Genomic DNA, 72,089 nt, shown 5'->3' with positions numbered 1-72,089 from the left:
CTTGGTAAGACACCCACGGTACAACCCACGCTGTCACAATGTGCCACGGAGCAATGTTTCTTCACATGCCGCAAGCTCATCTTGAAATGCAGAGCTAAGCGCTTGAAACGATGAGCGCGAAGCCTCGGGAAAAGGTTTCGCACTGGCCGTACACCGAAGGAAACGCTGCAGCGCTGCAGCGGGGTGCAGATCTTGCCAAACGGTGACAGAGAAGCGACGGGCAAGGACGACAAAAACTTCTTAAATGAGCCATTTCGAGACCGGCGAGCTTAATTTGCACGCTTCCCAAGGCGCGCCATAGCAGGCAGCTGGAGATAAGAAATCGCTTCGTCTCCCTATAGTTCACTATAGCATGGAGGAAAAAAAAAGTTTTTTCTTCCTCCATGCACTATAGGGTGCGTTCCAATTCTCTAGACGTCCGACAAGACGTCTAGTGTGACGTCTAGGAAGCCGTCTACATGTCTACTTCACGCGCCACCTTGCGGCAGATAAACTGAACTAACATTTGCGAATAGTTGCACTCCTATATTCTTAAAAATTCTTAATAAAACAAGTTAAAAACGCGCTGTCAGTAGTTTGCTAATTCTAATTTTATTTTTTTTTCTGCAATAATGGTGCGTTCATCGCTACCGCTTCAGCAGACGATCTCACCTGCATAGCAGACGATCTCACCCGCACGATTTCCTCTCGGTCGATTCACAAATATAATCGTAGGTCCACAAAGACGGCTTTATTTGCCACCAGTTCCTATAAAAATCAACTTAACAGAATGGCTGACACTTTAAAGATGGTGCGTCTCCGGGCTCCAGTGCCCGCCAAGAGCACGGCTCACTCAGCTCGCAGAGTTGGTTATATTAACTCTATGCTCAGCTCTGACTGCACCAACTGCTACGCCATCTTTAGACAGGAAGTTAGCCTGCATCGATGTGGACTTCGGCGAAGCAGTCTTCTTGGACGGCTTCGTGAAAATTGGAACGAGTCTCAAAATGGCCGCTGTCCGGCAAGACGTCTAAGTAGACGTCTACTTCGAATGTTAATGGAACTAAACTAAGTTGCCAAACTCTCCGCCTTCTCCATGCGGCTGAAGCGGCCCGCAAATTTTAGCGCGAGGGGGCGCTGCCGTCGAAACAGGCTCCCGCTGGCCGCCGCTAGCAGACGCCGCAGGCCCGGCCGCGTATTTGCCCATCCTAGTCGATACAACCATAGCCTCGCTCCAGGGTGGAGTGCGCTTATCACGACACATTCGTTTTGAGCTTTTTATCGCAAGCGCACGATTTATTATAATAAAATAAGGCAAAACACATTTATTAATTGCGTGTGTTAACTAAAAGGCAAAGTCTTAAAATAAATGGTCACGTTTCCCATGGCGACGCTCGCGCTTATGAACGCTAGAAAATGAAAATGGCGGCGTCCAGAGAGTGCCGTCTTGGCAGCTGCGATAAAGTGAGCTTTAGCTGCGACGCATCCTGTTTACGCCCTCTTCAATTGTGCTAGTTACCCGCGTGCTACTGACTACAAGCACGAAAAGGTGAGCACTTGCAAGAATGACAGTACGAGAATTCGACTGTCTCGCTCGCGAGCCTGACGTTCTCGCAAGACTGCCTGCATAACAGCCAGCGTACTGCTGTGCTAGTTTTCGATGCATGGAAGGCATGTAATGTCTGCATTTTCGCTAATCCAGTGCACGTATGTATGTTCGACAGTCCGTGTACTTTTCGCCTTGGTATCAATAAAGAGCGAGCATGTATTCTGTGTGCTGCTGTCGTTTCGAGAAGTGGCCTCGGGCTAACGAATGATAGGTATACCTTTTCAAGGACTGAGCCCCTTAATTCATCCGGATCGCCGTTTACTTTGTCTAGTAAACACCCCTCTCGTGAAGTCTCTCTCGTAGTCGTAAACACACCCCTCTAACTTACTCTAAATAAGAATATACAAATAAAAATTCATTTGAAACTTTAAAGTGCAAAGTACTGGTTTAGTAAAACGAGCTTCTGGGCAAGTTGGTTACTTTGCTTCCTGGTTGTAGGTAACAAGGCATATTAGGCCACCCGTCAAATGCTTCCCTTAAACAGACAGCTCAATGGGAAGGTGAAATGTTTTCGATCATTTTTTTTGTTTAGTTGCCATACATACAGGAAGTTGTAAATAATGTCAGTTACATGTGCTTACAATGGCAAGGCAAGTCACTTTGTAAGAACTTAGCATGACTGCTTTCTGCACAGGTAGCTCGAGTGCAGTGCAAGGCCAGAGCGAGCTATTTAGCGTATGGCTAGCTGTGCGCTGTGTTCCACATGTATGTCCAAATACAAGAGCAATGAAATGCAACCACCAGCAATGCTCTGACAACTGTTTATATGTCTTTTTCATTGTACACTACAAAAGGCCGCATAATTGTGAGTCAAAAGAAGCACCCCATTTCTCCGATTTATTTGCGAGCCCGCAAACAGATCAAAGACCGCATGGAGCACTCTGCGACTGGAAGAGTAAAAGTCAAAGTAAACACTGGCAGATTCATTTGTTACAATGCAAAAAAAGGGGGCACAAAAGGGAACAGAAATGCTACAGCAGCAAGTGTTGCCAGAAAGCACTCTAGAATTGCACAGCACATTTTGCATACTGAAATCATTCTGCTGTATTGATGTAATAGGTGATATAACAGGTGAATAGTACTGCTGCTGAGATAGGCCATGTTGAAGACATTTGCCAGCGAATGCTTTCCAGCGAAGGAAGGTAAGCATTCATGTTGTCAGCAACATGGGCTAGATGTCAGCCACAAACTAGGCAGGGGGTTCGCAACCGCCTGCCTAGTTTGTGGCTTTCACTGTGAGTATGCTGCACTTTTTAAAAGATAACTGGAAAACCCACCGCACCTGCGGTAACTGTCCTATACCTGCCTAGTTTGAATGGCAGGTAGGAATTTAGAAAGGATTTTTTGTTATATTTATCATAAAGATCATGTTTTCAAAATGAATAAGGGAAGTTTCTATAGTTGGAAACAACTCAAGTATCACAGCACAGCTCTGCCCACATTCAGCTCCACCAAGCAGAATTCCTCCTTGACTAAAAGGTGACCATTGTTAAAGCTTTCCTTGTTAAAGAAGGTAATCGCGAGATGAAAGTACACACTCAACAGTTCTAATGTCTCTGGCTAGTTTGATACAGTCAAGCACTGAACACCTGATTTTGTTCTCATGTTGAAATTGGTCAGCAGAACAATTCAGGATGCCGCCGACCTTGACCAGTGTTACCAAGTGCTGTTTTTTAAAGTTCTGCCCTGCTAAAGAGTAGGGTCCTGGGTTTCTGTGAAGTGCATTATTGGGCTACTTGGTGCATTGTGCCAAGAAAGTGCCCTCCACTTGTATTGCACACTGCATGATTACAAGGAAAACCCATGCTCTAACCTTTGAATGCTAGATTTTGACTTAAGTACAGCACTGCAAATGAGGGTGCCCGAAGCCAAACAAAGATGCGATAGAAAACAGCGGTAGCCCGCAAGCAGTTCTACTTGAATAGCAGATTTTGGATCTGTAAGCATGACAACATGCTGAGATGGAGAAGACATTAGCTTCCATAAGGTCACCTCAGTGGCAACATTTTCAGCCACAGTGGAGGATATGGCTCGAGTTAGACGGACAGACCAGGCAGTATTCATGCGATGACCTTTTCCACAGAACCATCAGTGAAAACTTGGAGATGGCAAGCATATTGACCAAGTCGGCATGGATCTTCTGGGCCCATTCCCTGTATCATCGGCCAGCAATAAGTGGATAATTGTCGCGACAGACTACCTGACACGCTATGCGGGAACCAAGGCGGTGCCATGTGGCACATCGTCTGAAGTAGCACAGTTCTTCATGCACGGCATTGTTTTATGACACGGCACCCCGTCCTACGTAATCACCAATCGAGGAACGGCTTTCACAGTGCCGCTCATGCACGAGGTGTTCAAGTTGAGTCATGAGCCATCGTAAGACCACTGCCTACCACCCACATTCAAATGAGCTCACCAAGCGACTCTACAAAACTATAGCAGATATGCTCGCAATGTACCTAGACGTCCAGCATAAAACTTGGGACGAGATCCTCCCATACGTGACTGTTGCGTACAATACGGCAGTACAGGAAACAGCTCACTTTATTCCATTTTGGCTCTCAGGCACTGAAGTGTAGCAAGCAGCGCAGATGGTGCTGGGGTAAGCGACTTATCAAGGCCGGCCGCAGTGATGAGAGCTGACGCTGCACCGGCCGCAGCATAGTCAGTGAAAGCAAAGTCGGAGTCGGAGACGGCATGGCCACAATTGGCTGGAAGAGATGCTGCAGCCGCCGCCGGCTGCTGTGGATGCGACGCACGGTGGTGTCTCGATGCCTCGCGGAGAACAGGAGCTACTGTGGTTGTCTCGGCTGTCATGGTGGCACAGGCATTGTTTGCAGCGTCCGATGTATAGCCAGTGGTGTGGCGCGATTTAAGCAGGTTGTTGGCGCAACTGGGCAGCGTTGAGGGTGCGTGTGGCTGGCGGCAGGAGGCAGAGGGGGCTGCGCCGGAAGGCAGGGACGGAGCTGCCAACGAACTGTGTGGGGAAGGCGATGGGGATCCACAGGTCGAAGAGCCAGTCAAAGAGATGGGGCGCTCGGTGAGTGGTACCTCAGCCGGCACTAGCGTGAGTACTCACAGGAGTGTGCGAGGAAGGCTGAACTGGAGCTGCTGTCGGACAGATGCTTGCAGCCTTATTTGCGTCCGTTGCCACACTATGCGGCGGAGTGCTGGCAGCGAGGTGGTGGAGTGGAATACCGTATAAACGGAAAAATGCTTCCTTCAGTCCATTGAACAGGTGGCCGTCCGACGGTGGAAGGTTGAGCTGGTCAAAGATGTTGGCGGGTAGCTTCCACTCGACGAGGAGGAACCGCCAAATCGGGGACGACACACCGTTCACGTATAGCTGGGCCTCCACTTGTGCGAAGCATACAACGGGGCTGTGCAGGAAGAGTGGCCACAGCTGCACTCAGGACAGGTCGCGGGGCAGGATCGGGTGCCACTCATCTTGTGGTAGGCCCGTGGCGAGGCAGGAACTTGGAGGTACAGCTGCAGTGCGCTGGTTGAGAGGGCGTTCAGGCTGTCCTAGGTCACCAACTATGTGGCACACAGTGGTACCAGATGCGGTGCGGCCACGTTTATTCTTGGTGATGCCGTTCTATGGATGAAGGCAGTTTGTGCAAGCCTTGAAAAGCTGAAGATGATGGCTGCCATTTGAGCCGGGTGCGTAACCTGTTCTGTTCTGCTCATGCTCGCCAAGCTCTTTGTAGCGCAAGCAGAAGCGGTGGCGCTACAATCTTGACGTCAGTAAATGGTGTGCAGCATAATTTGTTGCTGTGACAAAGAACGACACATACAGCATGATAACAGACAACACACATTGTGTATTCTTCACCTTAACTTTGGTAAATGGTTTACTGCTGAATTTTTATGCCAGCAGAACACGAACTAAAATAAAGTAAAAGAATTGCACACTTTGCACAAAAATGTGTGTGTGTCATCCATTTTCTTTCCGTGCCTGTCTTCCTCAACATAAAAATTAAGCATTGCACCACTTAACAAAGTTAAAATGAAAAATGCACAGTGTGCATTGTCTGTTATCATGCTGCATGTGTCTTTTGTCAATGCGACAAATTATGCAGTGCGTCACTTGCTGAAGTATACATTTAATGCAGCCTTGCACTCGGCACATTGTCGTGCACATTTTTGCTTAACGTGTGGCCACGTTTCGCCTTCTTGCTTGTTGCTGTTTTGGGTGGCCAACCAGCAGGGACACGCCTTGCACCTCTTGTGAGTCCAGGTCGCCAGCGTGCCAGGCTCGTTGGCTGAACCTTTATCCTTCTGCCACTTCGCCTGTCCACTCTCGCTGCTGCCTTGAGCCGAAGCATCAGTGCATAGGCCCCGCTGCTGGTACTGACGCTTCTCACTCCAGCAGCTAAGTCTTTCACGAGTGACAAATAAGAAGGGCTCCAGTCGGCTAAGAGAGAGAGAGAGAGAGAAAAGGACGGAAAGGCAGGGAGGTTAACCAGGCGATGCCCAGTTGGCTACCCTACACTTGGGGAAGGGAACAGAGGGGAAAAAGGAAAAAGAGCGGCAAAGAAATGAGTTGTCGGCTAAAGCGTGGACCTTGCGTATGGCCTGCTCCAGGGCCTCACATGCTTCTTCACGTTCCTGCATGATATTTGAATAGAAATGAATACTCACTCAGTGCTTACATTTTTACCTGTACCAACAAGGGACATTACCACAAAGTGCTGCCTTTGTGAAGCACCTATATATCTGTATAGAATGCACCTAGCATTTTAAAAATGCTGATGGTCAATTTTTGCGGCACAAGGGCATCTGTGGCCAAAGAACGCCAAGGCATAAGCTGTTTTCATCTTGTCAAAGTGGGGTCAAAGACCCATTTTTCAAGCATTTCACCCTAAAGAAGCCCTTCACTATGGCGTCCCTCATAGCCTGAGTCGCTTTGGGACGTTAAACCCCTTAAAACCACACCGAAACCAAACCGAAGAAGCCGGGCACCAGGCCAGGGGGAAGCTTGTACGCACTGTATCATTAGTGACTACCTGATGGAACTGGGGTTTGAACCGCGCACCTCTCGCATGTGAGGCAGATGCTCAAACCACTAGGCCACTACTCCAGTATCATTTTCAAGCATGCAAGCCTTCCCATCATAGCATTTCTCATGTCTCACTTGCCATATTTGATGCAAGCATTGAATGAGATGTAAAAAAGTACCCCAATATACCTCATGAGTTGTGCTGCATGAAGCCACTCCTGATAAAAGCTGGCCACTGGCAACACCAGCTTTATCTTGTGGTGCTTCTGGTGCCTCGTAGTGGTCTTGCTCGACCTCCATCAGAAGTTGGCCACTGGAGGCGCACACTTGGCTTCTCTGGCTGTAGGTGTGGTCATCTGTTGCTGTGAGAGGAGGAGGGGGCATTTCTGCTTGCTGGGTTGGTTGGAGGGGTTCAAAGAAGGCTCGTGGAGGGCATCTGTCCCTAAGTGCTAGCTGTGCTAGAAGAATGCAGTCTGCAGTTGTCAGCTGTGGGCTGTTTGGAAAAAGGCCACCAAAGGCCTTCTGCACAACTGCTTGATGCTTGCAGAAGGTACCTTGGTTGCCTGCCCAACAGCTGCAAAGACCAACATCAGTGCGCACTTCATAGTGGTGCGTTCCAGAAGAACTTGGAACAGAGAAGACATTCTCTCCTTTTGGAGTGATGTCTTCTTTTGGTACTTCTGGCATGGTTTTTAGCAGCTGCTCACAACTGGTTTGGTGTTTTCCTGCCCTTTGATGGGCATGCTGGAGAAGTTTCATCTCAAAGTATTTTTCCCATGTTGTCGTTATACTTTCAACAAGGGCCACAGCATTGTATGCCTTGGTCCTGCTGAGGACTATGTCTTTAAGTATCCTAATAGAGGCCTCCGAGTAATTGTTCGTATTGTGCCCTCTTGTGAGAATGCCCTGCCGATGGAAAAGCACCCACTCCTCCTCCTGGTCAAGGAACTTGTACACTCGCTTGATGTAGCCCTGGTGGCAAATGGTCAGAAGTGCTTCTTTGGCTGCCTCCAGTTCATCCTTGCTGACTGCATAGAGAACCTGAAATTGAATTGCGAATAATTATAACTTGCCATGTTGAAGAGGTCAACTTTGCATCATCATCATCATCATCAGCCTGACTATGGCCACTGCATGACAAAGGCCTCTTCCATATTTCTCCTATTAACCCTGTCCTGTGCCAGCTACGGCATCCCTACCCCTGCGAACATGGATATAAAGTCTGTATATCTATATATTATGCAAGTGCCAATTGAAGCTTACTGCAGCACACCATCACTGTACATCCCATGAGAACAGGTGCTGTGTGGCTCCTTGTTAGTGCGCATGTTTGTTTTGTATAGTCAGGATGTACTCACAGCCAAGGACTGGCTGTGAAAAGTAATTTTTGGCCCACATGGTATCCACACTTCATCGCCTAAGTGCATTTCAAATGGACACTGAGGACACTTTGAAGTTACCTTAAAGTGATAGATTATTACTCTGCAATCACTAAGGGTGTGCTTTCTCAGAACATGTCCTAAGAAGATACCCTCAAAGTACCTTTACTATGTTAACTGTTGACCGTCCAGTGCGGGTAGATAGTCTGTTAAATTTGGAAATCTTTGTAAGCCCTCTGCAATGCCAGTAAGGATAAGGTGTGGAACACGGTATTTCTTAGAAATTGCTTGCGTTCTCCACGCTTCTTGAAGTGGTCAAACTATCATACCTGCTATACAAAACATAATGAAGTATGTACTCATCATTGCGCTTTTAATATGGTACGTACAGTAGTGTAGGAAGTTAAAGAAAGAAAGTAAAAGAAAAAAATGACATTTACTGGACTTTGTGAAAACATTTTTATGGACTGGCTTCTAATGAAATGGTAAGCTGTGGCAGAAGGGGGGGGTATTATGCAGAGTGCTGTCATGGTGCTAGACCAGTGTTGTGAGTTATGGGGGATGTGCAAGGGTCAATCTGCTTGTATAATGCACGATATGAAAGCGTCAGCGCACAACCAGACGAGAACTATGAAGAAAGACAGGAAAATGCGAGTGCTCATGTGCTTCTGTCTTCCTTCACCATCCTTGTCTGGTTGTGTGCTGAAACTTCCATGTCATGTCATACCAACATGCCCAAACTGCAACGTTACTGTATTATGCATGTGCGCTAATCCAGTGTGCACAAGTGACCTATCAGCATGTTGAAAATTGCAGAAACAGACTCTTGCACAGCTAGCGCTGTAAAATGTGACGTTGAGAGAAATAAGGTAACCTACCATGCCTCAGACTGTAAGCAGTGGTGCAATCACATATGAAACTGTCGGTCATCTTTTGTGTTGCTGGCGTATACATAGGGGGTTGGACTTTTGAGCTTTTATTTTTTATAAATTCGGCGGACCTTTTTCAGCTGTTATTTCAGAATGGAAAATTCTTTTATTTCTTTGGCAAGTATAATTTCCGACGAATAAAATACTGACTTCCTTCGGTGGCTTATTGTAGCAATTCTGCGTGATCAAAAGTTACTTATAGAAACTTGTAGAAAAAATTGCTCCTATCATTAAGAGAGTAACTCAAGTTAAACGAGATTGCCGGCAGACAAAAACGGGGGTGGAAGTTTAATTCTACGAACTAGGTGTTGTGTTATCGTTTGGCTGTTGCGCTGCTGTGAGCGCTAGGGCAGGGCATCATGTGGTCTGTGTGTTGATGGCAGCTACGGAACTGTCGTTCAGTCGTCACAGTAGCCACCTTTCCATGAAGCCCATGCACAGTTTCATGTTAGTGTTCGACATACAGTTGGTTTGCTACCTAACTGACTAACTTCTCTGGGCAGGTGATGATAGCGAACAAAGAGTGCTTAGCCAGAAGGTGGTGGGGAGGTGATGCTTCCTGGTCTGCAGAGGCATGTAAGCTAGAGGAGCAATACCTCAAATTTCAAAACTGCGCTGCTTATTCAGCACTGCCATTTCTCGTCATTCCCCTGGCTTCCCTAGTTAGTTATTCTTAACTTTTACTGAGCGTAACCCACATTCAACAAGACATGGCTTGCATACCAGAAATACTGACTTCTTTCAGTTAAATCCGGATTTCGAAAACTGAGATTGGTGTACTTTTATCTTTTCTTTTTCTTGTTTAAATTGAAAAGTCCACCTCCAAGTATACATTATTTGCCAAACAGACTGCATGGCTTAATGGGAATAAGCTCTTTAAAGAAAGGGAATAACTAGAGTTGAACTAAATGTTGAGGAAAAAATCTGCCGAGTCACCTGCACCGGTGCCTTATCGAGCACTGCGCGGAATGCTTCGCTTGCCGCGCTGTCTTATCAAAACCAGTGCGACACGCGTCGTCGGCGTCGTCTGCACCGGCGCGAATTTTTTCAAACGCCGCGCCTATGATACCGGAAGCGCTTTGGGCTACCATCATCATCAGCACCCATGACCCATGTTTGTTTACATTTACAAACGATGCTGTTTCGTTTGTGTGTGCTGGTGTTTCGATGGGCGCTGTGTGCTTGTTTTCGACACGTTAACAGCGCTGCCTTTTTTTTAGAAGTGTCGTGATAAACGAGGCTAGCTATGCAGAAGCTAGAATGTTTTCGACGTTTCGCAAGGGAATGGCGGCTTGCACTGCAGCCGTTGTAAAAGTACGCGTACATACAGTGTCCGTGGCAGACGAATGACAATGTTGAAGGATATTCTCTTACGGTTTGTAACTCTTGTCGAGGTAAAGCTGATTGGAGTCAACGTAAGTGCGGTCAGTCGACGTATACCATGAATGTAATCGTGAAGTTAGGGCACTGACGCCTATTGCGATGTGTGCGGACGGAAAACGGAGTGCATCCCACTGCCAAGGTGAGTATAGCGTACAACTGCTGGAAAATAAGACGCTTCGTATGCGATGCATTTTCTGTAGCTGCGGAGATTGTAGTTCACAGCGAGCAAATAAACAGCTTTAAAGAGCAACGCGATCTCCTAAGCACCGTAGTGTTGTGTGACGGTGCGACTGACGATCAGTAACAAACGCAAACGAACTGCCGGTTTGTATGGAAAGGCATCTGCCTCTCCAGGACTTGCCTTTGTAGAAATAATCTTAATAGCTTATAATGATCACACCCAGTGCGATTTCTAAATACTAACCCGATTTAAGGCAGTCCCATCGTTCGATGTTATTCGAGATGTGTACTAATAATTAGCAGCCCCCTCACTCTGCTGTTTACTTTCACCCTGAGGGTACTATATTAAAAAAAAGCTATTGGCATTGCCGCAGGCTATCATCTAATCGATTGATTCTTGGCCCAGTAGGATTACTAGGCATGCAAAACATGCTGATCAATGACTATAAGGTGTATGAAACCATGATGGAAATTACGAAAAGCTTCGACTTATTGACGCTTAATCACTGTAATCATAAGTGCTTACTTTACCTCCGCCACTTGGCACAAAACGAGGAGTCAAAACTCGAAAAATTGACAGTGTTGGAAAGACAGCATTGATGGGGAACTGAAGAATGTCATATCACTGTTGAAGTTCCTTTAATTCGAACACTTACCATAATGCATAATTTTGGCAGGCTTTGTACTATAAAAAGCCATATAGGCTACTTTCATTCAGCAACCTGAGCAGGCTCCAGCTGTTATTATCGTCGGTCAGCCACTTGAAGAGCTCTCCCTCCTTTCTGGCTGTAAGTTGCACATCCTGTAATGTACAAGTCCTTGAAGCCCTTGTCCTTGCACAGGTCTACAGCAGGTGGCTAATATCCACCTCTGCGGGTGGCATGGGACACTTTGGGCTAGTGCTGGGTCCTGTGTTGTCTTCAGAACTCCATCGGCATGTCGCTGACAGGGGAAGTGCGGCCCTAGCCCTTATCCTTCTGAGGGGCACTTGTCCGATTATGTATGTGAGAGAGGGAGAAAGTACATGCGGGAATCCTGTGTTTTTTCTTAAAAGAGATGTTAAGATGGGAATAGCTGAGCGCGCATCAAAAAATTGCACCTTAAGGGTATGATGCAATTGCATTAATGGGTTAACGCTAATATATGTGCAGTTGATCATTCCCTACTTTACATTCATAGATTCCTGGGGGTCCTATACCACTCCTGGTGGTTTAGTAAAACGAGCTTTTGGGAAAATTGGTTGCTTAGCTTGGACATAACTGCAGCACAAAAAAAGGCAACCACATAGGGAAGAAAACACTCGAGACACGGCAAACAGCCCTGCAATGGCAGGTGCTGTCGCCGGTGGTGCTTGGGCGACCCAGGCTGCTCTTCCCAAGCAACTAGTCATTAATTTAACTGCCACCTGCAGTGTGTGCTCACAATTGAATGGGCCAGTTGTGATGACACCACGAGTTCATGTGATCTAGGTGGCCCACACAGGCTGCTTCTCCGGGCGTTTTTCACTTGCAATGCCGCCGCCTGATTTTGGCAGGCAGGGGATCCATTAGTGTTCCGGACTTGGTGTATGATTGTGTCTGCTGTCCTCTGTCAACATTCTCAGCACCTTCAGCTGTACCCACCCACGATGCCTTCTTTTGTCCACTGTATCCGGATGCGTTTTTTGTTTGCTTATTGAGAGCATGTATCGCCCAAGTTACGCTTAGTGCCCTTGTCACTCTTTTTAGTTGTTTTAAGGCCACTAGGAGTCTGTGTAAATATGAGCTTCTGTTATACACACTATGTCATTTATGGCCTCCATAGCATCGCATGCTGTGTATGGCTCCATGACAAGTGGGTCGGTGGCCCGATATGTATCTATGATGTATGTTTGGCTCTGTGTGTCGGGCTGGTAGCTGCTGTTCTGTCGCCCTCTTCTTTGACCAAACACATCCTTATATGGTATGCATGTTCCCGGACATACACCGACCAGGGTTCGAGTTGTTGGCTTCTCTTTGTGACAAGACTTAATTGTCTTGTTTGTGGTTATCGTCATGTATTCCCATGGAGGGGGCGTCTGCCATCATCACTGTTTGAACTGTCTCCTCATTGTACGGAGACGCTATGGGTATAACATACTTTCACTTTAGATTTCTTGCTGCCTCTAGCTGTTCAATTAGTTCAGCCAATGTGTTAAGGCTTGCATGTTTCTGAAGAATTTGGATGGTGTATGTTTTGGCAAGGCCATGATAGCTTGCATTGCATATTGTTTCCAATGCCACCCACTGTCCCCTTAGTCATTATAACTGAGCCCGATATAGTAGACAGGGTTGAAGCACCGATCGTACAAAACATCAGGCCATCTCTGTTCAGGCTCCTGCTCCCCAAGGTTATATATGTTTGATCAGGTGTACAAAAGTTGCTGTTGCTATTCACGTGTTATGGCACCATTGTGTTCCTTTCCCATACTTATGATTGTCTAGTCCAAGGACTCTCAGCACATCTGCCTCATTTCGAACTCTTTTAGTTGCCAATTGCTGTCTTTAATTTTTGTCAGCCGCATGAATGCAGCTTGACTTTTGTTTCTGGTGGCTTCCAGGCCTGCTTAGCAGGCATACTCTTCCCGCGTCTTTAAGGCTTCTTGTACGTGCAGGTTTTGTCTCTCAAGCTGGTTATTATCATCATCGGCTTGACTACGCCCACTGCAGGGAAAAGGCCTCTCCCATGTCTCACCAATTATCTCTGTCCTTCGCCAGTTGCAGCCACCGTATTCCCGCAGATTTCTTAATTTCATCCACCCACCTAACTTTCTGCCGCCCCCTGCTACGCTTGCCCTCTCTTGGAATCCACTCCGTTACCCTTAAGGATCACCAGTTATCTTGCCTTCGCATTACATGCCCTGCCCAAGTTCATTTCTTCCTCTTGATTTCGACTAGGATGTCATTAACCCGCGTTTGTTCTCTCGCCCACTCCGCCCGCTTCCGAACTCATAGCGTTACGCCTATCATTTTTCTTCCGTAGTTTTAAGCTGGACCCTCTTTGTTAGCCTCCACGTTTCTGCCCCATAAGTGAGTACCGGTAAGTAAAACAGCTCTAGACACGGGACGAAGGAAGAACAACACAGCACAAGGCGCTTCGTCCCTTGTCTAGCGCTGTTTTACTTACATATGATGTACCAACTTGCCCAAGCCTCCGCCTTAACAGAGTACCGGTAAGATACAGCTGTTGTATACTTTTCTCTTCAGGGATATTGGTAAACTGCCATTCATGATCTGAGAGAACCTGCCATATGTGCTCCAACCCATTCTTATTCTTCTAGTTATTTCCCTCTCATGATCCGGATCAGCTGTATACTGTACCTGCCCTAAATAGACATATTCTCTTACTACTTCCAGCACCTCGCCACCAATTGCGAACTGCTGTTCTCTTGCTAGACTGTGGAATATTACTTTGGTATTCTGCATGTTAATTTTTAGCCCCACTGTTCTGCTTTGCCTGTCTAATTCATTGACCATGCTTCACAGTTCATGTCCTGATTGACTTAGCACGGCAATGTCATCAGCGAATCGCAGATTACTTAGGTATTCTGCATTAACTCTTATCCCCACCTGCTCCCATTCTAGGCCCCGGAATACCTCCTGTAAACAGGCAGTGAATAGCATAGGCGAGATCGTGTCTCCCTGCCTGACACCTTTCCGTATTGGAATTTTATTGCTGACTTCATGGAGAACTATGGTAGCTGTGCAATCGTTATAAATTATATCTCCCAATATTTTCACATAACCCTCTTCTACACCCTGATTTCGCAATGACTGCTGAGGTTTCTACTGAGTCGAACGGTTTCTCGTAATCAATAAAGGCTATATGTAGGGGCTGGTTATATTCTGCGCATTTTTATATCACCTGATTGATAGCGTGAATATGGTCTATTGTATATGGTGTATGGTTATGAGTGAACCAAACTGTGACATCGTCTGCATAAATCATGAACTGCACCTGTAGCCTTTCAACGTGATATTCAAAAGTAAGAGGTTTAAAACTGAACCTTGTGACACTCCTCTATTTAACAATAATACAACATTTTGGGCGAGTTGGTTACATACATTCATTATTACAGCGCAAAGACGGCACAGAACAAGAAGGGGACACACAGCGCTGTTGTGTCCCCTTCTTGTTCTGTGCCGTCTTTGCGCTGTAATAATGAATCCTCTATTTAGTAAAGCTTTTTGAGCTCTATTTGAGGTATATTACCGATTTGTTCTCCATTGAGCCTGATAGAGAATTTCCTGTCCTTAAGCAGGTTATGTACTACTTTGGTGACCTGTAAGATAGAAGACCCACATCTTTCATGGTCTCAAAGATCTTAGCATGTGACACGTTGTCATATGTTTTCGCCACTTTTGTAGCTGCCACAGAGCGTACAAGTTGGCTGTAGGGCGATGCAAGTATTACCTCTTCAACCAGTATAGCCAACCCAATTTCCATGCCTAGGCTTAATAGGAACCACCATGATAGGCACATGGCATTCATCTTTAAACGGATTTTACATATTGTGTCAGCAAGGTAGGCCATAATTATTATGTGCTTGTGGGATATTTTGCAGCTTTTGGTATTGGGACCACGGCTGATTGTTTCCAGTCTAGTCTCTTTGACAAACCTCATTTATTACACCCAGAAGGCCATCAGTAGTGTCTCCTCCTAAGTTCTTAAGGACTTATTAAGGAAAATAGACATGTCCTGCTGTAGTTCTCCCACTTGCTTCTTCTGTAGCAGCCAATAACTCTGGTTTCGTAAATGTTGATGTTATCCCTACCTTGTCAACCGTGTCCTTTGTCGGTGGTAGTTCTGGAGACTGTGCAAGCTTAGGAAAGAAAAGGACTGCTGCATGAGCTGTTAACTCCTCTGACGTGAGCTGCAGGGTGAGCCAAGTACTCTCACAGCAGCATGATCTCTTTGATTTTCTGCCCCCTTTCCATGCCTTTGAAAGTCCTGTTGGTCGTTCCTGTCCCAGGCGATAGAAACCATTGCTGCACCTCTTATAAGCCAGTTGCGTTTCACTATGCCATTGCCTGATCCAACACTTGGTTGATGGCTGTCTTTCTTTGCATGCCCTCAGGATGCCGACCAGTGTGTATCTCCGCCTGTTTTCAACGTGTCCAAAGTTGTAGAAAGTGAAAATCATGAGTTGTCCGATCTCCGTTCACTGTCGTTATGAAGCGTGTGTTTCTTGAGAACCGTTTGTAAGGTGGCCGCAAGAGTATATGGTGTGGGTTCGAATATCTTGCCGTACACCATCCCAATGCGCTACAGAAACTTTCCTTCAAATCGTCCTCATTTGTGCCAAATTAGAATCTATTCTAGCATGAGTGGTGTCACTACCCCATGCATCCAATTCTGCCTCCAACTGCACTGTACCGTGACCCTTCCACCACATCAGATCTGGTGCATGTGTTTGTGGGGTGATTCTGCATTGTAAACTACAGCTTTGTGAGGACAGTGTAAATTTCATCATCTCTTTTTGAGTCATAATTATATCCCCAAGCAGTGTACAGAGTGTTAATGTCTCCACCTGGTAGTATTGGTGCTCCAGGACATGAATGACCAATGCCTTTGACCCATCCAAGACTGGTCACAGTGTTTGTGGGTCGAGTTTGAAGGGGCTTTAATATCAGTGATGATTTGCTTGGCCGCATGAGTACCGCAACTACTTCTTGCTGATTATTGCACCACTTGTTCAAGTCAAGCAGTGTTCGGGGAATGTTGGCCTTAGTGTATACAGCAGCTTTTCCTGGTATTTCTGTCTCTGCTTTTGCTTGTTTATCATGAATGGAAGGGCACTGGTACCGAATATATCCCGCGATAGTACGAGTCGATTATGTTCTTGCATCGGGAATGCAGCTGGCCTTATAATAACTTTGGTTTAATTTCCCCAACTTTATAGAGAGCCCCCTGCAATTCCATTGTGTAATCTCTTGCTGATTTTTGGTGACATTGCTGACCATGCTGAAGAAACTGTCAGTTGCACAGGGGTTTCTTATGCTGCCTCCCATGCTGTTGTGCTAGTGGCAGGTTTACATTTAGGAACATTCACTGACCTTGCTGCCTTACTGAATGCAGGCACCTCTTTTTGTCAACCTGAACTTTCCATGTGCCTTTATGCTATACTGTTACAGTTGTTCGCCTGACTGACAATGCAGAAGTTTGTGTGAAATGCATAGAGAAAAAAATTCTCTAATAAAAGTTGAATTTGAAAAGAGCCGATGCTGACTCAAAGCAGTCCTTTGTATGTGCATTGCTCTTGCTGCTGGAGAGTTGTCACAAAAGATACCTTTTGGGAACTGCGCAGTGAGAGCACCTTCAAACTGCATCTGTGCTACGGCGAAAGGTAAGTGAAATGCAACATTAATGAGTACTGTGTGGAGATATGTTGTCAGCGTCGTCATCAGCTTGACTATGCCCATTGCAGGACAAAGGCCTTTCTTATACCTCTCCAAATATCCCAGTTCTGTTCTATGCTAGCTGCAGCCATCCCATCCAGACAAACTTCCTAATCTCATCTACCCACCTACCTTTCTGCCACTTCCTGTTACATTTAGCTTCTCTTGGAATCCAGCCTGTTACTCTTAATGTCCACTGATTATCATTCCTTCACATTATATGCCCGGCCCACATCCATTTGTTTTTCTTGGTTTTGACTAGGATGTCATGAACTTGCTTTGTTTCCTGATCCACTTTGCTCTCTTCCTGTCTCTTAACATTACAACTATCATTTTCCTTTCCACAGCTCACTGCATTGTCGTCAATTTAAGTTGGACCTTTTTTTGTTATCCTCCAGATGCGGCTGTTATATATGTTTCTCTCGAGGGATATTCGTAAATTGTCATTCATGATTTTGAGAGTACCTGCCAAATGTACATGACATCATTCTTGTTCTCGTAGTTATTTCACTCTCATGATCTGGATATACAGTCACTACCTGCCCCAAGTGGATGTATTTCCTTGCCACTTCCAACCATACCTCGGCAAAATCACAACTGCTCACTCAGGCTCACTCACAAGAGTTTGGTCAACCTATGGGCTTACTCTGATTCACAAAAGCATAGGCCTGGGCTCTCTCTAACTCATGAACTCAAACTCATTTACACCTCAACTTCTGACTCACCTGAACAGCCACTCATTGCAACTCATGACTCACTGACTCTCGCTATATTTGTGCTCAGTTTAGACTCGCAACTCATCCGAAATCACGCACTTATTTCGTCCCATGACTCATGTGAACTCACTCATATTGACTCATGACTCATTTGGGCTCATTCACTGATTTCGACTCAAGACAAACCTGGTCTCACTCATCACAAGTGGCATGCCCCTGAGCCGACCAAGACGCATGACAAGAGACTCCCATGCAGCGACAGTGTGGAACTTGATGGAAGCTTCCGACACATCCTCGCGTGGTTCATCACCACACCTGCAGCCGCGTAAACTAGTAAAGGGGAAGGGACAAAACGCTGTCTGCCTCGCTTCCGTGAAATCCTCTTCTTCGGCAGCCATCAGATGTCACCAAGCCTCCTCACCTTCAAGCATCCTTGGCTGTGGCAGTAAGTAAACATAAATTAGCAAACGAGGAGGGAAAAAAAATAGGAACATGATCTGATCCTGAGCCCAGACTGATGACTCGGATCATGATCTGAATGTGAGTCTGCTGACCTATGCTTCCAACACCTCGCTGCCTATCGTAAACTACTGTTCCCTTTCAAGGCTATTAAACACTAGTACCTCTACAGGTGTACCACCGCCTCTGTGAAAAGTAGACAGAAGGGTTTGCTTCTCAGCCATATAATGGAGCCCTTGCGGCACTGCTGAAGATGAAATAGGCTCGAAAGGTGAGCTGAACAAAGGGGGGGTTCTGCTTACTTTGTTGAGGATTAGCTTAGGGGGTGCCATAAGTGCTCCGCTATAGGCTCAGAAATAAAACTCATTGCTTCGTTACTTTTGCCAAGAACGATACATCTAAACAGTGAATATACAATCAAACATTCTGAAATGCAGGCTTTTGCCATGGCTTTGCAAAAATCGTAACTTCACAGGCAGCAGCAGTGGCAACAATTGAACATGCACTAGATCCTTCTTGCTAGTTCTGTAGTGGCACTTGAAGTGCTCAAGACACCATAGATAGACACTTCAGCGCATGACATGAAGGAGGACGATTCATCTCTTTATGCAGCGTTATTGAGTTGTGGTTACATAGGATCTGGGAAAAGCAGACAGCATTAGCCGTGCTGCTGCAGGTGTGGCAGTGAACATAGCCATGTTGTCGCCATGCTGACAGTTAAGCTGCATTATGAAAAATCTGCACCTTCCCACAAATTAGGCAGTGCGCTGAAGGCAGATGAGACCAGCTGCGGCAAGAGTAAGTACCCATTACTTGGGGGTAATTGTATGCTGCTCGGCTGCAGCAGTCGTGCAGCACAGTATAATGCTTGCATCTTGTCAAATTGCTGTAGGCCATAGCCATTGGTTGTGCAATTTGCACCAGTGTGAAATTATCCAGGATGCAGTCTTTGAGCGTATTGAGCCGTGATGTGGACATGTACCTGGAGAATAAACTCCTAGTCCATCATAATGAAGTTGCACCTTAGGTCCCAACCAAATGCTGAGGAACCTAAATGTTTGCTGGCACTGTGCCCATCTTTTGCAATATTCTTTTCTTGCACTGTTGCCTAGTTTGTCGGTAGACTTTCACATAGATGTGTTTGTGTTTGTTTTGTGGTACTTTATTGCTTCATATTCTAATGTATCTTTTAGATCATGCTAAATATTTCTACATCCTTAGTAATTCTGCATGTAGATATGGTTGTACCTCCACTAGCATTAAATCTACAAAAGGTAATCTAAAGTAGCACAATGCTGCAGTGATAATTTTTTTTTTTTCAGTCTGCAGTGATGTGCCCACTGAATTTTTCACTCTGCTTGCATAGAGTGCTTGGAAGCTGAAATGATAGGAAGTCACTCACTATCACAAAAGGCTATTCAGTGATGTGGGAGCTCTGACAGCACTTTTCAGCCAGCATAATGAACTGGCATTGACAACAATTGTCCCAACGGCTATCTAACAAGCAAATGATCCTTGAGCTGCAGAGGTGTCCTAGCAGGTACAGCAGTAAGGCATCGCAACTTCGAATGTCATATTCACAGATGGTGTGGATACTACTTGTTGGAAACATGACACTAAATGACTCTGTCGACTAACAGAGTGACACATGTAGCAAGCACCATATTGGGCAGTTCTGCACAGAACCCCTGGTATGTGTATTATACTTGGTCGAAAATATTAATGGAAGAGTGTAAAGAACACGTAAGTACATTGTATGAATTACATTAGGGGAAAAGCTGGGAGCATTGCGCTGCCTTGAAGGACTTGACGCCCTGATGGTGGATATACAAGCAGTACAGTCCAGTGTGTTGTGCTGTGTTGCCACGCACAACATGCAAACACGCCAAACACTGTCAGTAAACACTTTTATTGGCTCTCTTAGGGGCTAGCTTTTTGTTTAGTACGCCTTTCCTTTTTTCATCCAGCCCCACCCTTATCATATCAATAACCATGTAGGCAGCGACTTCACACTCGCCACAGTGGTCGAACGGCGTTCGGCCGGTGTGCGCGTCAGTAATATTCTGTGCTCTTTCCAGGTGAACAGTCCGTCCGCCCAACTGACTAACATTACGCGCACTGCGCAAGCGAAATGAAAGCGTTAAATGCTTTCTATGCATTAAATCCGAGCACAGTAGTATCCTTGCTGTTATGCAGGATGTGTCAACGTCAGGCCCCCAACCGGGAGTTTCCTTGGCGAAATAAGTCAAACTTTCGTACTGTCATTCTTGTAAGCGTCAGTATATTGACTCTGTGTTGTAAACGTCATACTTTAGGAGAGGGGTGTTTACTAGACAAAGTAAACGGCGATCCAGATGAATTAAGGGGCTCAGTCCTTGAAAAGGTATACCTATCATTCGTTAGCCCGAGGCCACTTCTCGAAACGACAGCAGCACACAGAATACATGCTCGCTCTTTATTGATACCAAGGCGAAAAGTACACGGACTGTCGAACATACATACGTGCACTGGATTAGCGAAAATGCAGACATTACATGCCTTCCATGCATCGAAAACTAGCACAGCAGTACGCTGGCTGTTATGCAGGCAGTCTTGCGGGAACGTCAGGCTCGCGAGCGAGACAGTCGAATTCTCGTACTGTCATTCTTGCAAGTGCTCACCTTTTCGTGCTTGTAGTCAGTAGCACGCGGGTAACTAGCACAATTGAAGAGGGCGTAAACAGGATGCGTCGCAGCTAAAGCTCACTTTATCGCAGCTGCCAAGACGGCACTCTCTGGACGCCGCCATTTTCATTTTCTAGCGTTCATAAGCGCGAGCGTCGCCATGGGAAACGTGACCATTTATTTTAAGACTTTGCCTTTTAGTTAACACACGCAATTAATAAATGTGTTTTGCCTTATTTTATTATAATAAATCGTGCGCTTGCGATAAAAAGCTCAAAACGAATGTGTCGTGATAAGCGCACTCCAACCTGGAGCGAGGCTATGGTTGTATCGACTAGGATGGGCAAATACGCGGCCCGGCCGCCCAGCGTCGTAGCATGCAGCCTTCGGGAATGTCGAGCAACTGGCGTCCCAGGTATCGCACTTACCGATGTTTATTGTAAAGACACCAGTCAGTTCTGAACCCTGTGCGGCGAGTGTGCCACAAATCTTTGCTGCAACAACTCGAGTGATAGATCATTGCTGCCTAGCCAATGACCGCCCAAATCGCGGGCGGTCATGATTTTTGAAAGGAGCGTGGTTATAAGAGTTTCTTCACCAAAGTAGCATATCAGACGTCTACTTTAAATGTGGTGATCAGACCATCGCAAGGTTCATCGTAAGTTCACTTACCAGCTTATCTGAACGCGCATGTCGTAGAGTGCTTTTGCGACGCGATTGCTGCTGTGATTGTTGTCTTTGTGCTATGTGCGCTTGCATGCAGAGTTTCAGGTGCTGTATCTGCCATGCCGACGTGCTGTGTGCCGGGCTGCACAAGCGTTGACAGAAACAACAAGACTGCGAGGCATTTTTTCGCGGCTCCTCGTGACGCGGATCTCCGTGCGGCATGGGATCGAGCCATTCCCCGTGTTGACTCGGACAAATCACGTGTGTGCGATCTTCATTTTCACGAAGAAGACATACTGAAGACGTACACCCATGCTATTAATGGGGAAGAAGCAAACATCGAGAGGGGTAAGTGGAGCCTCATCTAGGGATTCGTGCGCAAAATGTGTTGTGAATAAAATGTAAAAGTATCTCTGTATTTGTGTCCAGCTGTAGTGCACTGCGTGAAGGATCGAAAAATATTGTTGGAACGGTAGCGCACGCTAGGAACAATACACGGAGAGCGGTAAACTCAAAATACTGAAATTTCTTGTCTGGAGTTAATTGGCGTCAGGCATCCTCGTTGCTGCAGGGAAAGAGAAACTGACGACTCAGGAGCCCGAGGAAGTTCACTGCCTTCGCAGCTCGGGTTGTGAGCAGCGCGTGGAGTCATTCACGAAGTGAATGATGTGCGTAAAATTTGCTTATTTCGGAAAACTGCACCACAGAAATCGTAGGTACTTGTGGTCTGCTTTCGAGTGCCATAAATGCGGGAGATTGCGCTCTGAAGCTATTGCTAATTTATGTTTAAAACACACTGCACCAATGCCTGCCAGACATTCGCGTTTAGATAAGCTGGTAAGTGAACTTACGATGAGTCTCGCGATGATCTGATCTCCACCTTTAAAGTATATGTCTGATATGCTACTTTGGTGAAGAAGCTCTTGTAACCACGCTCCTTTCAAAATGGAAATGAAGATCGCACACACGTGATTTGCCGGATAGTTTTCTGTCAACATGGAATGGCTCGATCCCATGCCGCACGGAGATTCGCGTCACGAGGAGCCGCGAAAAAATGCCTCGCAGTCTTGTTGTTTCTGTCACCGCTCGTGCAGCCCGGTACACAGCACGTCGGCAGATACAGCACCTGAAACTCTGCATGCAAGCGCACGTAGCACAAAGACAACAATCACAGCAGCAATCGCGTCGCGAAAGCATTCTACGGCATGCGCGCACAGTACTAGGCGTACAGCAACTGACCGGACCGGCTGAAGCCTGGTACGACTGCAGCGCCACTCAAAGCAGCCAGTGGTGGCGGCGCCGCGAAACCGCTCTCGGTTTGACAACTGAGTTTAGTTCCATTAACGTTGTCTACTTGGGAGTATTGGAACGCACCCATAGGGTGCATTCCAATACTCCCAAGTAGACGTCTACTTAGACGTCTTGCCGGACAGCGGCCATTTTGAGACTCGTTCCAATTTTCACGAAGCCGTCCAAGAAGACTGCTTCGCCGAAGTCCACATCGATGCAGGCTAACTTCCTGTCTAAAGATGGCGGAGCTGTTGGTGCAGTCAGAGCTGAGTGAGCCGTGCTCTTGGCGGCCACTGGAGCCCGGAGACGCACCATCTTTCTAGTGTCAGTCATTCCGTTAAGTTGATTTTTATAGAAACTGGTGACAAATAAAGCCGTCTTTGTGGACCTACGATTATATTTGTGAATCGAGCGAGAGGAAATCGTGCGGGTGAGATCGTCTGCTGAAGCGGTAGCGATGAACGCACCATTATTGCAGAAAAAAAATAAAATAAGAACTATCAAACTACTAACAGCGCGTTTTTAACTTGTTTTATTAAGAATTTTTAAGAACATAGGAGTGCAACTATTCCCAAATTTTAGTTCAGTTTATGTGCCGCAAGATGGCGCGTGAAGTAGACACGTTCCAATATGTAGACATCTAGACGGCTTCCTAGACGTCACACTAGACGTCTTGTCGGACGTCTAGAGAATTGGAACGCACCCATAGTCTCCCTAGTCTCCCGCAGCATGTCCCGCAGCATGGAGAAAAAAAAACTGTCCCGCAGCCACTGTGGCCGGGTACCGAAACAAGGCCTGCAAAGTAGCGCTGCAAATGCACCGCACACTCATCAACAGAGGGCGCAACAAGACCGTTGCAAAAAATTACAAAATTCGCGTGATGTTTTGCTGAAATAATTTACCTATTTTATAAAACATGGTCATTAAAATATTCATTTTTTGTTTTATAGCATTTTCATTTGTGATTTTGAATTTCATTATAGAAGTGTTTCGGCCGCCCAAAGTGGCTGTGCTGCAGTCGCGCTAAACCGTTTTTGGGCCCAGCCATGGAGGAAGCCCAGCCTTCGCCACCATTCTACATCCACCTTGGTTGTTCTCCCAGCTTCTGTCGTTCCGCCAGCTGCACATCGTGAGCTGCTGCCACACTTGCGGAGTGTTTGAAGTAGTTCACCGTGTCATCATCGGTGCTGTATCATCTCCTGTGTTGCCAGTGTCATCTCTTGACCGAACTCGGATGTGGCCACTTTTCCAACCACAGCAGGAGACCCCATTGTGCGGTGCCCGCTCAACCCTAGACACCAGTGCAGACTGAGCAGGTTGTGCATCCATCTGTCCAAGTGTAGAAAGAACAAGTAACACTTGTTGCTGGGCTAGTTGGTGCATTATTCTGTTGTCCTGTCCTGTCCACCTTTCTTGTGAGTGTCGTGTTTTGCGCTAACTTTTGTACGTAGAAAGAACAACCCTGCTAATGACATCCCAGTGTCCCACGTCGTGTCTTCGGAGTTGCAGGCCCACAAGCTCAAACGTCCAGAAAGGCCTGGACCCTTGGTCTCAACAGGCCCTGCGCACAGTGATCCGCCGCCACCACCGCGCAGCAGGCCTGCGGAACCGACCAGTCTTCCCGCCCTACAGAGAGAGAGAAAAAAAACATTGTAAGAGGAACTGGAGGCACACCCCAGGGTCCCCGCACGACCCCACTGCACCCTTGCCAGTTTTCTGGGCTGCGGCGGCCCGCAGACGCCATCCTGAGCATTGCGCAGAGGATCGCCATGCTGGGCCGGGGTAGAGCGACGCCGTAAACTGAAAATGTCGGGGGAACTGCTTCATTAAAAACAAATTGTTTCTGGGCTACAGTCGTTTATTAAACTGATTCGACGACGCACAATGTCTTCATTCCTGTACACTTAGTTTCTTCCACGCAGACTCGGCTGTGCGTGCCACGTACAATTCTGAGGATGCTTCCGTTATGAGTTAGACAGCTTCCACGCATGACAAGATTGAGTGCCATGGAAGGCGCGCGCTGTCATCCACCTTTCCTTTTATTGCGAAAGCAATACTACGCACATGAACGGTCTTTCGGGTAGCGGCGGCCGGTAGCCACACTAAGAAAAAATCCCGCAAAAGTATGTAACATGTGGGCGCTAACCTTGTTGCCACAACATGTGCTGTACCACTCCGTTTTGCACGTGCCCCGTGGTGAAGTAGTGCGGTGCATTGAGCGGGAACAAGGTTAACGCATACATGCTATGTACAAATTTCAATTTTATCGTTGTGATAGGAATGCAAGGCAAGGCAGTGGCGTCCTTATAGCCATTAACAAAAATGTCGAATCTTTCGCCCTTAATGTCACGACCGGATTAGAGATAATATGGGTATATCTGAAACTAACGCACCGTCAATTCATCATAGGGGCTTGTTATCGCGCACCAAACGCATCGTCGACGTTTGTCTCTGAGCTTCATGACAGTATCAACATCGTAACTGTAACCGGGCGATTTTAATCTTCCTGGCATTGATTTGTCAGTGAGTACTGCTTCTATTAATTCAACTTCCTCTACTTCCAAGGAATTCACAGATTTTTGTTCATGCTTTAACCTCACGCAAATAGTTACACAACCTACCCAAATAACGGACAACACTGCTAATATATTAGATTTAGTCCTGTGCTCGAGCCCTGAATTATGTTCAGAAATAATATACCTTCCACGGCTGAGTGACCATCTTGCATTGAATTTTACTATTAACATACCTAAACAAAAGAGAGTAAAGACAACTAAAACACTGCGCAATTATCACCGTGCAGATTTTACCCAAATCAACAGTGAGTTAAGCCTCTTTTTAACAAAGTTCCTAGAAGGCTTCGAGCAACGCTCTGTTGAAACGAACTGGACACTCTTCAAGAATAAGGTTACCGAGCTTATCAATCGATTTATTCCCATCCGAAATATCTCGTATAATCCAAAGGCACCTTGGTATAACTCATACATTACGCGCTTATCTAACCGGAAGAAGCGCTTATACTGGCTTGCTAACACCTCATGTAGTCAGTTTCGTTGGTCTTTATATCATACTGCAAACGACGCAGTTAAAAATGCTAAAAAAATGTTTCTTGCAAAGACTTTACCCGATATATTGGTAGATAATCCTAAAAAGTTCTGGAAAGTTATCATTCCTACAGACCGGTCTAAAATTATTTTAACAAGTGCTAATGACGAACCTGTTCCTGACGATGAATGCTCCACTGTATTAATTAAATGATGTCTTCTCCAGCTACTTCACGAAATTTAACGACTTACCTTATTGTTGCGCCCATAATTATCTGCCAATGTATCCTGTTATCGTCAACCCGGATGGAATCGCCAACATCATTGACGGCCTGAATCCATTTTCAGCCGCCGGCATCGACTGCATTAACTCAAAATTTCTGAAAAGCACTAAGATATATTCCTCCATTATTCTTTCTAAATTATTTCAGCAGTCTCTAGAAAATAGCGCGATGCCGGCAGACTGGAAGATAGGGAAGGTGATTCCAGTACATAAATCTGGAAACAAGCACTCACCTTACAACTACCGGCCTATTTCAATCACCAGCACCCCCTGTAAGATCCTACAACACGTTCTTTTTTCACATATAGCAAATTTCTTAGAGCCAAATATGTTTTTTCATCATACACAACACGGTTTTCGTAAGTCATATTCATGTGAAACGCAACTTGTTCTCTTTACTCATAAATTGCATGCAATTCTTGGTCATCGTTCCACTGCAGATTGCATATTTTTAGATTTCGCCAAGGCTTTTGATAAAGTTTGTCACTTTTGCTACTAAAACATGCGCATGATAGGGCTCGATACTGACGTACTAAAATGGCTAGAGTGCTTTTTAACAGACCGTCAGCAGTTTGTAGCAACTAATGGAACTCACATTTACACCCCGTTCTTTCTGGCGTTCCTCAAGGTACCGTGCTTGGGCCCTTACTCTTCTTAATATTCATTAATGACCTGCCTGATTCTGTTACATCATCAATTCACTTATTTGCAGACGACTGCATCCTTTTCCGTGAAATAATAACCGACGTTGACGTACGCGCAATTCAAACTGACATTAACAACATCTCTTGGTGCAAAGCATGGCAAATGACGCTAAACGTTAACAAGTGCAAATTCCTGCGCGTATCAAGGTCATCTAGCAACTAACCTACGTATCACCTTAAAGGGGCCCAGCAACGCTTTTTTTTCATATGCTTTAGATGATTTCTTCATGACACGCAGATACCGAATCAAAAAGAATTACTGGAATCGGTGCACTAGAACGGGAGTTATTAAGGAATGAATTTTCAAAATACAAGCAAACAAATAATTGCCCTCGACTCAAATTTTCCCGGTCTTCTCTTTACCGTTTCATTCACCCAATGACGACACGCGGCGAGACCAATCGAAACAGCGTGCACGAGCACGTCACCAAAACGTCCCGGAAGATAGCTTCTCATGGTTTCCTGGTCGCTGTAACACGTTTCCGCTGACGCTGACGGCGTCGTTTCCATGGTTACAAGCACGTGGGCGCTAGACTGAGACGGATTGAAGGAGCCGAAAGCTCCACTCTAGTACAGGCATGCTGTCGTTGCTCTAATCTAACGACTGTTGCCAACGTTTCTAGATAAAGACAGTTGGGAAACTTCGCCGGCGAGCCAGGGAGCAGAGCGGCCCCACGCTATCGCCGTCTAGGCGGTGGCGCTGCGGTCGCTTTAGGATGAGAGCGTCGTCTGCTACTCCCAGCTTGAGGAGCGGTCTGGGCATGGCCGACAGCAGACTTGGTAATTACTCTGTGAGCATTGTGAGCAGAACCCTGCAATTTCTGTGAAAGCGAAGAAAACAGGCATGCAAGTCTCACCCTGCCTCGGCAAAGGGTACGTGCATTAAACACTATATCTCGGGAAATCAGGGAATTTTTGGTTGCAAATTGGGTGAGAAGCGGCTCTGGAGGCTGGCAGCCCTGCCCCTTCGTGACCAGAAAGGTGGGCGGAGCTAACGCGTGGCGCGAAATTTGAAAGTCAGAAAAGAATACCGAGGTGAAACGACAGGGGCTTTGAAATTGATGGAAATCTAATCAATAATGACAAATCACAGAAACGCCAGTAATAAATCAAGATGAAATAAGGTAATTTGAGTGAATTAAGATGAATTATAAATTAAGTTGGATTAATGTGTGTATAGTGTGACTTAATGATACAATGTAATGAATTAAAGGTGAATAAAGTGAATCAATTGTGAAAGAAGTGTGGAATAAATGATTCAAATCCGAATAAATGACATAGGTGATAAACTAAATGGATTATTTGTGAAATAATTGTGTAAAAATTGTGAAAGAAGTGAATTGTGTGTAAATAAATAAATGTGAATTAAATGCGAATTAATTCAAAATGTATTCTGCATTAACTGTGGTTTAAGGTGAAATATGTGATTCGGTTGTCAGACGCGACGTCACAATCGACATAGAGGCAAAGCGGAGCAATTACAGGCGGCGAGGCGTTGTGCTTTCGCATTACTCCTGTGCGGTTTCCACAGTGCCCTCTAACGTTTTCAGAAGTGTACTCGGAAATGCTTGTGTGAACTTGACTTACACTACACTTGAGGCACCTCATACTTCAAGCTTAGAGGCGTAATTGCTTTGATGCACTTATTTTTGTTTTATTCATTGAGTTGAAGTGAAAGAGAAAAGTGATATTGAATGTCCAATATCCAGCGATGAATTAACCTTACATGACACGTGCGTCGATTAGGATTAGGAAGTTCGATTAGGATTCGCTTTGCTGCAGCATGGAAACGTTTAATAGCGATTTTACTCGATCCCGATCGAGTCGACTGCGATCCGAGCTTCGCGATCGCGCATGTCAGTCGTGATCATAAGTTAATGGTTGTGTGCAAGGTCATGCTGAGTCATCATCATCTTCAGCCTGACTACGCCCACTGCAGGGCAAAGGCCTCTCCCAAGTCTCTCCAATTAACCCTGCCCTTTGCCAGTTGCGGCCAACCAATGCCCGCAAACTTCTTAATCTCATCCGTGCACCTAACTTCCTGCAGGCACCCTCTACGCTTACCTTCTCTTGGAATGCACTCTGCTACCCTTAAGTACCAGCGACTATCTAGCCTTCACATTACATGGCCTGCTCAAGTCCATTTCTTCTTCTTGATTTTGACTAGTATGTCACTAACTCGCATCATGCTGAGTGTGTGCGACCAGATGTATGCAGATGGTTGGGCCATGTAGCAGACACCATTCTTGCACATGATCCAAAAGCTGACCCAGAAAGGGTCTAGGCGATGATGTTGGAGTGCCCATGTGACACTGTAGCATTAAAATTTTTTGCGAAGGTCATTACAACAACTTTGCAATCTGTTCATTTTCTTGTTATGACCAAAGGCGTCTGAGTGTTGTGTATCCTGTATTTGTACATAGCGTATATTAGAGAGTTACAGCAAATTGTTACCGTGTTTATGCTACTGTGTACTGGGCTCCGCTAGCGACATCTGCGCATGCGCACCCATTACCGGGCCGCTAGCACTTTACGGAATCTCTTATCGTTGCGGAGAGAGCTAGCGTTCGCTCGTAAACAAACATGGCGGCGCCCTGCACGGCTGCTTCGCACCAAATGCAGCAGCGCCACCGCATTCTTCGGCTCCATTTCTTGCTACAAATAAAGGCATTCGCTCTTGATTCGCATGGTCTCACTCATACGTCCAGGTTTAAATGATAACTAGCCCATGTTGTTGAGATATTTCAGCAATTTTCGAGTGGTTAAGCCTAGCTATTCGCCTACGTAGCCAAAGTAGCAACGACAACTGTAGTTTTTGTGCCAGCTCTAATAGTTTCCACTATTTTCATACTTTTCTTCCTTGAAAAACAAGAACATTCCGGTAAAGCTTGTCATATTCACTACTAAATTCCGAAAAAAAAAAGTTTCTCCAGTTCAGAGTTCAAGCTCTTTCACTTACTGTCACCAGATGGCGCCAATATGTTTACATTAAAAGCGTGCATCCAAACATTCAAAGAAGCGACCCTGCGCGCTACAAACAGAAGGTGTTGTAGCTACGTTTTTCCACAGAATTCGCAACGCAGTAAGCGTAGCGTACACAAGCTTAGTGCGTTCTGTGCAGTAAACTTGTCTACTGGTCAGGGTACTTTTAGTAGGGTCCCTAGAAATACTTGCTAGTCTGCCGTCCGCGCGGAGCTCCGTACAGAACCAGTTGGCTGCGTCTCGCATGAATGCGCAGGGGTCTCTACACGCATTCGGAACGCTGCGCCTGTAGCGGCCGCCGTGCCTGCTGTGGCTATGGGAAGTGTTGCGCGCTGCTCCTTGGACGCAAGCACGGAATACTGGTGTTTTTTTTTCAATACTGGCGTTTAGTGGCAAACTTGAGCCAAGACAGGCTTCAAAGCCTATTAAGCATGGTTCAGCAGTCGTCAGGAGCTATAATGACGAATATGCCGCACCGTATTTGGTTGCTGCATAAGCGCTCGCATTTTGCAATCTTGCGAACCCACCACCATCGGGAAATTGAACCAGAAGTGGTCACGTCATTAGTTTTGGTGCCTAAGAAACAGCCATGCGGCTACAATATGTTGGCTATTCTCGACAGCCTTATTGATAGAATAGCGATCAATGATGCGGAAACTGCATTGGTCTCTTGTGCTCCACGTATATTATAATCTATTATATCTCGGGCTACATAGCTAGAAAAGCACTTAAAAAAGCCCGTGTGTAGACTGCGTGTCAGCCTTGACGACTGAAAAACTTTCACTGCAAAATTTCATAATGGTGGCTTGCTGTACCCTCTGGCCCCTTGAAGAAAATTATCACAATCCTTGAAGACAGCTTCATCCTGCTTATTTTAGCCTTAATAAGTTGCTCGAGAAGAGCATTGTTGACTTCGCTGATTTTTTAACATATGTACGTTTCCCGTCCAGCCAGCGTGAAAAATGTACATGAAATTGCTAATGGCATAATCAAATTCTACATTTTGGTTCACCTGCGCTCCTACACGAAGTCAATCAATGTTGAAAGGGCTGCCAAGAAGGAGCAGCTGAAGCCTTTAAAGATGAGATGATGCCTGTAAGTAGCGCAAACAAAAATGTGAGCAGCCTATGTGTTTAACAGAGGTTTTTATATGGTGTCATACATTAGTGATTCTTAGGTATATTTTCTCTAACAGCATGTGTGATCTACATTGCATGCGCTCAAGCTTTTTTACCAAGCACGGAATTCAAAGAAACTTAGAATGCATGCTTGTGTTCATTACTTCGGTAACTCGGTTCCTTAAATGGAATGCATGCCCGCAGTTCGCCTAAAGCACGTTGCGATTTACAGGGCTCAGGTTCTCATCTTGCATGCTTCAATTATACGTGCATCGAGAAGTTTCCAGTGTTCAGTCTGTGCTCTAACTTTAAAGTCTGTACAAGCTGAGATCAAATTAATAGCATGAATGAAAACGCTGCTGTCAACAGCGCTCTGTTGCAAACACACAGCCGTGGGGTTTAGAATCCTAGGATAATGTTCTTGATGCAAGGTATTTTTATTTATTTAAGTTCCTCAGAAAAATGGGTGAGGCTTAGCTAAGGTTAAGCTTAGTCAGATGCGAAGCATATTGATGGCTAGGCTTGGTAATACATGGCTTTCCTTGGTTGACGTTCATCCCGCTCTTCATCGGTCTCTGTGGCACGCTGAAGCTTTCGCTTCTCGTTCAAATCAGCCCTGCTTCTAGGCGGCATCCCAACACCTGGCCGCCTCGTAAGTGCCCGGAGAGTTGTTGTTGTGACTGAGAGAAGGATGAAAAGGAAATTGCACGGGCCTGCTACTGGCTCATACCGCTGCTGTAGCGTCACGTGGTAAGCTGCAGCGCCTCTGATGTGGAGCCTCCACCGCCGCGGCCGACCGCGCGAGCCGGCAGCCAATCTCTACTCTGCTGTGAAGTCATGTTGTCACGTGGTCAGCCGCCGCGCCTCTGATGTGGAGCCTCCACCGCCGCGGCCGACCGCGCGAGCCGGCAGCCTATCTCTCCTCTGCTGTGACGTCATGTTGTCACGTGGTCACGCTAAAGGTCAATGGTAGCTCCACCGCCGCGCTCGACGGGCTGTAGTGTAGCTCTAGTAATATGCTTCGCATAAAAAGTATCACGATACGGCACAACAGCAGTATTCAGAGAGGAGAATAGGGTATAAAAATAAGCGGGTTTGTTTCGCCTTCGTCTCAGGAGTATGCGCACAAAATTCGTTCGCAAAAAAAAACCATTTGCACCGCTATGTCGATAACTGAAGTGCTCATTGAAATACCACTACTAATCTAAAATTAAAGAAAAAAAAGTGTTAATCGCATGCGCAAAGTATCTGATAACGGGCAGCCAATTCGTTTCGTGGGGTGAAACGTGCGCGTCTACTGCAGACGCCGTGGCCGGCACGGCACACCGGTTGCTCGCAGCGCCACCGTGGCGATCATCCAGCAGCAGCCCCCGCCTCAGCCTGCGGACGCCAGACTAGCAAGTCTTTCTAGGGACCCTACTTTTAGAGCCACTGAGCCGGCCGTTAACACAAAAGTAGTGTACATGTCTTTATATGCAGAGAAAAAGATAATTAAAGAGCATGTAGCATCTCACTGCAAAGAAATGCTTGTAATGCAAGCGTATTCTTGTTTGTAATTAATGCCGGGGCATCTGCCATCATCATTACTCGCTTTCTACTTACCGTAACTTGTTACAGCAGAGACGGTATTGCTAAAACATCATCTAGCGTGCGCAGCTCTAATCGTAAAGTCCGGCGTCCGGTCACACGGTAGATGTTAACGCAAAGACGGTAACAATATGCTATAACTCTCTATTGCCGCCCTACCCCTATCCTTCCTATCGCTCCCCCGTTTCTTTTCCTGTCACTGTCCTTTTATTCCCGCTAGCCACAACTCGGGTGCTTCAGGTTTCGATGGCAGATGCCACGGCTAGCAACGCCTGTTCGTTCCATGTTTATTTTTATTTTTCATTTTTCTTACCAATAAATAGCCCCGAACAACAACAACAGTTAATGCTGCAGCTATCAACACCGACCAATTAATAGCAGCAGAGTGAAATAAAGAGCAAGAAGTAACGCACACGATGAGGATGATGCGAGAGCAGCATTGTCCTCGACGTGTTTGTGTTACTTCTTGGTCTTCATTTCTCTCGGCTGCTGTGTTTAACTAATCGCGTACTAAGAGCTCAGCAGTCCACCTTATCAACAGAGACCTCGTACTATTGGATAGGCTAACATTTCTGCAATTCAACCGTGCCATTTACAATGCTGATATGTCAGTCACTCAAGCTTTAATAGCGTCGCGCATGTGCAAAAGCAAGGCAGGGACAAATTTACACTTTTCTAATATGGCACACAGCTGTTTACAATGATCGCATATGATGATCTACACAAGCAGCCTGCATTGGACTCACCACCATTCATGCGTTTTAATTGGAAGTCTAACCTCGATTCAGAGGAAAACAGTCGTTATGCAGATGTCTGTGAGCTTGCACTTTATTTTGTAAGAAAAGTATGGAGGAACAAAAAGCATGGAATGATTGTATCACTGATTCGAATCTACAAAGCCTACAATAGAGCACGAACTACACTATGTCACAGCAATAATAAGCAAATAAAAATTTTTGAAATCACAGCTAAAAGTTTCAGATTTCTGAACTAATTGTTTAATAAGTGAACAAGAAAATATCTGAAGTTGGTCGCTAGAGATAAGACTGATTCCAGAGGGGCGGTTCTCCGTGGCGCGCGCGTTGACGATGTCGGCCACCGTAACTTTGAATGTTCTCTCGACGTGGCTGTCCTCAGAATGCTTTTCTCAGACAATGAGTGGAGTTAGCTTGCGGTACTCTCTTTTTGATCAGCCCCGTAGTGGGTCTGTGCCATTTTATTTGAGGTCAACCAACCAACGAAAAGACCTTTTTTTATACGAGGACACCAATGTATAAATTTATACCCTCCAGTCACATGGCACGTATAGCAGCCATTTACAAAGTGAACACCTACCAAGACAAGACTTGTCAGTTCACTAAATAGAAACAAGAACCAAAACCGCGTATACAGCATACAGGGTGTTTCATCTAAGGATTGGCAGGATTTTTAAAAATAGGCCTTTTGTGTTCGAAGAGCACTTTTTTGGCATAGCATTGTCAGCGGTGTATTACATCAGAATACAGCTAAGATTTGCTAACTAGCAGGGTGGTTACTAATATTGAACAGTTAACTTTTTAACTTTTTCTTCCCTTTTTGAAGCCCGTTCTAAGATATGGTAGGTTCCTTAATTACTGACAGGTGTGTAGCCCACCGTTCATACAATTTTAATAGAATGTCACAAACACAATTACTATCGGCGCAGTGGCCCAACAAATTTTCGTCTATTTCGAATAAAGGCCCCTGGACACAGGGCCTTCATTTCATTGAACCAGCTGATGCTTTAGCAAAGGCAGCCCTGAGTGCTCCAATCGCTGACCCTCTTCCAACCCGTGCGTTCATCACGGCGGCACGGGTTCGTACATACACATTAATGTCAGAATTTGGCGCATCAGCGCACACTTCCTTGAATGATTTTCAGCACCTTCGGCTCCCTTGGAGCAATGCTTGGCGATTTCGCAAACTTTAAGTTTCCTGCACGCGATCATGTTGCCGTGTGCCAAAACTAGATTTTTACCGCTACAGACCTGGTCTCGCGATCTCCACATTGTGACCATATTTTGCAGAGCCAGAAACAGCAGATCATTTTTGTTATGACATAGCTACTCATCGCTAAAGAGGAGTCTGTTAGAAGTTCTCTTCGAAAACATAGTTTGCGCCTGTCTTCGGTGGTTATTCTGTTCCTTGGCGCTTCTACGTTTGGACGTACCAGCGGGAATGTTTGCTCCGTAGTTCAAAATTTTTCTCTAGAATCAGTCTTCCATCACAAGCTTTCGTTATGCTATTATTACTATTCATGTTCTTCTTTCCTTGTGTTCCTTACATCTAGAAATTTAATAAAGTGCGACATTTATTTTAGGTGCTCAAATTTTGTATATCGACCTCTGCCGCATGCAATCAACAAAACTGGTAGTCACCGCTTGGTCATGGTCAATCCCCCTTATAAGTACGCGCAATTTTATTTGGCCAATGACACCAACAGCATACGAACGAGTATGTTGGCAGCTATTTCTACCGGATGTATAAGTGAGCACTTTCGAAATTTCCTATAAATAGGTGGTTTCAGTAGAAAGACCTTTTGAGAAACGTGCTAATAATCAAGCTAATTGGTTATTTAATAAACTAGCACTCCGTAACTAAACGTTGAAGTAACAGTCGGGTGGCTCGTGTCATTGGCGAGCTCGTAGCCTCAGAATGAACGATGGCATTTCAGGATTTAGAACACAAAAAATTGGCCGTGGCTTAGCTAAGGTTAAGCCTGGATATCTCGAAGCGAAAAGCTGCGGCGATGCTCGGCGTTTAGCTTGAGGTTATACTTACGGTTACACTAAGGGTATAGCTTTATGGCCTTTCCGAAACGTACTGTCTTAGACATACAAAGTTTGTACGACACGTTACACAAGGCTATTAAAATCTCTTTATTCTTGTACAATGGACACATTGCCTTGCACTGCGCACACACTACATGTACTTCGGCGATGCTCACAACCTCCACGTTGCCGTAGTCGATGAACGTCACCTCGGCCAAAGTGTCATCGCTGCGCGGCCAGGCGGACATCACGGCGCGGTACCACACATTGTCCGTGAAACGCGCGAAACACGGCGTTCCCAGTGGTATCCGGCTCTGGTGCAAAAAGCCAGGCTTCGCAGCGTCGGCTCGAGGCCTTCGAGGTAGTGTCTAATGCGTTAATTTAATTTGTAGTTCCTCTGGACGTATAGCTTCAGCCAGTGGATCTTGGACGCAACGTGCGTTAACATAGCCTTAACACAGCCTTGGCATATTAACAAATTAGAATTCCGTTAAGACTAATAATCCAATTTCCATAACACTAATTGATAACAATGTTGGTGCTGGTCCAGGAGTGACGCCACTGGCTTTCTTCGGGGTAGCGGCGTTCCCGTTCCAGTCCTCGTGTACCGGCGCCACAGGGGCATGCCGCGAGGCATGCTTCCCGTGTAACAGCGGATTCGAGGGCGGTCTCGTCGCAGACTCCGGGCGGGCACAGTGGACGTAGGCTTTGCCGCTGCCGATATCCGCTGCGCATATCAAGTAAGAAACATAAACAACGTAGCAAATACACGTGCAATGCGCGCTATTAATGCGTTGGCATTAGAGGGGTCTGTGCAGGCGGAAATGGCGACCGCCATCTGTGAGTAGCCCACCCGCCACGGTGGCAACCTGCCCACTGGACTATGAACAGAATTACTGTGCTGCATTTGGTATGACGAACCATACTATGGCACCTCTGATATAACAACATTTCGTTGGTTAACCTCAGATATACAGAACCTTAGTATGTCACCTTGAATATAAAATCCTTTCGTGTGTTAACCTCGGATATAACGAACTATCATGTGTCAACCTCAGATATAATGATTTAACACATTCAAACGATCCATTGAGGGTCGCCTAAGATTTCTCTTCTTCTTCTTGTCCCGGTAGATAAGGCCCCCATCGAAGAGCCGTACAAAGGCCTCTGTAACTGCTTCACTCATAGGCTGCGCCATTTCCAAACAGACAAAAGGCACGTGCTTATGAGAAACCCACACTGCTGCAAGTGCCTCGCCGGCTTGCAGCTTGTCAAGCCAGAAGTACTGGAGCACACACAAAAGGAGGCAAAGCACAGGAGGTTCGCTGCTATATTCATCTGCTCTGCTTGCATGGCAGTTATGCTGACTCTTTAGTAGTCAGCACTTGAGATGGTAGCATCAAGAATTGTCCCTAAAGCAAGGTCCAGGAAAATAAACGACAGTAAAACCTTGATAATTCCTAGAATCTTAATTCGAAATCCTCGATAATTTTAAGAACTGCTGTGCTGTACCTTCTCATGCAAATTAGACTGGCTAATTCGAGGCGGTGGCCCACACAAGCCCAGTGAACTCAAAGATCTGGGATGCTATGAGGGAAAGTCCAATCCCACTTTGGCCCCAAACCGGTGAAGCAACGACCCCCACAAGCCGCCAGGTGACGCAGCAAAGCAATGCCGATCAAATGCCAATGCTTGGTATGTGAAGCACCCCAGCCCCAGTAATCCCAGCACAAGCGTGCCAGTGCTTGTCCCGCGAAAGGTAGCCTGCGTGCAACACTGCCTTGAGCTGTTTCCTTCAGTGGTGTTCAGTGGTTAGTGGATTAGGTTACCGGCATCTCCTAAGTGCCGTCGACCTTTCTTCAGAAAAACAACTATCCGAAACTGGGGGGGGGGGGGGGGGGGGTTGACCTATAAGTGTAGCTGACCTATCTGCAGTGTCCAAGGCAGTTCTGGAGGAACGGCAGGTGGTAAGTGCCCCGGACCGGCGCCATTTCCCACAAGGATGCATGGGGCTTCAGGCATAAAAAAAACGTAAATTCGTATGTAAATTGTTCTGCTAAAGAAAACTGGAATTACGTGCCCTTTACATGGCTTGTTCACGCTGACAGTTGCTTCCTCGAACCAGGGGTAAGTATCGCAAGAGTAAACTCCGATAATCTCCAAGGCATGTGTCGTGCCGAAAACTGTAACTACAGGACCGTTTGCAGTTTTTTTTTGCCGCTAGACAACTGGGCGACACGAGTCTGGAAGGCAGGGTGGAGCACTGTTTGCTTGCTTTTGACCTCAACTGGCTTCAAACTGGTGTCCCTGTGATCGCATCATTACGTGTTTATTGAATTGAGTTGGATGCGTGCCGCGACAAAACAGGGTCCAGCAGGGCCCCAAAGCGAGAGGAGGAGGGGTTGAATGCATAGACTTATATTTGGAGTAATCTTTTTTTTTTCTTTTGCCAGCAAGGGCTACAAATAGGGGGGGGGGGGTAGGCTTTTATGAGGCAGTATGCAGTAATTGCAAAGTTCACCCAGTAAAGGGTAGCGCGTTCCCACAACAAAAGAGTATTTCAGCTCAGTCCCATCTTTTTTACCATGTTTGATTAATTCAAAAACCCAATTAATTCAAATATTTATCGCAGTCCCAATGGCTTTGAATCAACGACGCCTATCTTTTCATGTTCAGCGTACAAGTTTTTAAATGTCCATCAGCACTGGTGTTTTCAACACAGTGCTTCTGGGTGATCACCTGTTAAAACTCATTTTGCGTGTTCGTCACCGTAGCTATCTTTCAAACATAAAGTACAAAGGTGGCGCTGCTGATGAAGGCTGTCTGCATGGAGGATAGCTGCCACTATGCGAGTGAGAAGACAGCAAAGCCAAACACCAATGAGACTGCATGCGGTCTCCTGAGCTGCCATGTAGTGCAGCTGCATTGGCCACAATAATGAAAAAAAGCTACTTCATGCAGTCCGCCCTAAAATTTGCTAACCCAGAGCAATATCTGCTAGCACAGTTTTGTTTACACAAGGAGGATATGTAAGCCCATGTTTCAAAGGCATCTGCAAGTATCGAACATCTTTTCAGTGCCCTGCCGATGTGAATGACATTTCAACTGAATGCCTCTGTACAACCTTGCGCAACAGGATGATCAGACTTTGAGAAAGATGCAACCAAACTGAACCACAAGTGAGGAGACATGGACAGCACTGTCTCTTCCCACAGTTTTTTTTCAGCTGGAGCTGTGATGTTAAACACTCTTTTTATGACTCACCATAAAGATATTTTCGGTGTACTGTGTTTGAACAAGAAGAAAGGCACCATTCATAACCCATGGGCATGCCACTTCTCTGTCCCATGAGATCATTTCCCAAAGCGAGCAGGCCTTGCAGTAATCTCTAAGTGCACAAAAGCCAAAATGATGTTGCTAGCCAGTGGTGGTTTTTTTTTCATTCTTTGTTCATGTGACATGCCCTCTTCATGGTCTCCATGTGAAAAGCGAAAACTAAGCGTGTGCGGATATTCGAAATTTTGAATATGAATTTCGATTATGAACCTATTTGGTTCATGTTCTCTGGGTGATCGCTGCAATCAATCGCATGGAACATGACACAGAGGGCACTGGAAAACTGAGCCAAAGACGTGCAAAAAATCAGCGAAAGCTCCAATTAATTAATTACACAGATGTCGTTGTTTAGTACACGACTGCGGCTTCGAATCCAGAGTGCTCTTGATGCTGCTACATACCTGATTCAGCTCTAGTCGAGTAATCCAAAGAACAAAAGCTAACAAAGCAAGCTACATCAATGATTACAAGCATCAGCGGAGTCCATTTTCAACGCGATCGTGCCTTCTGTGTAGGCCAACTGAATGGGAATGGAGAGCGCAACATTATCTCGAATGGCAATGACGAACAAACATTCAAGCCCTGGTCAGCACCCGCTGACTCCGTTTAAATTCAAGATGCCTGGAGGAAGAAGACGAAAACGGCTTTGTTGAACTGAAGAACGGCAAGAAGGTGCCCGTTGTGAACGCGCGACCCGAAGCCGGAATGCACAGGATGCCTGTCTCGGAAGGGAAAGTAGGGCCGCAAAGAATTTCAGTGCTGCGAGACACAGGAAGCAGCGCGGTCATCATAAAGCGAGGCTTGGTGCGAGATAAGGATCTCACTGGAACGAAGAGCCTTGTGCGGCTAGTAGACGGCTCCTTTAAGCGCTTACCGGAAGCCAGAGTGCAGGTGCAGACTCCGTACTACAGCGGAAAACTGACTGCATTGTGCATGGAATGCCCCATATACGACCTTATACTGGATAACATCAAGGGGGCAAAATTTCCCACGGACCCAGACGGTCGCCGCGAGGGTGAAAAATCCGAATCCTGCACATCAGAGCGTCGCAGTGATCGGCAGGAAAAAAAGCGGTGAAGGAAGCGCGAGCGAGCTAGCGCAAGAAAGGAGGAAATAAAAGAATCACGCAAGAAGGAAGAACGGAAAAATGTAGCGCAGGAACGTTCCGCGCAAGAGAAACCCTTTTCACAAAAAACAGGCGGGAACGAAGTAAGCAGCTGTGAGAAGCTGGCGGATAAGCCAGTAAGTGGCCGCAACGGAGCACGAATGCCGAAGGAAGGAAGGAAAAGCGAAAGAAGGACACGCGGAAACAACGTGTCTAGAATTTCTGATAAGTTCAGCGCAAGACACACTCTGGAAATGATTCTCGTGCTGATCGGCACATTGCTTCGGCTGTTTTCCTGCCGCACTGTCGAATTCGGGAAGGTGACCAAGAGTGTGTTCACACCGGTTCTTATCGTGAGCCTCTGCGTTGTGATGCAAGTGCCTTGGAACCTGTCGATTGTCTTGTTCGCAGGTGCATGCCGCCCCGAAACCTTTTTGTACGCGTGCGATATGAAGGAATTTCTCAGGACGGAAAGGACAGAGGCAAACATTGACAGAGCGAAGGAGTCGCGTAAGGAAGAGAACCACGAGTGCGGCCGAAAGCTTGAGCGAAACAGTTCTGTTCCGAACCTACTGTGTAGGCCGAACGGGGAAGTATAAGCAAAAGTATGCCTCATACTTGTGTGCCTCCTGTTTGCAATGTTGTGTTAATGTACTGCCCAATCGCGGTGTGTTTTTATGTGCATTGTGAACATTGAATTGAGTTTCGTATGTGCAAACATCATTGTATTGATGTATGTATTTTGGCCTTCGCCATTGACTGTGAGCGCATGCATGTGCGCGCGAATTGCACCGCGGAAATGCGGCTTGTTTTGAAGTGAAGTTTTGAAGGGCAACCTGTCTATTGCACTGTGTTATGTATTTGAAAGCATCAAGATATTGATGTGTGTACTTCGGCATTCACCCTTGACTTTGTGAGCGCATGCATGTGCGCGCAAATTTTGTGATTTGTGAATATTGTTGCACAATATTCTTAAAGGAAGGGGCAGTGTCAGAAAATTCGGCGCATTTTTCAGAACAAACAAAGAAAAACACCGCCGCGCGCACGGCGTCTCGCCGGCGCGAGCCGAACGGGGGAGAAGGAAAACCCCGCTGAGCGCGTGGCTCTCTCTCCCCTCCACCACCGCTCACAGACGCGGCGTGCGCCGAGGGAATGAGTCATCCATGCCGAAGATTTCTCTAGAACATCCGAGTCGCTTCTACCGCTGACCGGGGGAAAAGGGGGAAGCCTTGCGTGCACTAAGACACGTCCCCCTCGCCCGTCGGCGACGGTGCCACGCCAGAACAGGCTCGAAACTTCGAGATGCGATCCCCGTACTCTGACCAATGGGGACGCGCGGCCGGTGAGAAGAGGGAAGGGAGACAGCACTGCCGATGCTAAGTGTATGTGCGCGCCTACTCTGGCGCGTAGACCAAAGAGACGTGGAAGCGAGCCTATAAAAGAAGGCGTTAACCACTATCAGTCAGTCCGGACCGCCGTTTAAGCTTCATCGAAGCGCGCCCGTTCGACTCCCGGGAAAACACCACTCGGCCAGCATCGGACCAACGAGGCAATGTTCGCCAGTCTGCGGGACGGCATCGTCGTGGAACTCTGGTCGTCGGACTGCCGCAGTGCCCGGTGAACAAATTGTGTTTTGTTTGTTTACCTCTCTCTCGTGAGTTAGTGCACTTTAGGTGCAATATTGCCTTTGTATTGCATTCTCTCTCGAGTTTAACTTTGCATGTGTTGCATTGTTCAATTAATCACTTTTTATGTGTCTGTACTAGTGATTGTGAAATCCTCTGTATCGTCTCATCGCTGTATAAACCTTGTTTTGTTTTGTAAACCTTTGGTTGTGACCCATTCTCTGGCTTGCGACCGGCGAAAGCTGGGCACCAAACGACCAAAAACCTCTTGTCACTTGGTAGCTGGTCTCCGCTGAGTTTGCCACACTGAGTCGAGGGCATCTCCTTTGAGTCCGAGACCGCTACCCCCACACGCTCTAAGGGTGTCAGGGAACTTCCCACGTAAAAGTGCGCGAAGTGTGGGCGACACTGGGTGGAGATGCCCGCTTGGTCACACCCGGGGACCCAAACGACTTGCTTGCCACACATCCGCTGCCTGCACAATGCCGCGACAGCTTACCACCAGACTCCACTTGTGAGCGATGCACCAAAGGGTGGAATCCCGAGCTGCTGTAGAGAGAGAGTTAAGCCAGGGGTCACCTGATTCATTTATACTCCCGGAGAACCACGAGGGTCAGCCCAAGTGGCACTCTGAAGCAGGCCTCAATTTGGCCCAGAGAGGCCTCTGAGGGCAGTCCGCTCAGATACCATTACGTCAGGGGACCAAAAATGTAAAAGGAAACTGACACACACAGTTAGACGCAGCCAATACTCAGCACTCCCCCAGCTACAAGCGTTCGGTGCAATGTGACCCGGCAGTACTTTCCACCTGCTGCTCATGCATGTTCCAGTGGCAAGCTGCTCTCTAACTCTCCAGTTTTCCCATTTCTTGGCAGCTACGATGCAGCTGTGGTGGCGGCTGTGGAGCCCTGTTTGAAGCCTTGCTACAGCAATGCACAAGAGAAATCATCAAATCGTCGATAATTTACCAACTTTACGGTCACTATGTATCATGAAAATTTCAGATATCAAGGTGAAGGTGATAGCTGTGCACAAAAGTTTTTTTGAGCCACACCCATGAGTCTGCTCGTCACTCGAGCATAACCTGTGACTTTCTATGCAAGCAGTGAAAGCGTACTCCTGGATCAAGGCAAGGGCATATGCTATGCCTTGCAGTGCAACACAATCACTTTTATATCGCACTTATTTTCGTTGCAGTCACCCCATGCAATTCCTGTCTACTCATGGAGAGACCTCATGGCGTGACAACATATTATTGTGCAAGCCAACTAGAGAAAAGACACCAAGGGCTTGGAAGACTATGAAGATGGCACACAAAAATATTGACGCAATAGATACACCAACATTTTTTTGATAGACAAGACTTCACAAATTTGCACAACATTACAAACCGCAGCGAAGCCTCCGCAGCGTTAAAGGGCAGCTGAACCACTTTTTCAAAATTCCACAATATTCAAGGATTCAAATCTATGAAGCCTGTAGGTAAAGCATGCCAAGTTTTTTTTTTTGTGCCAACATTTAAAATGTTGACGTAATCACCGATTAACTCTCACACTTCTCTTCACAGCGTCGGAGAAGTGAGGAGAAGCTTGGCGGTGACGCTGTGGAAGGCGGGATTTGTAATTTCACTGCCTTCGCCCACAGCCCGGTGTGCGTCACTGGATGCGGCAAACAACGCTTCACAGGCTTTGCCTTCAGTGGCATTGTTTTTCTTAAAAGCAATCACTTCTGTTTTGGAAATAATCGACTACCATATATGACGTTGTCATGTCCCCCCCCCCCCCCCCCCCCCTCCTCGGTGGTGTGTGTTGAAGAGAAGCCTGAAGACCGTCGCCGTTTTAATCGGCGATTACGTAGCCCCAAAAGGCTTTGAATGCTTTAACTACAGGTTTCACGGATTCTACGCCTTTAACCTTTGTCGGCCATAGGGACATGTATGTCCCGCCCGAAACCTTAACCAAAAACTGCCTCCACTGCTCAGAGGGAAATATGTAGACCCACAGAAATGGGTAGCGCCATCATGTAGAAGATAGAGCAACTATTTTTCAAGTTTTTGCTTCATTTGGTAGGTGGCGCTAGTAGCTCGTGTTGTTTTTCTGTTGCCTTGTTTTTTTCGGTGCCGTCGCTCATGAAGTGCGTGAGTTTGCTTGCTCCATCACCATAAAAAAGATGTCCGGTAAGTGCAAAAACTGCATCTTGCACTCCTGTAATGCGCTTAGATCAATTGTAGGCAGGTTTGACATGAGACTAAGGAATTTGTTCGAGCTGCATGCAAATATTCCGAACGTAGTGGTGGTTGGTTAGGCCTAACAACCCCCCTGAGAGATAATTTTCATGCCCAGACATTTTCAAAGTCGGTTTTGCTATTCTCGTTCATATGTTGTGCTGCTATGTATCACCAAAACACAAATAATTTGACAGAGCGTGCTGCACGGTTATTATTCATGTGTAACCTTGGGGCCTATATAAATTGTTGCCGGTTGTTTCTGCAGGAAAGAAGAGGAATCTGACTGCAGAGGAGGCCCTTGATCTACACTTCAGGCTTCCGGATCTTGAAAGTGCAAGCAACGATGATAGTGAAGAATCTTGTGAAGAGCTGCCTTGTGATCTTCAAAGCGAAAATGACAGTGAAAGTGATGATGTTCAGCCTCCAGTTCCTACTGTAAAACGTAAGAAAGAAACGCGGAGAGTGTATACTGGCAAGCAGAAGAAAAGGCGTTGCGGCTCAACTGTTGGCTCGTCAGCTGCTGCAGATGATTCTGTATTAGAAGGCGAGTGGGAGACGACACCAGCAGATGTGATGCCGACGGACACTGAGCCGACTTTTTCTGCGAAGCTATCGTCGGAGAGCACGGCTTTGAATGCCTTCGAGCTCTTCTTCACCGACGAAGTGGTGAATCACATAGTTCATCATACCAATCTTTATGCCACTCAGGAAGGAACACGGAGCTGGATACCACTCACTCCCGATGAACTAAAGTCCTATTTTGGCATGCTGGTACTTATGAGTGCCAATCCTATGCACCAGGTACATCTCTATTGGAATTCTGACAGCCTATTCTGCGTGAAAGAAATCGCTGCGGTCATGCCGCACAAGAGATTTCAACAAATCACAAACCATTTGCACTTGAATGACAACACGCAGATGCCAAAGAAAGGTTCAAAAGAGTATGACCGCTGCTTCAAGGTTCGGCCGCTCATCGAGAAGATGAATGAAAATTTTCGTAATGAGTACACGCCTTCATCTCATCTCGCAGTCGACGAAAGTATGATTTTATTCAAGGGAAGATCCTCTATGAAGCAGTATATGCCTATGAAACCCAAAATAAAACGCGGGTACAAGGCGTGGTGCATTGCGGACTCGTCCACAGGATACCTATGCAAGTTTGAAATTTACCAAGGTAAGCACCAGGAGCGACCAAGCAAGAGAACACTTGGAGAACATGTTGTCTTGTCATTGTCAGAAGGGATCTCAACACCAGGAAGTCAACTATTTTTTGACAATTTCTTCAGTTCAACCTTTTTGCTACAGCAGCTCCGTGACAAAGATGTTTTAGCTTGCGGTACATATCGCACACATCGAAAGGACCTACCAGCAGAAGTAAAGGTGAACAACAAGCTTGACCGTGGTGAATACATCTGGAGGAGAAAAAAGAATGTTACCGCCTACCAGTGGCGGGACACCAAGCACGTTCACATAATGTCGAACTATCATGACCCCTGTCAAGACGTTGAAGTCGAGAGAACTACACCACAGGGACATAAAAAAGCCGTCAAGTGCCCCGCAGCAGTGTGCGACTACAACCTCTGGATGGGAGGGGTGGATCGCTTCGACCAAAAAAGAAATGCGTATCCACTAGACAGGCGCTCCAATAGGTCGTGGAGTCGCATTTTTTATTTCATTCTTGACGCAGCGATTGTCAACGCTTACATCCAGCATTGCTACAGGAACACCATCGCATACCTGCTCTTTCGGGTCATGCTGGGAAGACAGCTCATCAGTGGAAGGAGCTTTCGGAAAGGTCGGCGCAGCCTAGTGCTTCACAAGCGAGGAAGCAAGAACTGCTCAGTTATGAGCGGGGTGCCGAAAGATGTTCGCTTCAGTGGCCAAGGGCACTTCCCATGCACCACCACTACGCGCAAAAGGTGCCGATGGTGCTCGACGGTGTCACAGGAAAAGCGCACAAAGCTTCTATGCATAGCCTGCCAAGTGCCTCTTTGCATTACTTGCTTTGAGCCTTTCCATCGGCAGGGATAATGCTGACAGACAGAAAAGATCGACGCCAATGTCTGCAGAGGGACAGCGCATGTCCCACCTTTGCTAATGTCGCCAAGTTGCCAATGGGAAAAGTGTTGTCCCGCCCATTTTTCTGAAAATATTCTTTTACAAGCAATAATAAATTTTTTGGTGGCTCATACATGTTGTACAATTTATTTGGGAGAATCTTGTGCACAAACCATCAGTAGATTTTTCACGCCTCATAAAGGGTTAAGCTCACCGAATTCTCAAACCTCTTCAGTTGCCCTTCAACGCATGCAGCGGTTGCCACTGTCATCGCCGTGCGACCGCTGCTACGTGTTTAGTGCTGCCTAGTGCTCTGCCTGTTCACCCTTCTTTGCTTCCCTGCTCTGCACAAATCTTTCAATACCTTCTCCTTCTCCACAATCGGCCTTCTTTCCACATTCACGCCCACCCTCTCCTTCACCCGTGCGTGCCTGTTGCCAAGCCATGCTGCCCCGAGGTCATCAAAAAGTTGGCTTCTCCTAACAGCTCGCGAGTGCGGTGGTGAACGTCGCTACAGCTACTATCTTCAGCAGCAGTGATAAAAAAAGAAATTGTGCTATATTCGCACCTTACTTCCAGATATAACGAACTTACGTTCTGAAAACAATGAAGTGAGAAAAAGAATGATTTATAGTACTGTCAATATGGCCCCTCCTCACAAAAATCACCGTAAGATGAGTCCATAAATGAACAGCATGAAACTAGCACCATGACTGACTTTGCGCTTCCCAACAGGAAGAAAAAGAAAATAAAAGAAAACGAAGCGAAAAAAAGCATGTCCAGGAAGAGCTCCAAATGATGAAACTACATGTGCAGTAGGAAAAGGCACAGAAAGCTAAAAGTTTAGATGTCGAATTCTTTAATGTCAATTGGGAGCCGACTAATGGCTGCAAATGGTAAAGCATTATTAGCCCCTTATTATATCCTTCAAGGTAGAGGTAAGATTGGCAGCGAGAAAGCTAGTAATATTTATAGTCTTGATAGCTGACTGCGAATGGAATTGCAGCCTGTGAACTTCAATGAAGTTTGGCTGAAAATTGGAACCAATCCTTTTCTCATCTCCATTTTTTTTTCAATTCACTTCACACCACCGTGATTGCTAAAACCAAAAAAGTTCCTGAACGAGAGTCGTACAACCAAACATTGATGGTACTGTAAATGTTAACTTACTGCACTGTTCAAGAGCAGACTCTCTTCAAAAACCATAAGCACAGACCGGTAAGACTACTGAGAACCTAATGATGACTTCTCCCCAGTTAACCCCGTCCTTTGCCAACTGCGGCCACTGTATCCTCGCAAACCTCTTAATCTCATCCGCCGACCTAACCTTCTGCCGCCCCTGCTATGCTTGCCTTCTCTTGGAATCCACTCTGTTCAACCTTCAATAAATCAGTTGTCAGTAGTGCCCACGTTCACCTTTCCCTTTCCTTCGCACTGTCGTTTGTGCTAAATAATATGAATGTGATGAAAACACTGAGCCTTCAGACACGCATAATGGACAGACAAAATGACTGGATTGGCCCAATCTGAGTGAGACACAGTGCAAGCAGAGAGAAAGAGACAGAGTACAGAAGCAAAACAATGACAAGCAGCTGCAGTGGTAATTAACCAGAGGCATCGACAGTAAACAAAACATAGTGTTCCGAGTTATCAGTGGCCTTGGTTGCTTTGTTGATGGGTGAAGAATGTTCACAGTCCAGCACCCATACCGTCATTTGCTCACCTTGACCGCCTTTATCAATTTTCACACTTCTTCCATGTTTCCTCTGATAATTAACGGTGCTGGCATGCAGGGCATTGTAAGGTCATAGACACACTATGATGGCACTTAAATGTGACATCTAAACACATACAAAGGCACCTAATAAGCTTTACAGCGTTGTGCAGCCACGCAACCTCATCTCAGATACGTATTCCATTTGCCAGTGATGAGATTTGTACATCTGATACCCATAGCCAGTGGTCTTTCGGAACAGAGAACTTGCTCATACCAGTGCACAAGTGTATCCTGGGTGGTGACGGTGAATGCATGGCCCAAGTGTAAGTCACCGGTGATGTTGGGTGGTGGCAGCACCATGCTGATTGTGCCTGCTTCCGCCTGTTGGGAAACAAGCAAAGCAGAGGTTGGCGACAGAAGCACAAATACACGGAGCTGTTCACGTGCGCCACTGTAGGCATAGGAGCCTTGTGTAGAACCATTCAGTTCACTGCACGAAGAAAAATGCATTAAGTTGCTATAACGTGCTTTCCTGATAAAAAAACAAACAGTACTGCATGATGCAGACCACAAACTGAAAAACAGGAGCTCTGACACTTTCAAAAGTTGGAAATATTTGCAGTGCGCTATGGGAGTACTGATGACTAGGGTGGCGGCAATTGACGATAACAATAAATGCACAGGCAATCATGCAATGTGATGCAACAAATCTGTGTTAGCAGTATAGGTTGTTGTAACGAGTTAGTGGACCGAGCAATGCCGAGAGGCGGGCCGGCTCGGCGGTCGCCGTCAATGGCTAGGCTCGAAGAAACGGACGATGATCCACCGCGCTCCACTGCGCAACGAACAACTGCTCCTAGAGCTGTGTCCTTTTTATTGCCTGCTGCCTCGCAAGTTCTATCCCGTCGGCACCGGGTGGCGCCACAAAACAAACATGAAACCGAAACTGTAACAGTCCTCCCCCATTAGTTTGTTCAAGAAGAACATTATGGAGAGTAGCGCTGCACTGGCTTGCGGCTTCTCATGCTTCTTCGCAACTGAGGCGTGCTGCACGCTGACTTGGGAGAGTTCATAGCAGTCTCTTCTGTACCACCAGTCACGTTCACAGTTGTCTCTTCTGTGCCACTAGTAGCACTCACGGTGAGGTCAGAGTCCACAGAAACAGCCAAGCTGGTGTCACACTCAGTTGATGGGTGGCTGGAAACGCCCTGTGTTTCAGTAGGTCCAGGCCTCCATAGTTCAGTGGTTGGCTCAATGATTTGTTCGACTTGAGGACGTAGGTGGTCACCGTGCCTATGCCAGAGAGTACCGTCACTGAGACAGACTGTAGCTGCTGACTGACCTGTGGTGCTCGTGACACGTGCGGGTACCCACGGTGGCCCTCGACGAAAGTTCTTTGCGAGTACGTTGTCTCCCACATTCGGCAATGGAGAAGAACGACACTCTTTATCGGCCTGTAGTTTCTGCTTCAACTGTCTTGAACATCCTTCCGATGAGCATTTCACACGGTGCTCTGCCTGTGACTTCATGTGGCGTGGTTCTGTAATGAAATAAGAACCGCGAAATCTGGGTTTGGAAAGATCCAGATCCACTCTTCTTGATCTTGTTCTTGACAGTCTGTACGACGCGCTCTGCCGTACCATTCGAAGCTGGATGGTAGGGAGGCACAAGCATGCGACGTATTCCATTACGTGCCAAGAATTCCAAGTACTGTTCACTTGCAAAAGCAGGCCCATTGTCGGAAACTATGAGATCCGGCAGTCCATGCTGCGCAAATGTTGTTCGCAAAGCATTGACAACAGCATCCGCTGATGTTGACGTCACTGGAAAAACTTCGACCCACTTTGAATAGGCGTCAACAATGACCAGGAATGTATGACCCAAGAATGAGCCCCCAAAGTCAACGTGAAGCCTTGACCAGGGCCTCTGTGGAAACGGCCATGGCGTGTGCTGAATGCGTTGCGGTGCAAGCAGATAAGCTTGGCAGGTTTCACAGCTCTTTACACTCTTAGCGATGTCTCCATCAATTCCCGGCCACCAGATGTGGCTTCTGGCAATTGTCTTGCTTTTCTCAATGCCAGGATGCCCTGCATGAAGTATCATTAGGATTTTGGCTTGCAAAGAATTTGGGATAACAACTCGGGAACCCCACAGCAAACAACCTTCGTGGAGGCTGAGTTCGCTGCTCCTTGCTGTGAATGGATTTCCTTCTGGTCCTGCTGGAAGTTTTTGCCCTCGCAGGAGAGCAAGAGTTACATGGCTCAGGAATGGATCCTTTTTTGTAGCTTGTGCCACAATGGCAGGTGACAACAGTCCTGGGTATGCTTGTTCAAGCATGATCATTTCAGCAGGTGCAGGTAGATCCACGTTGTTTGCAGGCAACGGCAACCTACTGAGAGCATCCGCATGACCTAAGTCCAGACCAGGCTTGTACACAAGCTTGTACTTGTATGCAGAAAGTTTCAATGCCCATCTGACTAGTCGTGGTGGTGCTTGCACTGGAATGGGTTTGTCATCATTCAGTAATCCTAGTAGAGGCTTGTGATCCGTATAAGCAGTGAAAGGATTGCCCCACAAGTACTGGTGGAACTTTTCAACACCAAATACAAAGTCTAATGCCTCTTTGTCGAGTTGGCTGTAGTTTTGCTCTGCACGAGACAAACATCTGGAGGCAAAAGCAATGGGCAGTTCTCGACCATCAGATTCTCGGTGTGCCAAAACTGCGCCGATCCCATACGGTGAGGCATCGCAGCTGAGACACAGTGGCTTCCCTGGGTCGAAATGTACTAGGACTGGAGCGGATGTTATAACTGCTTCACTGCATTGAATGCATTTTCTTGCTCTTTTCCCCACACCCATTTCTTCTCGTTCATGAGAAGTAAATGCAAAGGGCGGAGGCGCCCGGAAAGGTTTGGTAGAAAACGCCTGTAGAAGTTCACAAGTCCCAAAAAACTTTGAAGCTCCTTGACGCCCCGGGGTGCAGGTGCATGAAGGATGGCAGATACCTTGCTCAAACTTGGAGACAGGCCTTGTTTGCTTATGATGTGCCCGAGGTATTCAACTTGTCGGACGAAAAAATGACACTTGTCGAACTTCATCTTAAGTCCAACATCACGAAGTCTAGATAGGACAGCACTGAGGTTGCGAAGATGCTCCGAGTCATTCGAGCCAGTGACAAGGATGTCATCGAAATATACAGCAACATGTGGCAGCCCTCGGAAAAGGTTCTCCATCTCCCTTTGGAACAAGGCTGGTGCCGATGACACGCCAAAAGGAAGACATGTATACTGGAATAATCCCATGTGTGTGGAGATTGTGACATACTTTCTAGATTCTTTGTCAAGAACTATTTGCTGGTAGGTGTCCCTCAAATTCAGCTTCGTGAACTTCTCACCTCCTGACAGCATGGCCCACAGGTCCTCAATTCTTGGAATTGGATACTTTTCCATCACAGGCACTGGATTGACGGTAATCTTGAAATCTCCGCAAATCCTGACGCGTCCATCCTTCTTGGCCACTGGAACAATTGGTGCAGCCCAAGCTGAAGAAGTGACTGGCTCCAGGATGCCTTCCCTCTGTAGGCGCTGAAGCTCTTGTGACACCCCATCCTTCAGGGCAAAGGGCAGTGGCCGTGGCTTGAAACACTTTGGTACAGCATCTTGTGGAACATGGATTGTGGCTTCTGGACCCTTGAAAGTTCCCAGGCTCTGTTCAAACACCTCAGGAAACGCTTGAAGTAGGTCCTCAACATCAGAAACAGCATGAACGTCTGCTTCCACGCGAGCAATCTCAATGCCCAGTTCTCGAATCCAGTTCCAGCCCAGAAGTGTAGGCGAACGTTTCCCAGTCAGGAATAAAGGTAGCACTGCTTTTCTGTTACGAAACTGCACTGTGACATCTGCTCTACCTTGAACTTGTGTGAGCTCACCCGAGTAGCTTCGCAGGAGTACATCATACGGCATGACAGGTACTAACGGTAGCAGCTCCTGAAGACGATTTTTTTCCATGACAGAAACGCTCGCACCGGTGTCCAGCTCCATACAGAGCGGCTTACCGCAAATGCTGACTGTGACGGTGAAGGGTGGTGACGGCGCGACGGTGTTGACTGGCCACATGTCAAACACGTCGGCAGAAACGTCGTTGTCAACAGTGTTGACTGGATGAGTTCCACACGAAGTTTTGCGAGCCGGAGGCGCGGACGCATGTGGCTTTGTGAATTTTGCCTTCCGTGACGAAGCGTGCTTTTTCTTCGAGTTGCACACTCGAGCAATGTGTCCCTGCTTCCTGCAGTAATTGCACGAACTACTGATGTGCTTGCACACGGACGCGAGGTGTTCGTCCCCACAGCGGTAGCATGTGACACGCCCCTTTGATGCCGCGACTTAAAGGTGCACTGAAGAGGATTCTGAACTTGTCTTTTTGCCGCGGAAACTCGATCTACCCGTTCCCAGCATTCTTAGAAACAGGGACTTATTGCCCTGTGTGGCCGATTTCCCCAATTAAATCGAATTAACGTCCGGCTCCCGCCTTTTTTTTTGAATTCTGCCTCATACGGTGGGCGGAGTCGACCAACGCGTGGAGCGCCTTTCACCCAGTCCCGTGGCGGCTTGCCGCTCTGCCACCGGCGGAGTAATACGTAGTAGTCCGTAGTAGAAAATAGTCCGCGCGTATTTTTATTTCTTCGGGCTTATTTTGCGGCTATATTATCTGTGAATGAAACTATTTATTCATGAAAACCTAAAAAACAAAATAAAGCGAAAGGAAAGCCTCCACGGGACTGGGTGAAAGGTGCTCCACGCGTTGGTTGACTCCGCCCACCGTACGAGGCAGAATTAAAAAAAAAAGGCGGGAGCCGTACGTTAATTCGATTTAATTGGGGAAATCGGCCACACAGGGCAATAAGTCACTGTTTCTAAGAATGCTAGGAACGGGTAGATCGAGTTCCCGCGGCAAAAAGACAAGTTCAGAATCCTCTTCAGTGCACCTTTAATAAGTGGGAAGCGCGCTTCGGCTTGAGCTCGCTATCTCGCCGGCATCTTTCTTCGCAGCTTCCATGGCAAGTGCAGTTTGTACAGCGTCTTCATACGTAAGGTCTGCTTTCTCGAGCAGCCTCGTCTGCACGGCTGTGTCATTGATGCCGCACACGATACGGTCCCTCAAAATGTTGCTAAGCTCAGTTCCGAAGTTGCAATATTCAGACAGGCTTTTGAGCGACGCCACAAAGTTACACTCTGACTCGCCCTCCGCGCGAACACGCGTGTTGAACCTAAAACGCTGCGCGACAGCAGATGGCTTGGGGCAGTAATGGTCACCAGGAACAGAAAGAATTTCTTGCAAGGTTGTCTTGCGGTTGGGCGGGCTTCACGAGATCCCGCAAGAGAGCATACGTTTTCTGTCCACAACAACTAAAGAAGACTGACTTCTCTTTTGCTTCTGCGATGTGATTCGCGATGAAAAAAGCTTTAAGGTGATCAACGTAGCAAGGCCACGTATCTCCTTCTCCTCCGTCGAACGCTTCGAGGTTGCCGAACATTGGCATGACGGAAATCTTGCGCATTGAACTCGTCAGAACAACGAAGAACTCACGTGCGCAGAAAGGGCGGAGGAAAGACGAACTTGAACTTGAATTTTTCTCCTCGTCGCCACTTGTAACGAGTTAGTGGACCGAGCAATGCCAAGAGGCGGACCGGCTCGGCGGTCGCCGTCAACGGCTAGGCTCGAAGAAACGGACGATGATGCACCGCGCTCCACTGCGCAACGAACAACTGCTCCTAGAGCTGTGTCCTTTTTATTGCCTTGCTGTCTCGCAAGTTCTATCCCGTCGGCACCGGGTGGCGCCACAAAACAAACATGAAACCGAAACTGTAACAGTTGTACATTTTGCTTTTACACTGATCACCTTCTAACCGCATCTTTGAATTTCATTATGCCATCCCTTTTGCATTCCACTGCTGTGTGGGCTTCTAGAGGGAGGAGGCTTGAAGATGGCGGATGCTTTTTACAGTACCAATGGGTGCACCACCCACCTGCAGAGGGTGCTCTAAAGGGTGTGCCCCAAACCAGCAGGACACTAGGGGGGGGGAGACTTTACACAAACATACACACACACACGCACGCACTCAGAGACAGACAGAGACCACAGCTTTTTCTGCTGAAAGAGGATTATAGTACTGCTCAGACGGTAAAAAAAGTACACATTTGCACTCATCTGGGCTTGAGGAGGCCAGCATAAAAATGGCAAGAAGCAAAGCGCAGGCTGCGAAAAGTATTACTCGCTTAACTCATATTCAGCTTCTAGGAAAAACATTGAAATCTTTTATAAGTGTGGTACTCTAAGTCCTACAGCTTCATCGTCAACACTCTGATCATGGGCATGACTGTTTTTAATAAATACACAATGTAACAGGTTTGTGGTGTATGGGGGTCATAAAGCAACTCAGGCTATGAGGAACGCCGTAGTGAAGGGCTCAAGATATTTTGAACACCTTGGGTTCTTTAACATGCTCTGACATCGCACAGTACACGGGCCTCTAGAATTTCACCTCCATTGAAATGTGACTGCCGCGGCCGAGGTCGAACTCGCATCCTTTGGTCAGCAGCCGAGTGCCATAACCACTGAGCCACCGCAGCAGCTTACAATGCAATAATCCTCTTTCTGTCATTATCTCCTCACTGCAAGGCTTTTTCAATCATTGCTTTCCTACAAGAGATATTTGGCCATGCCTGGTATGATCACACATCTCGTCTGGGGGTACTCCTGATAAGACAAACTTCTGATCAAGCGCTGAAGTTTTCTGTTCTCTTGAAGTTCATCTTAGAATTCTGCACATACAGTATCACATGTTCTTTCATCCTCACATGTGTGTGAAAGTAGTTATGTGCTTTGTCATGATACAAGGGCTGCCACTTTTTTGCTATTCCTCATTATTACTCAAAGCAAATGAAGAACCACTTTTCAACATAAACAATCTTTGCAGTTGAAGACGTTCTGAAAAAAGTGGAAACGGTAATAAAGTACAACCTGCCATTTATAAGAAAAAAGTGATCCATTTCACAGCACCTACGTTAACCTATATCCGCCGACACTCCCCAAATTAAAAAAAATGCATATACTTTTTACACAAAATGTCAGTCACTAAGGCATTTAGAATTATCCATTAATTGATAGAAATATTTTTCTCAATACCAACTTTTGAGCCATCCTACAATGTAGGACACAAGGCAAAACAGCTACCTCTAAGTTACACCGTCACATTTCTCATCAAGTGTGGCGGATTTCTCATAACAATGAGCAAACCTTGTCCGATTTTCTTGCAGAACCACAATGCCGTATCTGCTCAGTGCTTTCAGAGAACAACAGCTCTTTCTGGTGCACAGAATGCACAAAACTGAATGCACACAATGCAAAGCTTGCACAGGAAAAGATTAAAGCCCCTTGAACCTATGCTTGAGAATGCAAGCATTTACGCAACAGTTATTTAGAGCTCCTGCACAAAAATAGGCATATATGGGTGAATGCAAGCTGATACAAAGCCATATGATGGCATCACTTCAGGTGACTTTCTGTGCTGCATTAAAAAGGGATTCTTTGTTTAACCCATAATATTACACATGCGTCTATCAACATAAGCAAGGCTTTTCATTTTCACTTTCATCTCGTAACACATTTTGCTCAGTGGTCTACCTGTTTAAATCCACTGCGTCTCAAGAGCTGCTCCCAGTGCTCTTCAATTACCACTCTCCGCAACCAGCCACAGCCAAGGTTCCTAATCTCTCCTCCACACCCAACTCTACCACTTCCAGCTCTGTCGCTCCTTCCTTTGGTATCCCCAATGTCTTTCAGAGGCCATCATCTCTGCACATTCCATGGCATACCAGTGTCCACTGCATCCTCTTGATATGTTTCTTCTCTAATCCACACTGCTCTCCTATCTCCAAACATTGTATCTGCTATCCTCAGTCTCATTTCAGGGTTTCTTAGTTAGGCTCAGAGTTTTGGCCCAACAGGTTAGAACTGGCAGAATGTGTTGGATATACTGTGATGCGACAATGATGATAGAAAGTGAGAAAACGAACAAGGAATGATAAGAAAAAAATTGGAAAAAATATAACAATGTTTCTATAAAATTAATTTCTCTTTAGAGGAATATCAGCTGCTGTGCATAACCTGAGTGTCCCCGCTAGTTGCATTTCAACCCACTCTTACTCTCACGGTAATGTCTTTGTCGTACAAGAATGTGGACATGTGGTCGCCACGTGGCATCGATAGATGTACTGCCTCACAACTTCAGTACCTCACTGTCTGCAATAAACTGCTCTGCTGCAATCATGAACAGCTTTCCCTACCAGCTTTCCCTACCTCCCCTACCAGCGACGGAGGGCCAAGCCCAATTCAATGATAGCCTGAGATCAGGACTGCCACCAATCACAGTGGAAAAGAAGGTGCTTCAACTTCAGGGCCAAGCAAGACCTTTCTGCAACAGCAAATAAAGTGGCAACAAACGCAAACATATTTTCAACACTCCACATTGCACACAAGGAGCAAGGTGTTGGTTATGGCAGCACATGTTTGCACTCACCTTCCCCTCGGAGGGTGCATGCAGCCCCGTGGCCTCCCACCAGTCGAACCGGCCAGCCTCCACATCTTGCGAGTTGTACACCCGGGGAACTCACCCGAAATATCTGCACGGACATCAGCCCACATTTCAGAGGCACAAGTGAAGGCCACACCCCAGACATAGTGGTAATCTTGGAGTGCACTCAGCCCAAGATGACAAATACCCCCAATATATATTCTGATCTGACTTTTTGCCAACATTACATATCTTTTGACAAATAAACGAGAATGAACCTGCTAGCAGCTAAAAACACAAGGTGTAAGTGGAATATACAGTCAAACCCCGTTATATCGAAATCAAAGAGGATCGCAAAATAGTTCTATAGTTTCGTGTAGTGGTGGAGCAGTCTGGCAGTTTGGAAGATAATAAAAAGGGTTTACAAAAGAAGCTGTTTATTGGGCTAACCTACACCCACAAACATCTGAATGACTCAGCAACAAGCGCCCTTGGCGGTCGTCGAACAGAATTCCTGCCACTCTCGGCCGGACTCAACGTAATTCCGGTAAGGAAACTTCTCGATAAGTCACCGAAAGCAACTACAATGATCTGGAACAATGCAGAAGCAGTTGTGCATGGCTGTGATCAATCGAGACTAGACTGGCAAATCCTAGTGTCACAAACAAAATCATAAAGCCGAGTGCCAATGGCTTTGAGCGGGAACAAACAGTACAAGGATTCGTGGCGATATGTCGATTATTCGATAAATAAAACATGGTAACAGACAGGCTTACCTGTAACCTACATGCAAGAATATGTTGCAATCATGCTAGTAATGTCCTTCCTGCACAACGTGCGCCTGCCAGCCAGCTGGCAGCGCACCACTTGCTAGGTGTTGGTAAGCCTGACCTGCTTAACGTCACAGCTGCAGCAGATGGCTGCTTGGAAATAGCCACTGCTTATCATGAGATGCGTAATCCTGTTACCAGTACACTATGTATAGAATACCTAATAACTCACACAAATTAAAGTGCAGTAGGTTTCAGCAACACCTTCGGTAGCAAAGCACATAAGCCAAAGGCTACCACTATAGGCTCTAGTTCAGTTGGCTTCACCACATGACAGTGATGCGAAGTGCAGATCAAAGGCCACCCTCAAGAACGGTCCCCATTCACCTCGTCACAAGATTTCGCAGTGCTAGCACTGACAGCAGGCACCCAAGGGCGTGTATCTGACCCGCCTCAGATACGGTGGCAACCCATCCCTTCCACTAAGGATGTCACGAGTTTAAGAAGACTGGCAGGAAGATTTTTAAATTCAATTTTCTCACCAATTGATGCATCTTTTGCTGCTGGACAAACGTCAACATACCCAAGAGGAGCCAAAGAATAAATTTTTACCGAGAGCAATAATGGAGTTGTTAGCAGTGCCCCTTTAAAAGTTACTCTCACTACTGCCACAACTCACTATGTACTTAGTTTTCGCACCTTAATTCTTTCAGGGAGAGCCACAACCACAAATAAATTATAGCAGTGGAAGGAAGTGACTACAGCATCATCATATGGCTACCATTTGCACCCGCAGGTTTGCGCAGACTAAAATTAGCCTATATTAGCCAGTTTTCAAGTTTTTACAAAGCTGCGCCAACCTCTCTGCCTTTGCTGGTAACCGAACCTCTTTCTCTCTCCCCCTCCCACGGGTACAAAAAATTGAGCTGCAAGATGCATTTGAAAGCCACCTTGTCGCAAAGGTGAAGCTGGTTACATTAACCGTACTTTCCGAACAGTTATGGGGAAAAATGCAATCAATCTGCCATCACATACCAATTACATCAGACACAAGTAGCAATTTGAGGTACGGCTTGTACCAAAGGATGTACAGAACTGCACTGGCAACCTTAATGCAGCAGAATAATAACAAAGTGAATGCATAATAGGTGTGTGTGCTGTATCTGTGCATGCCCACCCACACACACACATGTGAGGTTTTGGAAAATTCAAAACAAATGGTGCAGGTACAGCAGCGCACATGCATTGTCTAGACCTGGCAAAGCTAGACATGACATGCAAATTAAGCACAAAGGTTTGAACTATCTGGCACCACAAAATGCAATGAAAAGACTACCCAGGCTTTTTGACTAGACAACTGATATTCAGCGCTATATAACCCACACCCCTCCCCCCTTTTTTTTCAAGTACTGTAACTTCATTGAAAAACACCTAGCAAACAGCCACCACAGTCAGCAAGGAAACACAAGAGTAAAAAATTGCAGGGCAGAACTATGGAGGCCTGACAGGTCCCGGAACAGCAGTGAGACTTTTGATACCTGAAGGAAACATGGAAAAGAAACTTCCCTCAGTAGACACTGGAATCCAATTAGCCATGTGTCTACCATATTTGTGGCACTGATACAAATCAACACAATACATATACTGCCCTTCTCGTCACCTTTTGGAAGCGTGTTGCTCGAAACAGATGCAGAAAGCGTCTGAAAAGCAGGAAGGCAAAGGTCATAACATTCACAGATGCCGAGCACGTGGCCCACCACAAAATGCGATAGCATAGAATTAATCCACACCAATGAAAATTTAATTTGTTCTTGCAAATCTGCGGCCTTTTCGTGTGATTTGCTGTATGCCTGCGAGATGGCGCTTGTTAGTGCGCTAACACTAGATGGGTCACTGTTAAATCAATGTGAACCTTGCAGTAACTCTGGTAAGCTCGAAGCTGCGTTGCACCAGCTGAGTGGAGAGAGGGTGTGAAGATAAAGAGAAAGAAACGTGCCTGAGTGCACATGCAGATGCCTGAAAGAAGAGAGGCGAAGAATGACGTCACTGGAGAAATGTGCAGCGCAGTAAATAGTAAGTCACGGTTCAAACCAGTCCTTCGACTGATTCTGAAGATGAACAATGTGCACGATGAGCTGAACAGCAACGCAAAAGAAGAGAGCACCAATGTGAGTCAACCAATCCAGTGGATGTAGTGAGGTGGCAAGCCGAAGCAAAGTGGCAGAGAGAGTGCAAGCTTGCTGAACGGGAAGCGGAAACAGATGAAAAATGAGAAAGAGGCCAATGGTGAAGTCGCCGGAGCAATGGGTAGTAGACAGCTGAGTAAAAGTTGCTTCAGAGACCGTCGAACACAGGGAGCAACAACTCAAATTGCAACAAGCAGCTCAGGTGGCTTATCGTAACAGGAAAACTGAGGAACAATTGCAAGAACATTTGGGTACAACTTGAACTCTCAAGCTTATAAAAAGCTAAACAATGATAAACAAAGATAAACAACGTTAAACGAAGGCAAACAGCTAAATTTAGCTGAACTAGGTAAATCGGGGGCCAAATTTTTTTTTGTTGTCAGTAAAGCCGCCACGCGTTCAAAAATTGTCTTGCATGTGCATGTACCCGCATGCTCTTTTTGGACTGCCTTCCGCACGGATAGAAGACGATGAAGATGACGACATCCAAAACACAGCGTGAGAGACTGGCAGCTTAAACATGATGGTAACCTGCTGTGATCAGCAGCCATCAAAGCTGATTTGCTCATGTCACTGCAGGTTCTAATCCTGCTCGCTCTGTTTCTTTCATTTCACATCCCAACTGAGTGTGACATTGCACACCGTCTTTTGGGCCGACCAGCTCCTCGTCCTATCGGATAACAAAAGCAAAATGACTTCTTGTATGAGAACTTTCCATTAACCTGTATCACAGCGCTCCGTACAAAAATGGTGACCATTACACTCAATTCTATTTTAACATTGACAAAATGCTAACCACAGATATGAAAAATTCCTGGCTCACCAGCTCACAATAACAGTACTAGTCCCTTTTCTAAATGCCAGAAAGCACCGACACAGATGAACAATTCAGCTGAGTTAAGTCAGTTGCAGGGCAAAAGCCTCTTTCAATGACATACAGTGACCCTGTCCTGCACCAACTGACGCCAGCAAATTTCCAAATTGGACCTCACCATGTCTATGCTTCCCCTTCACTGGAATCCATGATTCCAAGTGCCACCAGCTGCCCATCCATTTTCTAATGGGTACAAGCTTTCCCTAGCCTAGTGCTCGGCATTCAGGGGTGAAATGTTTGAGAAAAGGGCCTTTGGCCGACCACCTTTCAAGAGATCACTAGTTCGTCAAAGCTCCTGATCCACCATTGGGTTCAGGTAAAGCCCATTCGGTACCCTAACAGAAGACTGGTTATCTGTCCTCTGCAATACATGTCCTTCCCACATCCACTCGATCTTTCAAAATTTACAACAGGGTATCCCATACCTGTTTTAATTGTATAAATAAACATAGCTCTCATCCCACCAACCCGGCCATTTTATTACCATCCCTCGCCACACTGTTCTTATAACCATGCCATACAGGCAAGTTTAATGCCAGTAAATGCTTACTGCCTTAAAGTTTAATGGCATTTGTGCAGTGCCACATATGAAAATTTAATGGCATTAGCCTTAGTGCAATTTGCGACCTACTGAGCTCGCCACAACTCAGTATTGCTTGGGGGAATGCCCCCAAGCAATGCGTACTCTCGATTTCATTCCACATGCGAAAAGCATGCAACTTTGTTGGCAGCAAATTCCTAACCAATAGCAAATGATTATTTCATGCCTTTCAGTCAGATGATGCATCTCTACTGCATGTTCGATGTGAAGGGTGCCATTTTTACCAGGATTTCTGACAGGTACTCTCGACTTGTGTGCTGACACGCGAGTTTATGGCTACTTTTGCGAGCTGTCAGGCAAGAACAGCGGTGTTTTCTGCAAAATAATGTTTATATTACATTTCAACAACATTCCCGAGATACTGTGCTCCTAGCACTGTTTATATACAGGTGAAATTTCTGACTGGTTCAAAAGTGTCATCGCCATCGTGACTTTAATATAATGACATTAAATGTGGACGTCTACAATAATGGTATAGCACCAACTCCAAAAATAATGGCATTAACAAACTTAAAGCCTTAAGCATTTACTGCCATTTCTTGTGTACATGCAGCACGGGTATTAGTCTCCTTCTGACCTTTTTCGTTAACCCTTGCCATGTGGCCACACAGGTGGGTTATGTACAGTACAATACATGCACTGGTTACGTACAGTACTTCTTCCTTCAGAAATATGCACGCAATTTTCTAAGCTTGACATGAATCGTTGTTTGCCACTTGCAACTGCCCCCTGTCAATGATCCACTCCCATTCCGTGCTACCTTTGACATCTCTTAGAATCGACTCTATTATCCCGAGTGGCCACCAGCTAGCTACTCTCTAGACCACATGCCCTGCTCTGCATTAGTTCTCTAGCCTATTCTGCTCTGTGCTTGAAGAAAGCCAACAGTCACCGAAACCAAGGAGCATAGGGGAGTGTTTCTTTTTAAATATTCTTTGTGGTATTGATCAGTGGAAAAATAATACTGCAATTATTTTGTCGCTTAAAGATAATTGATTAGAAAGTAGAAGAAAAAACAACCACATGCTGCCGGTGGGATCCAAACCCACAATCTCCGAACTAAGTGTCCGGTGCCCTACCAACTGAGCTATGGCAGCACCTAGCCAATCTTCTACTTCAGGGGGTATTTATGTTACATGTAAAATAAACCTGAGGGTGCTCACCAGTGGCGCCCTCGTCCACAGCGGCGGACATAATACGTCCTGTATTACTGCGAGTGTCAGATATAACGTGATCAAACGGCAAGCGTGGAAGCTGGGAGAGAACCCTCTTATGCTTCCTATGGCACTGGGACTCCCAGGACCAAGGCCCTCATTAAGCTACTGAGCAGACAAGAAAAGGGAAATGAGGGGCTCAATAAAACATAGATACAAAGGAGCAAGAACGTATTGCCTGCAGGGCGCCTTGTCTAAGTCTTGCGCTCACCTGGTGCACGAGAGCCTCAATAATCAGGTAATTAGGATGACGAAGGCTGGTTTTCCTGCTTCAATCATTGTTGTAGTGGCAGAGAAGCTTCTGCGCAAACTGAAAGATAGGACGTACCGGGATAGTGGCCGTTCTAAGGAAATGAGGCCAGAGGTCCTACCGTATATTCACAGAATTTCCCACAACCTGAAGAACGTGGCGAAACGGTACGGCGTGCCGGTAGTTTTTACCGCCCCATGCAAGTTGGCCTCATTGTGCCCTCAGGTCATGTCCGGAGGAAAGCGGACTGCGAGAAGCGTCATGCCACTCGTTTTGTCAGGTGCCAGACGGGTGTCGTTTACCAGATTCCCCTCACCTGTGGCAGGGTATACATCGGTCAGACAGGCTGATGTCTGAATGAGCGCTTAAGGGAACACCAGCTTTCCATGAAATCAGGGACAGGGTCGAATTTACCCCTGCATTGTGGCACATGCCCGGATGCTACGCGCAATAACCCTTGCCTGCCTTTGCTGACAGATACAAAAGTTTTGAGGAGGAGCCGTGACCAGGTGGCGCGTGAGTTAGCGGAGGTGTTTTGCATCAAACAGAAGGATAAAGTTTGCGTAAGTGACCCTTCTATCAAACTGTATCACAATGAAGACAGGTTTTTGGTTTCCACATGTGTGTAATGTGACAGTTGGAAACTATAAAAGGAGCGTCGTGCTTTCAAATAAAGTTAGTCGCGAGTCTGCGCTTGTTGTGTTATCTTCTTGTCCTTGTCTTTTTGTGCGCAGTACCCCCCTTGTATTCACCATGAATTTCAGAAGAAAGAGAGCTTTGCACTGCAGAGCTCACCTGGCTAACAACAAAGAACACCCACCCATGTCTCCACAAGCGTACTCGCTGTATATATGTGGCCACATATACAGCACACTGCTTACATTCACATGCAGGTAAGAGGATAGGTTATCCACCCTACCCAGGTGAGCTTCTATACTTAATAAGATGAAAAGAAAGAAGTAGGCCTCCATAAAATACAGGCGCTTCTGGGGGGCGGCTGGTAGGAGTGCATATCAGCAGCTTTTGTGACCAGTGTTTCCTGTGCATACCTGCAAATTATTTCAAGCCACTTCTATACTGTACGACAATGCTACTTGTTAAATCTATTAATTTCATGTCTAAAAATCATCAATGGCAGGAGCCCGAAACACACCCAACTTGATGCCTCCTGATGGTTCTCATGCTAGTAATTCTCTGCAGCCACACAAAAAAAACATCCGAACTGCACATTCATGCAACTTGTACAATGAGCCAAAATTCGCTAATGTAAACAAGCTATTGGAAATGTGACCACTGCCAAATGCAAACCTCTGAAACCTTTAAGCTCGTAACACAATATTTGGTCAACAAATCTGTATGCTGTTGTATCTAGCATTGACAATACAATTAAGCCGAGGTTTAATCTTACCTTTTTCCATACAATTAAAAGCACGGGGATGACAAACTTTTTAGGGTGAGCTTTTTATTCCCACTTTCAACTGTAACATCCAATTTTGTTCAACCAAACAAATATCAAAATGCTACACAGCCCCCTCAAGAAGTAAAAAAAAATTCATTTCTTTGCAACTACCAAGCATAAAGCCCTCTTCCACCACAGCTCCACAATAGAGGTGTACTGATTTCCTTAGCGGCTGCTCAGACATCAATTCCCTTCTCCCTTCTTGACCGAGTCGGGAAAAAACAAAAGGCTTGCCCATTCCTACCCAAGATACTGCTTCTGGAGCTGCCCATGCAATGCGACGAAAGGAAACAAATATCCTCAGTCCAATGCTGTTGCACTGTGCAGTAGTGGGTAGGCTGCTAAAAGTGGCAATGACACCGCCAGTCTTGAAATCCTCTCCTACACGACCACTTGTCACACAAGCCAGAACAACCTCAGCTGGAAAAATATATCTGACTGAAGGGCACCCCTCAAAAAACAATTTCTCAACTGGACATGACCAGGGAATCTCAAATGCCAAGTGCAGGTCCATTGTGACAATGTGAGAAAACCAAACTGGGCTGAAAGCAGCAAATGAGTGCTAATGGTGAAGAGAATGGAGTGAGGCCTGCATAGAAGCAGGAACCAAAATGATTGCTCGTATTTTGTTAGTGTGAACATAGTGAGAGTGGTGTTTCATGGCTCCTCATCCGAAGCCTACGCCATGCCCTCTGGTACACCCCAATGGCACACGCTGGGACCCACACTCATTTGTGTGCATGTTGACAGTATGCCAACATTGGAAGTGTGTGCCTCCACCATGGGTCATGAGTGCTCCCCTCTTCCAAGTCCTTTATTCGCTAACTTCCTGCAAGCTATCCACGGCTGGAGCAAGGCAGTCCACGAGTCACGTACACACCTCTGAAGATGCTGGGAAATCACCTTTTCCAAACTCTACACCTCCTCATGCACATGATGCGTGGGATAGAGCATGCTCGGCCTTTATCATCGCAAGGGTTTTCACTCTTCACCTTCATTAAAACGAGGCCACGTTTCAATGAAGGTGGAGCACAAAACCTCTTCTGTGATGTAAGTTCACACTGAAGAGAACCAAGTGGGCTTAATTATTCTGACGGTTTACCTTTCGGCAACTCCAAAAAAAAAAGAAACAGGCTGCACATTTTTGTCTGCTTTTCTAAAACCAAGGCCGTTTCGGTCATCTGATGTCAACATCGCCACGAAGGGCAACTCCGTGAGAATGAAGCACTCGCAGGCGCATGACTTCGTACAAGCTGAGAGAAAGAACTGCATATGATATAGTATATACACTCCACGGATGGTGCAACGCAGTGAATCCGGACCTCCATCTCTCACGTTGTCGAGGCGTGAGCTCGAAAGTAACACAAGGAAGGGGAACTAACACGCAGGACAATGCTGTTGTGCGTGTTACTTCTGTAACCGACCTTGATTCGCAGCGAACCACACCGCCACCCATCAACAAGACCAGAATTATGGCAAACTGGCACGAACAGTTACACCGACGCAAAACGTCCCTGCTGATGCGGTGTTTTGGTATGTACAGTACCAACTCGCTCAGCTCGCGATTTTACTATTGCATGAAAATCAGCAGCACAGGAACCGGAGTGCCAGCCGCCGTACAGATGCTTAGGTACGCGCCGCAAGTACGGCTATGACATATGCCGATAAAAGATGCGAAATACGCGGCCCCTTCTTCTGCTGATCCAATGTCAGCGCTTCGAAGGGAAACCAAGCTCTCCTGAAGTCCAGTAGTGGGCAATAACAACGCTAAACTGGACTCAGTAAAACATGAGAGATTTAACTGCCAGAAAATAAACGAAATGTTCCTCATATTACCTTTACAAGTACCCGGGGAAACAGTTCCTGAGCACCACACACAGCACACAACACTCCACGATACCTACACATCGTGTACCGCAAACTTCCATGACCGCAAAAATTGTTTACGACTTCAGGATTCGATTGCTTTGGCTTACTTTGGGTTTAAACTTAGATGGTGAAGATGATAGTGTCAAGCTGCAAAATTTCCTTAGCCGAAATGGAAAAAAAAGTTTTATTAATAAGAAAACACTCCATACTTCAACGATACCAAAAATCATCATTGGCCAGAAAAGTGGAGACTTTGGAAACTTGCGATTGGTCAAAACGGTGTGATGTCATCAAATGCGGGAAAATACGAAACGTTAGGCGGTAAGCAGATGGGCAGTGTTGCAAGTACTGTACATATGTATCTTCGATACTATCTTTCGATGCGTTTGTGTATAATTACCAGGTATCACTTGGCAAAAACGAAAGTGTCGGAGTGGCGGTATCGCAAATACATTTATTGAGCATCGTGTATTTTAACGCTACTAAAAAATGCCGAGAACTGGAATAGAAAATCTCAGGGAACTATAAACAACATTTACTCACGAGTTAAAAAGTATTGGACGGCTGAAAATGCGAGTTTTCTCGTTCTTCGTGGATCACTCAGGGCCCCAGCGAGTTCCGTTTTGTTTGTTTTCTCCCCCGAGCCGCGCGAAGCCATGCTGACGCCTTTTCCCGAGGCTCCCGTCTGGAAGGGCGATCACTTCTTGTAGGGCGCCCGAGTGGCATTATCCTTTTTTTTTTGCTCCTTGTTTGGTCCACTCCAAGCAGGAGGCTTCTTGGCTTGGAAGGAAGAGGGTCCAGCCTAGCGAATTCTTTTGCCGGAGAGCGTCTTCGCGCAGAAAGAAAGCCGTCATCGCTTCCCGCCCTGACTAGAAGACACCTATAAACCGCGCAACACTATTTATTGTTGCGTGCATCGTTGCCAAAACAGCTGCAGGAATGCCGCCGGAAAGCGGACACAAATCAAATCAAGAGCACGTCCGAGGTGGAAATTGCACAAATGGGACCAAACAGCTAGGGTTATTGGACAGGAACCACTTGACGAACAGCACCATTTGGAACTTCCCGTTTAGAAAAAAAAAAACCTTGGAAATTTTGATCAGAACCATGCAAATGGATATTTAAGAGAGTTACAACTGGGTTTTGAAATTGGTTCTGATTGTGCCTTTAACTTTATTATACATAATATAGGCGCAAAAGGATAACTGTATTTGAGGACTGCAGGGCAGCGCGCTGAACTTGGTTGGCGTGGTGCCAACATTTTCTCAGGAGAATTGAAACTGTGAGAATTGCACGCGTTGTCATGGAAATCAATTAAGACACACGCATGCATCACACACAAGAAACACATGTACATATTATATAGTCTGACGCTAACATTAGCTCATGTATGCATGCACACACACACAGGTGGGTGTGTGTGCGTATATACGAGGTCTGTTAGAAAAGTATCCGACTTTATTTTTTTTTACGATCACCTGATGCATTTGAAACAAGCACGCTTGCACCAGCCTACCTTGAACTTTCGTGCGCATGCACCAATTTTTCCTCGTCTGCCGATAGCGTCAGTCACTGACACGCAGCGTTTGAGTGAGGCAGTGCGCAGTGCTCTCGTCGGTTTTTATTGCAAGGAAAATGGCGGAGCGACAGCAGCAGCGCTACTGCATCAAATTTTGCCAGAAACTAGGCGACAGCCAAGTGGAAACCATTCAGAATATTCAGACGGCTTTCGGTGACAATGCTATGAGCAGCACCCAGATTAAGCAGTGGTACAATTCGTTTAAAGACGGCCGCACATCGATGCAGAGAGAGCCACGCTCCGGTCAGCCATCAACATGCCGAAATGACCAGGTCATTGCCAAAGTGAACGCTGTGGTGACGCGGGACCATCGTGTGACTCTCCGAGAAAAATTGGAAGAGGTGGACATCACCAATTTTTCCGCACATTCCATTATCACCGAAAATTTGGCCATGGAGAAAGATGCGGCGAAATTGGCGCCGAAGCTGCTCACGGTGGAGCAAAAGCAGCTTCGTGTTGAAGTCTCACAGGATATGCTGGATTCCACAAACAGTGATCCCGACTTCATCAACACCATAATCGCTGGTGACGAGTCTTGGGTGTACAGGTACGACCCGGAAACCAAATCCCAGTCGTCACAAAATGGCAGCATTCCACGTCACCAAGACTAAAGAAGGCCCGCCAAGTGCGTAGCAATGTCAGAGTGATGCTGACTGCTTTCTTTGACTCCCTCTGTGTGGCACACCACGCGCACGCACCCCACAAAGTAAACATTGACCAAAAGAATACTACAGGGATGTCCTCCGTCGCCTGCGTGGTGCTGTGCGGCGCAAGAGGCCGAAGTTGAGGTCAACAGGAAATTGGCGCATCCATCATGACAATGCTCCTGCACATTCCTCGCACTAATTTCACACTTTTTTCGCGAAAAACCAGATTGCTTTAGTTCAGCAGACTCCTTACTCTCCTGATATGGCCTCCTGTGACTTCTGGCTGTTTCCCAAAATCAAGAGGCCATTGAAAGGAGCGCGATTTCAGACAAGAGAGGACATTATGCCTGCAACGACAGCTGAGCTAAACTCCATTCCGAAAGGGGCCTTTTCGGAATACTTCCAACAATGGCAGCGCCACTGGGAGAAGTATGTGGAGTCCCAACGAGACTACTTTGAAGGTGATTAGGTTTCCAACGCTCCAGTTATGCCAGTTTTTTTTCTTCGGCAAAAGGTCGGATACTTTTCTAACAGACCTCGTATATAGACCGTTTGCAGAAAGCAGTTTGCTCTGTCCACGACAGATGGCGCCACTAGGATGCCCGCCACTTCTGGCCTTCAAAGCCGGCGTCAGCAGCATCACCGCGCATTGCGAAACACTGTTGCGCAGCTTGTGTACGAACGTCAAGTGACTCTTAAACAACCCAGCTGTGATGGAAGTCATGCGTATTGCTCAATTAATTTAGCTGTTTGTTGAATTAATATCTAGATCTAATATCTCTGTGGTGTAGAGTCGGAAAAATATAGGCGCTTGTTACATAAAGGAAACCGCGAAACAATTACCGCCGTTTTTGGAGGAGCTGTCTTGCGAGTTCATGCTGCTTCCAAGCAGAACAGAACGTTAATGTGACGAAATTAGAAGGCGCCGACCAAAAGAAAGGATGAGATGACGTTTCGGCTCCCCCACGGGAGCCTTGTTCACAATGCCGCGCGCCGCGCGCCAGTTTATTTCTACGCCAGCAGTACCTGCGGGAATGGCAGAACGAGCGTACCTATGCCTGTAACCTTCCTCACCATCGACAAACACTGATCCAATACACCGAATGATCGGTGCGTTTTAGACCTTTGCAATAAGTGCTTCCTCGGCGCCGGCACAGTGCTCACTGAACTGTCGAGCGTACTCAACGCTAGCACGGTGGAAGCAGCAACTGAGCGTTTGCAAAAGTCCTCAAAGGAGGCGCTTGAACATGCAATTCTGTCGCCCAGTGCAAAGCTCAACAGAAGTGCATTAATGCACTGGACAGCGGTGAAATGTATCATTACAAGACTTCGAATATTCCAGCTTATTCCGGCTGCTTACATCTGCGGGTGCTGGACTCCGAGCAGTTTTCACTTTTACTTAGCAAGGGAGCACGGTCGAACGTCTCTGTGCTTCTGAAGGGGTCCTTGAAAAAGATCCATACTCTTCCTTTGGAAGCCGGAATGTTAACGGAGGTTAAAGTAACTGAGGTTAAAGTAAAGTAGGAGGTTAAAGTGAAGTCATATCTGGATAATCGGCCGGCGATCACACGCACGCGGTCGTTCGGCTGTAAGACGCGTGCACAGTGCTGAGCAGAGAACGTTCTTGATAGCTGTGAACACATATTCCTTCATTCGGCAAAAAATATCGAGCTCTAAAAAGCACGCTTTCAGGCATTGACCCGCTTTTGATCTGCAGTTCGAGAACAATTTTTGCGGTCCACAAATATCGTTACGTGGTGAATTGATTGAATAAATATGAACGCGCAGGTAGCTGACCACGGTCTGTTGACACATTCGAGTCGATGCCGGCAGTCTGAAGGAGATCAGCTGATTGAAGCAAACATTTTCCAGCACCAACACGTTCTATGCGCACTCAAAAGAATTTTTTGTGGCATCCGGCAGCTCGTTATTCACAATGAGAGCCGGAGAAGCGTCTTGCAGCCGGGCAACAGCGCGCCGGCAGCCGTCGAAACGAGAAGGCCCGAAGGCCAGCGATGGCGGAATGGCCATGTGACCAAATATGGCAGCGCCCATGCTCCCACGGTTGACAGTTGACAGCCGTGCTGTGCGGACGTAGGTTTACGTGCTCTTCGGATCACGCGTGGAGACCGGGACCGGACCGACGTCGAGAGCGACTGCGTAAAATAGATGAGTACTTTCCTTTAATAGTTTTAAAAGTGTGTTTAGTTTTTTTAGGCTGTTAGGGGAAGTGCAGGTTAAGGAATAGAATTTAGGTCAGTGACCTATATTCGGCCGGGACTATTCGGCCGGCAGGTTTTTCTTTTCAGTGGTTTTTTTGTGCGTTATCCTTTAGAGAGATACCTATTTTTTTCTAAGTGATAGATCGGCATTTGCGGTAGGCAAAATTTTATTTTATTTGTGCACGTGTTTTCAAATGTGTTTGTCTTGAGCCTGTAGTTACCTTAACACTCGAGTGTTGCTAAGATGGTTAAGCTACTGAAGGTTAGTTGTACGGAGTGTGAGGCCTCGGTGAATTTAAAAGAAACGCGGTTCGATTCGGTGGAGGAGGCCGAAGGCGCAGATTTTATGTGCAAATTCTGCGTATTAGGTGCACGCCTGGATAGGGCTGAACAGGCGAACAGCGAACTAGCTCTAAGGATGGATGCTCTAGAAACAGAGTTACAGATAGAGAGGGCAGAGAAGCGTAAGCTTCAAGAACAGCTTTGTCAGTTGGAGTCAAAAACGGCTGACACCGCCATTGGAAGCCACAATGGCGGGCATTCCAGCGTCAGCCACGTGGATGGGGCTTGCACTGGCAATTACAGCGAGAAGACAGTAGGTCAGACATGTTCAGGCAGGAACAGCTACGCACAGGTGACAGCTGGGAAGCCGGGAGGCGATACTGAGAAGGGGACCGAGCTAATTCCAGGAAATGAGGTCACAGTCACTGATAAGAGGCAGCAAGATCCGGAAGTTAGGAGGGAGGGGCAGAGTAGGCTAGTGCTTATCGCTGGTGACTCAAACATGGGGCGCTGCAAAAGAGCTATTCTGGACCGGGTGAAGGGTGATAGGCGTGTAGCAGTCGGGGTGTTTCCAGGAAGGACAATGGACTATGTTCTGAGAGCGACTAAAAGTGAACTTTCCGAGAAGGCTGCAAGGCGTAACTTGCTAGTGGTAGCGGCGGGGCTAAATGATGTCCTGAATGGTAACGCCGCACAAGTAGGCAAAAGATTAGCTGAGGGAGTTGACGGTATAAGGGCGATAGCACAGCAAGCGCAGATCCTGGTGTGTACAGTGCCGGAGGTACAAGGAAGGAATGTAGAGGTTGCTAAAGACGTTGTGAATCTTAATCGAGAGATAAGGCAGTTAGGCCTCGAGAAAGGCTTTGAGGTGGTAGACATTAACAAGGAAGTGCACAGAGCAGGTTCGGGCAGAGACTTTGGACGAGATGGCATCCATTTCAGTGGAAGGGTGGGAGAAGGGATAGGCGGGCGCCTGGGAGGCCGAGCGGTAGCTTTTTTAGGGGGTCCACGGTGGCTTAGGGCGTAGGGGTAGATAGCAGCGATGTGGTAAATGAAACAATGGCGGCTGAGCCCAACAAAATGGCCACTAGGAGGCCCAGAAAGAAAACTACGAAAAAGAAATTTAACGCCAGGATCAGTTACATAAACATGCAAGGGGGTAGAAAGAGAGCGAAATGGCTAGAAATAGAACAGCAGTTAAAGGACGAAGCAGTAGGTGTGTACGCTCTATGCGAGACACATCTGAGGGATCTAGAAGATCCACCTTTAATCGATGGCTATATCTGGGAAGGGTGCAACAGAACAACAACGGAGAAGAAGGGAGGAGGAGTAGGTATGCTGATACATCAAGGAACAAATTGGCAAAGAATAAAATCAACTTGCAAAGAACATGTCTGGGTATCAGGCACAATTGCTGGCAAAAGGACATGGCTAGGGGTAGTTTATTTAGGGACCGGGGACAAATGCAGGCAAGAAAACAAGGATCTAGGTAAGTGCCCCAATGACGATATAAAGCAGATTGGAGACGGTGTCGATATTATTTTGCTTGGAGACATGAACGGCCACATCGAGGATCTGGATGGATACACAGATTGTAACGGGAAGTTAATGCTAGACTTGTGTGAGCGGCACAACCTAGTTATTGTCAACAGAGAAACTAAATGTGAGGGACAAATCACGTGGGAATCCCGTAACAGGCAAACAACCATTGACTACTGTCTAATGTCGCAGGACATCTATAGCAAGCTCGCAATAATGGAAATAGACGAAGAGGGGAAGTACAACCTAGGAAGTGATCATAAACGTATTAGTCTACAGTTGGGAGCCGTAGTCAAAAGAGAAATGCAGCGAAGTCAAAAAGACAACGTAAAATTAAACGATGAACAAATAGCGCTAATATCAGCCGAAATAGAAGAAGTAATCGAGAAACGCCCCATGGCAAAGTGGGATTATAATCAGAACTGCTCATCGCTACAAAAATGAAACAAGTGAAAGGAGTAAACCGCTGGAGAGGAAAGAGAAAGCCACGAAGCTGGTGGAATATGGAAATCAAGGAGGCCATCGAACAACGACGGGTGGCTTCAAGGGAACACAGAGAAGCAAAGAAGGCGCAGTTATCTGAAGAGGAAATAGGCGAAAAATGGGAATCTTATCGACAAAAGAAACAGCAAGTTCAGGCCCTAGTCCAGGCTAAAATGAAGCAGTCCTCTGATAAATGGCTGGCTGAAGTTCGCGAGGCAAATAAAGGGGGGCCAAGAAAATTCTGGAACCATATAAGCTGGTTGGGAAAAACAAATAAAAAAAACGCAGGAAC

At 46.5% G+C, this 72,089-nt stretch overlaps 2 protein-coding genes and 1 long non-coding RNA gene across 6 annotated transcripts; 1 reads left to right on the top strand and 2 right to left on the bottom strand.

Annotated features, from left to right (window-relative positions):
• Positions 1-6,659: 6,659 nt before the first annotated feature.
• LOC149355675 (uncharacterized) lies at positions 6,660-7,649 on the bottom strand (the record flags this gene model as incomplete). Its single annotated transcript, XM_089576159.1, has 1 exon — positions 6,660-7,649. A coding segment is annotated over one exon (990 nt), but the record flags the coding sequence as incomplete, so codon positions are not given.
• Positions 7,650-10,108: 2,459 nt separating this feature from the next.
• Positions 10,109-20,216, top strand: LOC149355674 (uncharacterized). The gene is made up of 3 exons (XR_016291555.1): positions 10,109-10,423; positions 16,790-16,828; positions 17,777-20,216. It is a non-coding gene; the product is annotated as an uncharacterized LOC149355674 (long non-coding RNA).
• A 15,130-nt stretch (positions 20,217-35,346) lies between these two features.
• On the bottom strand, positions 35,347-65,115 carry LOC149355673 (uncharacterized). 4 transcript variants are annotated; one of them, XM_089583984.1, is made up of 4 exons: positions 65,013-65,115; positions 55,829-55,931; positions 47,524-47,630; positions 35,347-36,370 (listed from the first exon to the last, which is right to left on the bottom strand). In XM_089583984.1, exons 2-4 carry the CDS (start codon positions 55,891-55,893, stop codon positions 36,360-36,362), a joined length of 183 nt encoding a protein of 60 aa, XP_089440110.1. In that variant the 5' UTR covers positions 55,894-55,931; positions 65,013-65,115; the 3' UTR covers positions 35,347-36,359. The 4 variants fall into 4 exon arrangements, with proteins under 4 accessions (XP_089440110.1, XP_089440106.1, XP_089440108.1 ...); XM_089583980.1 differs by having other exon boundaries at positions 35,347-35,908; XM_089583982.1 differs by lacking the exon at positions 55,829-55,931 and having other exon boundaries at positions 65,013-65,109.
• Between the last annotated feature and the right edge of the window lie 6,974 nt (positions 65,116-72,089).

The sequence above is a fragment of the Amblyomma mixtum genome, chromosome 3 (assembly GCF_055824585.1).
Source record: "Amblyomma mixtum isolate Tamu chromosome 3, ASM5582458v1, whole genome shotgun sequence".
NCBI classification, from domain to species: Eukaryota; Metazoa; Arthropoda; class Arachnida; order Ixodida; family Ixodidae; genus Amblyomma; species Amblyomma mixtum.
The sequence above is the reverse complement of the archived record's forward strand: the minus strand, read 5'-3'. Positions and strand labels throughout refer to the sequence as shown.

Coding starts and splice junctions, on each gene's coding strand:
- LOC149355673 (XM_089583980.1), bottom strand. CDS start 55,893: ATGTGGAGGCTGGCCGGTTCGACTGGTGGGAGGCCACGGGGCTGCATG. Junction 47,631..55,828: donor ATGCACCCTCCGAGGGGAAG/GTGAGTGCAAAC, acceptor GTTTCCCAACAG/GCGGAAGCAGGCACAATCAG. Junction 35,909..47,523: donor CAGGATACACTTGTGCACTG/GTATGAGCAAGT, acceptor TGATATGCGCAG/CGGATATCGGCAGCGGCAAA.